This window comes from Coregonus lavaretus, assembly GCF_964263955.1.
Source record: "Coregonus lavaretus genome assembly, chromosome: 15".
In the NCBI taxonomy this organism is placed as follows: domain Eukaryota; kingdom Metazoa; phylum Chordata; class Actinopteri; order Salmoniformes; family Salmonidae; genus Coregonus; species Coregonus lavaretus.
Window position 1 is genome coordinate 41010979 of NC_140002.1, and position 71596 is coordinate 41082574.

Consider the following 71596-nt stretch of genomic DNA (forward strand, 5'->3'; position numbering starts at 1 on the left):
AAAAATAAAGCTGAAGCGTCGAAGAAAAGGGCTCAAATCGGTCTGCCGTCGTCTATCCTTGATGACAGTGACGAGGAGTCCTGCGCGAGCACGACCAGCATCAGCGCTTCAGAGAGTTACAGTCAGAATTCGGACAGTGGGAGCGAAAGTACACCTGCCAGTGGGGAACAGAGCCCTGCCAGCGATGGTAGTAGCTCCAGCGAAGGTAGATCCCGTCCTCGTCGGAAGCGCGTCCTCGCTGACAGCTCCAGCGACTCTGACAGCGACGTAGGAACCAAGCCTAAAAGGAAAGTCGTTCCCAAAAAACGCATAAAACAGCAAAGCCAAGATTCCGATTCAGAGGACGAGAGTGCCGCACAAAAGGACAAAACAGTTGCCGAAGCTAAAGAGACCGCAGCTAAACGAAAGCAACGCCAGTCTAAACTCCTGGCATTATCCAAGAAGATGAAGTCCCGCGTTCCGAAACGCAGGGTCACGTTGGAGGTATCTTACCAACATATCATGTAAACGAACATAACATAAGTGTTGATCCTTTGGGCAGAATCATGTTGCATACACCCACATTAATCTGTCCATATATGGACTATAGGGTACTGAGGAAACGTTCTTTGTTGTTGAACATTGTTTTACAACCCATGTATTGCTGTGGTTCTCTTGTAAATATCCAGGATTCAGGTGACGAAGACAAGGGTAAAGTAGCTGAAGATGTTAGTGGTGATGATGATAATGATGATGAAGAGGATACCCCTGAATTATTGCTGGGCAGCAGTGAAGAAGAGGCAGCAGATCACAGCGACAGTCTGAAGGACTTCATAGTTGAGGATAAGACAGGGGACAAGAGTGAGGAGGTGTCAGATGAAAAAGCTGTTTCTCTTCCACGCCAGTGTGAGTCAGCTGACACACTTTATCATGGGTCAATGTTTACAGGTAAAAGCACACTGTTTTATGATTCCTTTGCTTCTTTCCTCCTTTTCCTAGTCATCACTGGGTCTCAGCTCAATCACTTTCAAGTGGTCCTCAAAGCCCTTATGATCAACGTCCTGGATGAAACCTTTCTCAAGTCTCTTTATGGTAAGTGTTTTTAAACAATAGAGGTCTCAAACACCATCCCCAACCAACATCATGATCCAAGTATAGAGAATCTATTTGGTTGATAACTGTGAGCAGGCGGTGATCGGACAAAGCGATATGCTCAGGAGATGAAGGCGTCGCTGTTCCACTTTGATGAGCGGACGATCCTCCCTCGCCTGGAGAACCTGAAACAGCGGAGCCGCTGGACCGACCGGTACAAGGTAAAGAACCATTTCACAGAACTTAAACAGGAGTTTGTGTGTAGTCATTCAACATTGGCTGCATATTCATTGATCTCATCTATACAGCAATGCTTGTACTTTGGCTAAGACTTCCATTCTTATATTATGTTAAAAAACAATATATGGAAACTGGTATGTGTTTTTGTGTGTCCATGTGCAGGAGCGGGTGGAGTGTTACCCCAAGGTCCGGCTCTTGAAGTTAGGATTGCATCAGAGTGTTTGTGAGGCATGCAAGCTCCAGAGACAATGCAGTTTCAGTGTGCGTCTCTCAGGGCAACTGTACGATCTCAACAGCCTCCAAGAGGACCAATTCATGCCCGATGACACACAGGTACTACATCTGAAAAGAAATCAACACTGTCTTTGTTTTATCCATCTCTGTCCCCAGAAGAAAGCATACATTGGAATCCCATCAAATCCCATTAACTAAAAGTACATCAAAACGGATCAACATCAGCACCGTATCATCAGATCAAATAATTATGTATCGGACCTTGCACCAATTTATCCTTTTGTGAAATGTCAGGTTTGCTGTTTGTCTGAGGGAGTGTTTTCAATGACAGGTCACCTTGCATGTATCTTTCCTAAATGGCAGGCTTTCAGTGTGGGCTCCGTTTGTGCCAGCCGAACAGGGGTGTATCATGCTCTGAAACACTTCAAGTACCACTTGTTTCAACACTGCCGGACAGTGATGGAGGAGGAGAAGAATGGAGAGGAGGAGCCGGTGAAGGAAACAGTGAAAAGGGTGTTCACCAAACTGGAGGAGAGTGGCTGGATCTCAGAGGTATGTACCCCACTTCCCCTCCATAAAAGAACAGTACACCTCATTGAATTATCATCCACATCTGTCTGTTTCAGAAAACCCTCTTACTTGCTCCCCCACACTGTCATTTTGTGGAATAGAAATCGATACTCTCTGATTTTCCTCACCACTTCACTCCCATATCTGTCTCTCTCAGCAATATGAGAAGTTCCAGGACCATCTTAATGATGCAGACTACTTCCAGGAGGAGAAGCTAGACTGAAGGATTACGACAGACAGGATCCATATCTACATCCTATTATAGGCATCCATTTAACAGTTTTATGGTTTATTCTGCACATTGTTAGGAAATAAGTGTTTTATTAATATATATACTGTTCATTTGACTTCAGTTCAATGTTAACATTTAAGATTGTAATGAAAAGCTTTTAAAAAACATTTCCTCCTTTTGTTGTCACCATTTAAGAAGACATCTATTGCATCTGTATTATATCAACCATTTTATATCATGCTCATTAGGGCAGACGTATGTCATATACTGTATGTTCAAAGTTTGAGAGATGAAGCAGAATACTCTGGTATTGCTGTAAATCAAAGAAATGCTACTCCTGAGTTCTTTAAACTATCCTGGTTACCTTCCCTACTTAGTTGAAGCAGTGTTGTCCTTCCAATAGTTAAGATAATGCCAAATGGAGTTTGCTATGACAGATTACCTCAAATGACATGAGTAATGTTCTATATTGCGGATTACACTATCTAGTATAGGAAGGAGATGGTACGACTTGTGAGTTGCTTCATTTCTATCAAAAAGCTTGTGTGATGCTTCATAAAACTAATAATAAAAACTCCATTAAACAATATGTTGTCCATCAGCATATAATTGCAGTGTGAAATATGATCGTCTTTAAAGACATGCAAGAACCCAACCAAAAATATAAAAAAACACAAATGAAACCACATATCAAATCAAATCACATTTTATTGGCCACATGTGCAGAATACAACAGGTGTAGACATTACAGTGAAATGCTTACTTACAGCCCTTAACCAACAATGCATTTATTTTTAAATAAAACAACAAAAAAGTGTTGAAAAAAAGAGCAGAAGTAATATAACAGTAGGGAGGCTATATATACAGGGGGGTACCGGTGCAGAGTCAATGTGCGGGGGCACCGGCTAGTTGAGGTATACATGTGGGTAGAGTTAAAGTGATTATGCATACATAATTAACAGAGTGGCAGCAGCGTAGAAAGATGGGGTGGGGGGGCAGTGCAAATAGTCCGGGTAGCCATGATTAGCTGTTCAGGAGTCTTATGGCTTGGGGGTAGAAGCTGTTGAGAAGTCTTTTGGACCTAGACTTGGCACTCTGGTACCGCTTGCCGTGCAGTAGCAGAGAGAACAGTCTATGACTAGGGTGGCTGGAGTCTGACAATTTTGAGGGCCTTCCTCTGACACCGCCTGGTATAGAGGTCCTGGATGGCAGGAAGCTTGGCCCCAGTGATGTACTGGGCCGTACGCACTACCCTCTGTAGTGCCTTGTGGTCGGAGGCCAAGCAGTTGCCATACCAGGCGGTGATGCAACCAGTCAGGATGCTGCAGCTGTAGAATTTTTTGAGGATCTGAGGACCCATGCCAAATCTTTTCAGTCTCCTGAGGGGGAATAGGCTTTGTTGTGCCCTCTTCATGACTGTCTTGGTGTGTTTGGACCATGATAGTTAGTTGGTGATGTGGACACCAAGTAACTTGAAGCTCTCAACCTGTTCCACTACAGCCCCGTCGATGAGAATGGGGGCATGCTCAGTCCTCTTTTTTTTCCTGTAGTCCACAATCATCTCCTTTGTCTTGGTCACATACATGACAAATGTAACATAGTTAGGAGACATCCTCACATCCATCCCAACTTGTACTGCATCATGAGATGTGGCTCTCCCATCAATTCACATTGGGCTTGATCTGCAAGAAAACACCTATGACCATGATGTTAGTCACACACCCATCCCTTTGTAAAACTGCAGAATGATGGCAGTATTCAAATACCATTAAGAATGCCCTCGAACCTAAAGCTCTCATCACTCTGAATATGTCTAGGGCAAGTTTGGAACTTTGTAGAAAGGGCAAGTGCTGAATCTGAGAGAATAAGATAAAATCTGAATAACTACATGGTAAATGGGAAAGACATATTACCACTTGCCTGTGTAGTCTATTTCAGTGAGTGAATGATGAATTACCTATTATTGCCCTGTACTCCATCTTTAGGTTAAGAGGTGCATGGAGGCCCTAAATGTACCTGAGAGTTGGACAAATTCTTCTTGTCCTGGTTTAGCTGGAACTGTATTTTTTTAAATTAACGTACACTCAGGTTTATGCACACGTCATTTTATCAGGAGGTATAATGTCCACACCGGACGCAATTTTATGGTTCTCATGGTGCCTTCAGAAATTACTCACACCCCTTGACTTTTTCCACATTTTGTTGTGTAACAGCCTTAATTTAAAATCGATTACATTGAGATTTTTTTGTCACTGGCCTACACACAATACCCCATAATGTCAAAGTGGAATTATGTTTTTCAAAATGTTTACAAATTAATTAAAAGCTGAAATGTCTTGAGTCAATAAGTATTCAACCCTTTTGTTATGGCAAGCCTAAATAAGTTCAGGAGTAAAACTTTGATTAACAAGTCACATAATACGTTGCATGGACTCACTCTGTGTGCAATAATAGTGTTTAACATGATTTTTGAATGACTACCTCATCTCTGTACCCCACACACACAATTATTTGTAAGTTCCCTCAGTCGAGCAGTGAATTTCAAACACAGATTGAATACAGTGGCGGTCAGTGCCGTTTAAGATGAGGGGGGACCATTTTGTTTTTCATGAGCATGGCTTTATTTCTGTTACAGGATATTGGATGACTGTCATTCATATTCCATTCACCCAGTTCAATGTAACATTGATAGGTTTAGGCTACTACATGATACTCTAAATTTTCCCTATACCCATCATGAGGTTGCTACAACCTAGCCTATGAATGACAGTTTACAACATAGGTGCACACAGGTCAAGAGACACATTTGAGGTGACAAAGAGTGACACATGGACAGACAGTGACATTCAATACCGCCTTGCACACTCTTGCCTGCATCTAGCTGATATAGGGTTTAATCATTAGTCCAGCAGTTGCAAACGGGAGTATCTATTGGACAAATTCTGGTATGTTAATCCCTGTTTTGTTCTGTTTGCTTCCGTTTAAGAAACATTTTTCAACAGAATCGGCGGAATGAATACACCCCTGATCACACTTAAACACAGTTCACTTTCATAGCAGCCACGTTGTATTCCATCTCTCATCTATGCGCTCACCTTGTCCCTTCGCATGTGGACTTCAATGCACAACACATCAGCTGTATGTGACCAGGCGAAAAAACTTCCCAAGCTAAACCGCTACACACAGCCTACATCGTTGTCACCATATTAGCTAAAGTAACGTCATAGTCAGCATAGCTAATAGAACTAACGTGTTAGTAAACCCGCTACAATCATGCAGTAACGTTACAGTGTACAGTCAGTAAGCAGTTACACCGGTGGCAATAAATTAGTAAAACCAAAAGCTTACCTTGACTTGGAAGAGTTCCAGTGTTGTGTTGGAAAGTCATAGCCAGCTAGCTGACATAACATCCCTCTGTTTGAGCAAGGTGTTTCGGTAGGCTAAACTAGCTAGCTGCATTTGCTAGCTAGGTAAGTGAAACTGAAAGTGAAAAAAATGACAAAATCTCTCTCGCTTCTCCTTCATTTTGGAAGAAATGTATTTGTTAAACTGTTCAACTACTGTCTTTCTCTCTTTTTGAGTCAACTACTCACCACATTTTATGCACTGCAGTGCTAGCTAGCTGTAGCTTATGCTTTCAGTACCACATTTTTTTATCCTTTGATTGGGTGGACAACATGTCAGTTCATGCTGCAAGAGTTCTGATAGGTTGGAGGATGTCCTCCAGAAGTTGTCATAATTACTGTGTAAGTCTATGGAAGGGGGTGAGAACCATGAGCCTCCTAGGTTTTGTTGAAGTCAATCTACTCAGAGGAGGACGGAAGCTAGCTGTCCTCCGGCTACACCATGGTGCTATGCTACATAGTGCTGTTGAGGCTCCTGTAGACCTTCTGTGCAAAATAGTGTGTTTTAATCAATTATTTGGTGACGTGATTATATTTAGTATAGTTTTATGGATAACTTTTTTATGGATAACTTTTTTTATGTTTTACTATTTTTATTTTTATGAAATTCACTGAGGATGGTCCTCCCCTTCCTCCTCTGAGGAGCCTCTACTGATTGAATATCCCTTTGAGCAAATTACACTTTGGATGAGTATCAATACACCCAGTCACTACAAAGATACAAGCGTCCTTCCTAACTCAGTTGCCAGAGAGGAAGGAAACTGTCAATGGTGACTTTAAAACGGTTACAGAGTTTAATGGCTGTGACAGGAGAAAACTGGGAATGGCTCAACAACATTGTAGTTACTCCACAATACTAACCTAATTGACAGATACAACACATTACGTTAAGGACTGGGGAGTTTTTCGGATAAAAATGAAACGGAGCTAAGCTCAGGCAAAACCCTAGAGGAAAACCTGGTTCAGTCTGCTTTCCACCAGACACTGGGAGATGAATTCACCTTTCAGTAGGACAATAATGTAAAACACAAGGCCAAATCTACACTGGATTTGGTTACCAAGAAGACAGTGAATGTTCCTGAGTGGCAGAGTTACAGTTTTGTCTTAAAATCGGCTTAAAAATCAATTGCAAGATCTGAAAATGATTGTCAACAATGAACAACAACCAATTTGACAGAGCTTGAAGAATTTTGAAAAGAATAATGGCAAATGTTGCACAATCCAGGTGTGGCAAGCTCTTAGAGACTTACCCAGAAAGACTCACAGCTGTAATCGCTGCCAAAGGTGATTCTAACATGTATTGACTCAGGGGGTTAAATACATACAGTGGGGAGAACAAGTATTTGATACACTGCCGATTTTGCAGGTTTTCCTACTTACAAAGCATGTAGAGGTCTGTAATTTTTATCATAGGTACACTTCAACCGTGAGAGACGGAATCTAAAACAAAAATCCAGAAAATCACATTGTATGATTTTTAAGTAATTAATTTGCATTTTATTGCATGACATAAGTATTTGATCACCTACCAACCAGTAAGAATTCCGGCTCTCACAAACCTGTTACTTTTTCTTTAAGAAGCCCTCCTGTTCTCCACTCATTACCTGTATTAACTGCACCTGTTTGAACTCGTTACCTGTATAAAAGACACATGTCCACACACTCAATCAAACAGACTCCAACCTCTCCACAATGGCCAAGACCAGAGAGCTGTGTAAGGACATCAGGGATAAAATTGTAGACCTGCACAAGACTGGGATGGGCTACAGGACAATAGGCAAGCAGCTTGGTGAGAAGGCAACAACTGTTGGCGCAATTATTAGAAAATGGAAGAAGTTCAAGATGACGGTCAATCACCCTTGGTCTGGGGCTCCACGCAAGATCTCACCTCGTGGGGCATCAATGATCATGAGGAAGGTGAGGGATCAGCCCAGAACTACACGGCAGGACCTGGTCAATGACCTGAAGAGAGCTGGGACCACAGTCTCAAAGAAAATCATTAGTAACACACTACGCCATCATGGATTAAAATCCTGCAGCGCACGCAAGGTCCCCCTGTTCAAGCCAGCGCATGTCCAGGCCCGTCTGAAGTTTGCCAATGACCATCTGGATGATCCAGAGGAGGAATGGGAGAAGGTCATGTGGTCTGATGAGACAAAAAAATAGCTTTTTGGTCTATACTCCACTCACCGTGTTTGGAGGAAGAAGAAGGATGAGTACAACCCCAAGAACACCATCCCAACCATGAGGCATGGAGGTGGAAACATCATTCTTTGGGGATGCTTTTCTGCAAAGGGGACAGGACGACTGCACCGTATTGAGGGGAGGATGGATGGGGCCATGTATCGCGAGATCTTGGCCAACAACCTCCTTCCCTCAGTAAGAGCATTGAAGATGGGTCGTGGCTGGGTCTTCCAGCATGACAACGACCCGAAACACACAGCCAGGGCAACTAAGGAGTGGCTCCGTAAGAAGCATCTCAAGGTCCTGGAGTGGCCTAGCCAGTCACCAGACCTGAACCCAATAGAAAATCTTTGGAGGGAGCTGAAAGTCTGTATAGCCCAGCGACAGCCCCGAAACCTGAAGGATCTGGAGAAGGTCTGTATGGAGGAGTGGGCCAAAATCCCTGCTGCAGTGTGTGCAAACCTGGTCAAGACCTACAGGAAACGTATGATCTCTGTAATTGCAAACAAAGGTTTCTGTACCAAATATTAAGTTATGCTTTTCTGATGTATCAAATACTTATGTCATGAAATAAAATGCAAATTAATTACTTCAAAATCATACAATGTGATTTTCTGGATTTTTGTTTTAGATTCCGTCTCTCACAGTTGAAGTGTACCTATGATAAAAATTACAGACCTCTACATGCTTTGTAAGTAGGAAAACCTGCAAAATCGGCAGTGTAACAACTACTACTTGTTCTCCCCACTGTATCTAATGTAGATATATTAGCGTAAATAAAAAATTTTGTAATTTTTTTTACAATGTTCTAAATTGTTTTCCACTTTTACATTACAGAGTATGTTGTGTAGGTCGTTGACAAAAAATGACAATGAAATCCATTTTTTGTTTGTGAGTAGGTAGGGCCAGTGTGGGTGAGGCACCAGCCCACTATAAACCAACAAGTCTCACGTTTTTCTCTAAGAGTTCCAGTGGATAACTGGGGAACTGCTCATTCATCACACTGAAAAACCTGTAGTGACAGCAACACAAGACATACAGTGTGAATCACTGGGTATCAGTAAATGGGCTTTGGCCAATACCTTTTTAATTGGCATCAGTAAAAAGGTGTCCCCTGAATGTGTGTTGTGGCTGACACTCACCTGCTTCGGAGCGTGTCCTGGACACCATAAGGTCCCACTTGGGGACATAGACCTGTGACTGGAACACTGTCCTACATTTGAGCACATAGTCCACGACAATTCTGCAATTCAGAGAAGTATTTTCATAGTCATACAGACACCAGGCTGTAGAAAATGTACTTTAATGTAGTTGCCTCTGAGTGCTGATTAGGTTACCTAGCTACTAATTTAGCTACGGTAGAGAAAGATGACCCTAGATCTGTGTTGCGTTTAGAGGCAACCTGCACCTCTCTACTGTACTCACTTCACTCCTTTCCTATGTAGAGGAGCTAAATTAATTGCTCAATTTCTCCATCTTTGGGGAGCCGATAAGGCAAGTAACATTACAATCAAATACACTGAAAACTAGCTATTAATCTTCCAATCAGTTTGCTAACTACTTAAGTACATTTTGCAAGCTAACTAGCTAGCACATTCCTAGACTGGTCTAGACCAATTATGTCAGAACGACAGATTTTTACCTTGTCAGCTCGGGGATTCGATCCAGCAATCTTTCGGTTACTGGCCCAACGCTCCTTCCCACCAGCATTGGTCTAGACAAGGGGTCTCCAAGAGGTAGATTGCGAGTTGCCAGTAGCTCACAGCCCACCTATGAGTAGCTCCCCATGCAATTCTGAAAGTATACTGAACAGAAATAATGAGCTGAAATAAAAGATCCCGAAATTTTCCATACGCACAAAAAGCTTATTTAGCTCAAATTTGGTGCACAAATTTGTTTACATCCCTGTCAGTGAGCATTTTATCCTTTGTCAAGATAATCCATCCACCTGACAGGTTCGGCATATCAAGAAGCTGATTAAACAGCATGATCATTACACAGGTGCACATTGTGCTGTGGACAATAAAAGGCCACTCTAAAATGTGCAGTTTTGTCACACAACACAATGCAACAGATGTCCCAAGTTTTGAGGGAGCATGCAATTGGCATGCTGACTGCAGAAATGTCCACCAGAGCTGTTGCCAGAGACGTCGTTTTAGAGAATTTGGCAGTATGTCCAACCGGCCTCACAACCGCAGACCACGTGTAACCACGCCAGCCCAGGACCTCCACATCCGGCTTCTTCACCTGCAGGATCATCAGAGGGGGGAGGGGGATGCTGAGGAGTATTTCTGTCTGTAATAAAGCCCTTTTGTGTGGAAATTTTCATTTTGATTGGCTGGGCCTGGCTCCCCAGTGGGTCGGCCTGGCTCCCAAGTGGGTGGGCCCCTTCCCAGTCATGGGAAATCCATAGATTCGGGCCTAATTCATTCATTTAAATTGACTGATTTCCTTATATGAACTGTAACTCAGCAAAATCTTTGAAATTGTTGCATGTTGCGTTTATATTTTGGTTCAGTATACAGTGGGGGAAAAAAGTATTTAGTCAGCCACCAATTGTGCAAGTTCTCCCACTTAAAAAGATGAGAGAGGCCTGTAATTTTCATCATAGGTACACGTCAACTATGACAGACAAAATGAGGAAAAAAAATCCAGAAAATCACATTGTAGGATTTTTAATGAATTTATTTGGAAAATAAGTATTTGGTCAATAACAAAAGTTTCTCAATACTTTGTTATATACCCTTTGTTGGCAATGACACAGGTCAAACGTTTTCTGTAAGTCTTCACAAGGTTTTCACACACTGTTGCTGGTATTTTGGCCCATTCCTCCATGCAGATCTCCTCTAGAGCAGTGATGTTTTGGAGCTGTCGCTGGGCAACACGGACTTTCAACTCCCTCCAAAGATGTTCTATGGGGTTGAGATCAGGAGACTGGCTAGGCCACTCCAGGACCTTGAAATGCTTCTTACGAAGCCACTCCTTCGCTGCCCGGGCGATGTGTTTGGGATCATTGTCATGCTGAAAGACCCAGCCACGTTTCATCTTCAATGCCCTTGCTGATGGAAGGACATTTTCACTCAAAATCTCACGATACATGGCCCCATTCATTCTTTCCTTTACACGGATCAGTCGTCCTGGTCCCTTTGCAGAAAAACAGCCCCTAAGCATGATGTTTCCACCCCCATGCTTCACAGTAGGTATGGTGTTCTTTGGATGCAACTCAGCATTCTTTGTCCTCCAAACACGACGAGTTGAGTTTTTACCAAAAAGTTCTATTTTGGTTTCATCTGACATTCTCCCAATCCTCTTCTGGATCATCCAAATGCACTCTAGCAAACTTCAGACGGGCCTGGACATGTACTGGCTTAAGCAGGGGGACACGTCTGGCACTGCAGGATTTGAGTCCCTGGCGGCGTAGTGTGTTACTGATGGTAGGCTTTGTTACTTTGGTCCCAGCTCTCTGCAGGTCATTCACTAGGTCCCCCCGTGTGGTTCTGGGATTTTTGCTCACCGTTCTTGTGATCATTTTGACCCCACGGGGTGAGATCTTGCGTGGAGCCCCAGATCGAGGGAGATTATCAGTGGTCTTGTATGTCTTCCATTTCTTAATAATTGCTCCCACAATTGATTTCTTCAAACCAAGCTGCTTACCTATTGCAGATTCAGTCTTCCCAGCCTGGTGCAGGTCTACAATTTTGTTTCTGGTGTCCTTTGACAGCTCTTTGGTCTTGGCCATAGTGGAGTTTGGAGTGTGACTGTTTGAGGTTGTGGATAGGTGTCTTTTATACTGATAACAAGTTCAAACAGGTGCCATTAATACAGGTAACGAGTGGAGGACAGAGGAGCCTCTTAAAGAAGAAGTTACAGGTCTGTGAGAGCCATAAATCTTGCTTGTTTGTAGGTGACCAAATACTTATTTTCCACCATAATTTGCAAATTAATTCATTAAAAATCCTACAATGTGATTCTCTGGAGAGAAAAAAATCTCATTTTGTCTGTCATAGTTGACGTGTACCTATGATGAAAATTACAGGCCTCTCTCATCTTTTTAAGTGGGAGAACTTGCACAATTGGTGGCTGACTAATTACTTTTTTTCCCCACTGTACATGCATTTTTTCATTCATTCCATCGCAAACTGTCATAAACATAACGCTCTCGGCTACTATCCAATCAAAGCCACATTGACATTATCCCACCCCTGGTTTGTCACTATTAACGTAACACAATATCTGCCAATTAATTTCCAGCAATATTGCCTGTCTGTCTGTTTGGTGCACGCGTTTGTTTATCACCATGCAGCCATTTACTGATGCTAATGATAACGGTATTGTGGGTAGACAGAAAGACTTGCCCCAATAACCTTCCCAATGAAATGTTAACCATAAAGTAGGCTTACTTGACAGAACTATATCATGATTATTTGTCAATTGGTTGGCCATTGTTTTACCAACTCTGCCATGACATGTGCTGCAGGAGTAGGCCTAACAGAAACATCACTAGACCTACACATTCCTCTCTTGCTAGATGCACAATTAAAGGGGAATTACACTCAGATCAAAATGTGTAGGTGACTCAGAACATCCATTTTCGTTGTTTTTCTATGAATAATTGTACTATTGAGAGTAAAAAACTAAAGAGTAAACAGAATTCAGGAAAATACAATATACTTTTATCGGGCCTGGCATGCTGAATACTGTTTATTAAGCATTATTTTTACCATGTATATTGACACCTCTTGTACACCAATGACCCAGGGACAAGTTGCAGGTTAGAGGTGGAGCCTATTTAAAAGTATATAAAAATATGAAAATGAGTAACTCCTGCGACATGTTTAATTTTTTCAAAGTAGCTCTCATGCTAGAAGTTGGAGACCCCAGGTCTAGACCTAGGCTAGAGAACTTGATGTTACTGGTTTTTTGTTTGTTTTTCTTGCTTGATGTTGCAGCTGACTAGCTAGTTAGTATGTATGTATGGACCTATCCCATCCAAATAGACGGTAACATATAGCGAGCTGGCTGTAAGGTCCCCTTGTGTTCTTGAGCTAGTATGGAACAAACAAAGCTAGCTTGTGTTAGCTGCTAACTGCAACATTGTCGTTGACCTCTCAAAATGGGGTCAATATGGAATGTTTTTTGTATAGTAATATGCTATATGGCACTGGGTTCGAATAATTGTAAATTACAAAGTTAGCAAACTACTCAAAATAATCACCATGATTTCCACTAGTTACCACATCCGCAAAATTGGCCATATCGTAAAAAGACTGCTGTCTAGTCATTCAATATCGCTGGCTGGCTAATGTTACAGTGCTTCCGGTAACGGTGCAGAGGCTCTGGGTCGCTACCTTCTTCTTCTTCTGTAGGTTTTATAGCGGACTACAACCCAAAAAGGTGTATTGCCGCCACCAACTGGACGGGTTGTAAAACCAAAACAAGGTAAAAAGAAAATCCATGCGATAGGGAAACTAACTTAATCCACCCAAATAAAAATAGTACATTGACAAAAACTAAACAAAACTCCCACTTCTTCCTTCTTTCAAATCTCCATATCTCCCTTCTCAGGCTCTAGGGCCTGAGAGGGTGGTACGGCTTGTGACAATATTCCATGTAACTCCTCCGCCGAGAACTGTTTCAGTCCCAGGAACCGCTCCGCCGCATCCACAATGATATCTATCTTCCTGGACCTTCTCTCCACCTTGGCAGTGCCATTATTCACCAAAGCTATAAAGGCCACAAAGTCCACCTTCTTAACCTTTAATGAAGTGGTCAGATGACGCAGATGCTAAGCTACAGGACTGTTTTTTTAGCACAGACTGGAATATGTTCTGGGATTCTTCCGATGGCATTGCGGAGTACACATCAGTCACTGGCTTCATCAATAAGTGCATTGATGACGTCGTCCCCACGGTGACCATACGTACATACCCCAACCAGAAGCCATGGATTACAGGCAACATCCACACTGAGCTAAAGAGTAGAGCAGCCGCTTTTAAGGAGCGGGACTCTAACCAGGACGCTTATAAGAAATACCTGTCAATTTGTGGGAAAATCATTTAGCCTCGCTACTGTTATTTTTACTGTTATTTTACTGCTTTTATTTTTTACTTATCTATTGTTTACTTAACACCTATTTTTCTTAAAACTGCATTGTTGGTTAAGGGCTTGTAAGTAAGCATTTCACTGTAAGGTCTACACCTGTTGTATTCGGCGCATGTGACAAATACAATTTGATTTGAAATGTCAGGGTCCTGCTGGTGAAGGCCTATCCACCACCATGGACTCTTCAGGAGCACCATTCAAACCCTCAACCCGTTTAACAGCTGCTGCATATGAAATGCTCTGGACAGCCCTGACTTGGCCACCTCATTCTCTTTCACCCTTGCTGGGCAATCGAAAGATGTAGCTTCATGGTTCCCACCACAATTGCAACATGTCACATATTCCTCACTTTTAAAACACATGATAAGGATCTTTTCCACAACTTGGACATCTGAGCTTCTCCCTTCTGCAAACACTTGAAACATGACCAAAAGCTTTACAATGATAACACTGCATTGGTCTTGGGATAAATGCTCTGACTCTGTAGTTTATATACCCCAACTGCACTTGAGTAGGGAGAGACTCCATATCAAAAAACAAAACAGATACCCTTAACTTTTTCACCATTCACCACACGATTCATCCGACGTGCATCAATCACTACAGGAATATTTTTAATCTCTTCAAAATCGACTTTCCACGAGACGCCAGATATAACCCCCTTGAGGGGTGCCTGTTCCTGAGACACACACTACACTTCAAATGTATCAAGTCGGATGAGACGCAACGCACGTTCCTTCTGATCCGCAGAAGCATACAAAAAATCTAAACAAGCCCGCCTCTAGTGATCCTCACACTTTACCCAGCCCACCTCCACCAGTTTGGTTATCTCAAATGGTTTCTTCAAGATTGGTAATCTGCTCAGCTGTTCCTCATTAACAAACCGTACTCCTACTAGATACGAAGGGATATTCTCATCACTGTACACTACCTTGCTCCGTTTTCCATTCTTTTGGACAACATTCTCCAATTATCCTTGATTCTACCGCCATTGGATTCAGAATCCACTTCATCGTCCGCTTCCGCCATCTTTTTCCAGTCTCGAGAAATAACCTACTCCTCCCTGGGTCGCTAGCTACTACTAGCTTGCTGCTAGATAGCTACTTGGTTTATGGTTCAAACAGGTGCCATTAATACAGGTAACGAGTGGAGGACAGAGGAGCCTCTTAAAGAAGAAGTTACAGGTCTGTGAGAGCCATAAATCTTGCTTGTTTGTAGGTGACCAAATACTTATTTTCCACCATAATTTGCAAATTAATTCATTAAAAATCCTACAATGTGATTCTCTGGAGAGAAAAAAATCTCATTTTGTCTGTCATAGTTGACGTGTACCTATGATGAAAATTACAGGCCTCTCTCATCTTTTTAAGTGGGAGAACTTGCACAATTGGTGGCTGACTAATTACTTTTTTTCCCCACTGTACATGCATTTTTTCATTCATTCCATCGCAAACTGTCATAAACATAACGCTCTCGGCTACTATCCAATCAAAGCCACATTGACATTATCCCACCCCTGGTTTGTCACTATTAACGTAACACAATATCTGCCAATTAATTTCCAGCAATATTGCCTGTCTGTCTGTTTGGTGCACGCGTTTGTTTATCACCATGCAGCCATTTACTGATGCTAATGATAACGGTATTGTGGGTAGACAGAAAGACTTGCCCCAATAACCTTCCCAATGAAATGTTAACCATAAAGTAGGCTTACTTGACAGAACTATATCATGATTATTTGTCAATTGGTTGGCCATTGTTTTACCAACTCTGCCATGACATGTGCTGCAGGAGTAGGCCTAACAGAAACATCACTAGACCTACACATTCCTCTCTTGCTAGATGCACAATTAAAGGGGAATTACACTCAGATCAAAATGTGTAGGTGACTCAGAACATCCATTTTCGTTGTTTTTCTATGAATAATTGTACTATTGAGAGTAAAAAACTAAAGAGTAAACAGAATTCAGGAAAATACAATATACTTTTATCGGGCCTGGCATGCTGAATACTGTTTATTAAGCATTATTTTTACCATGTATATTGACACCTCTTGTACACCAATGACCCAGGGACAAGTTGCAGGTTAGAGGTGGAGCCTATTTAAAAGTATATAAAAATATGAAAATGAGTAACTCCTGCGACATGTTTAATTTTTTCAAAGTAGCTCTCATGCTAGAAGTTGGAGACCCCAGGTCTAGACCTAGGCTAGAGAACTTGATGTTACTGGTTTTTTGTTTGTTTTTCTTGCTTGATGTTGCAGCTGACTAGCTAGTTAGTATGTATGTATGGACCTATCCCATCCAAATAGACGGTAACATATAGCGAGCTGGCTGTAAGGTCCCCTTGTGTTCTTGAGCTAGTATGGAACAAACAAAGCTAGCTTGTGTTAGCTGCTAACTGCAACATTGTCGTTGACCTCTCAAAATGGGGTCAATATGGAATGTTTTTTGTATAGTAATATGCTATATGGCACTGGGTTCGAATAATTGTAAATTACAAAGTTAGCAAACTACTCAAAATAATCACCATGATTTCCACTAGTTACCACATCCGCAAAATTGGCCATATCGTAAAAAGACTGCTGTCTAGTCATTCAATATCGCTGGCTGGCTAATGTTACAGTGCTTCCGGTAACGGTGCAGAGGCTCTGGGTCGCTACCTTCTTCTTCTTCTGTAGGTTTTATAGCGGACTACAACCCAAAAAGGTGTATTGCCGCCACCAACTGGACGGGTTGTAAAACCAAAACAAGGTAAAAAGAAAATCCATGCGATAGAGAAACTAACTTAATCCACCCAAATAAAAATAGTACATTGACAAAAACTAAACAAAACTCCCACTTCTTCCTTCTTTCAAATCTCCATATCTCCCTTCTCAGGCTCTAGGGCCTGAGAGGGTGGTACGGCTTGTGACAATATTCCATGTAACTCCTCCGCCGAGAACTGTTTCAGTCCCAGGAACCGCTCCGCCGCATCCACAATGATATCTATCTTCCTGGACCTTCTCTCCACCTTGGCAGTGCCATTATTCACCAAAGCTATAAAGGCCACAAAGTCCACCTTCTTAACCTTTAATGAAGTGGTCAGATGACGCAGATGCTAAGCTACAGGACTGTTTTTTTAGCACAGACTGGAATATGTTCTGGGATTCTTCCGATGGCATTGCGGAGTACACATCAGTCACTGGCTTCATCAATAAGTGCATTGATGACGTCGTCCCCACGGTGACCATACGTACATACCCCAACCAGAAGCCATGGATTACAGGCAACATCCACACTGAGCTAAAGAGTAGAGCAGCCGCTTTTAAGGAGCGGGACTCTAACCAGGACGCTTATAAGAAATACCTGTCAATTTGTGGGAAAATCATTTAGCCTCGCTACTGTTATTTTTACTGTTATTTTACTGCTTTTATTTTTTACTTATCTATTGTTTACTTAACACCTATTTTTCTTAAAACTGCATTGTTGGTTAAGGGCTTGTAAGTAAGCATTTCACTGTAAGGTCTACACCTGTTGTATTCGGCGCATGTGACAAATACAATTTGATTTGAAATGTCAGGGTCCTGCTGGTGAAGGCCTATCCACCACCATGGACTCTTCAGGAGCACCATTCAAACCCTCAACCCGTTTAACAGCTGCTGCATATGAAATGCTCTGGACAGCCCTGACTTGGCCACCTCATTCTCTTTCACCCTTGCTGGGCAATCGAAAGATGTAGCTTCATGGTTCCCACCACAATTGCAACATGTCACATATTCCTCACTTTTAAAACACATGATAAGGATCTTTTCCACAACTTGGACATCTGAGCTTCTCCCTTCTGCAAACACTTGAAACATGACCAAAAGCTTTACAATGATAACACTGCATTGGTCTTGGGATAAATGCTCTGACTCTGTAGTTTATATACCCCAACTGCACTTGAGTAGGGAGAGACTCCATATCAAAAAACAAAACAGATACCCTTAACTTTTTCACCATTCACCACACGATTCATCCGACGTGCATCAATCACTACAGGAATATTTTTAATCTCTTCAAAATCGACTTTCCACGAGACGCCAGATATAACCCCCTTGAGGGGTGCCTGTTCCTGAGACACACACTACACTTCAAATGTATCAAGTCGGATGAGACGCAACGCACGTTCCTTCTGATCCGCAGAAGCATACAAAAAATCTAAACAAGCCCGCCTCTAGTGATCCTCACACTTTACCCAGCCCACCTCCACCAGTTTGGTTATCTCAAATGGTTTCTTCAAGATTGGTAATCTGCTCAGCTGTTCCTCATTAACAAACCGTACTCCTACTAGATACGAAGGGATATTCTCATCACTGTACACTACCTTGCTCCGTTTTCCATTCTTTTGGACAACATTCTCCAATTATCCTTGATTCTACCGCCATTGGATTCAGAATCCACTTCATCGTCCGCTTCCGCCATCTTTTTCCAGTCTCGAGAAATAACCTACTCCTCCCTGGGTCGCTAGCTACTACTAGCTTGCTGCTAGATAGCTACTTGGTTTATGGTTTGTCTCTTAACTGTAGCTATTGACTATGGCCAAAACCAGAGTACATTGTCTAGGAAATCTAATCACAAGCAGTCGAAAGTGAAGTCAATATGATAATAATGTACATTACTTTTTTTATAATCAAAAAAAGTATCGTCGCTGAATTGTGACGGATGTAGCTATATATGCTAAAACATTCCTACTAACGAACATATGGGGGTATAGCTCAGTGGTAGAGCATTTGACTGCAGATCAAGAGGTCCCCGGTTCAAATCCGGGTGCCCCCTCTCTTTTTTGTTAAATGGCACGTGTGAATTTGAGCCCTAGTTATAGACATTACTGATGGAGCATCAATGTTCGAATAAAATGCCTGTTTTTCACAACAGTACCGTCCAAGAAAATAGGTCGTTTAATTGCACAATCACAGTGTCTTTAGAAGAGTCCAAAAAGCAACCAATCTATTTTGCAACAATTGTTATAATATTGTATTCATCCAATATATTTTTTACAGTTATGGTAATGAATAACAAATAGTAATATGTCTTACCTGTGTTGCCCTGGACTGACAGCAGGTCATTGGAAACGCCCCTCAGGGTCTCCAGGGTGGAGTGAGTGATGTTGTAGGTGGGGAAGATGTGTCTCGGGTGTCTGTGGAACCGCAACAGGAGATGATTGGAACAGGCCCAGGAATTTCATCTGCTTTCCTTGTTTCCATTGGCCAGTCTCCCACAATGATGTAAAATTCCACATCAGGCAGCCTCACCTGTCAGTTTAAATTGACAGATTGAGCTCAGTTTATGCAGCACAATGCACTGAACAATTTTAAAGATATTGAAAATATGTTATTATGTGTGTTTTTGGTGAGTGACAAATAAGTGCCATCGGACAATTAAGAAAGGACCATGATCATACTTATAGATCAAAGGACAGAGACCAGCACACAAACCCACCTTTAACTAATAGTGTACATATGCAATGACACAAAAAAACAAAGCAACTTCTTACCTTCCTGGATAGTGAGAGGAACATCTCATCTGAGAACATCTTAAAGTCAATGTATTTTCCCAGGGAGCGGCGGTACACCTGGTTGTCAATTACAGCATAGTGAATGAGACCTCCTCTGTTCGAGAACTGACGGGGAACCTCCTGTAGGCGGCGCTGCAGGTCAATGGAGGGGAAGACAATGAAGTCCCTCAGGATCTGGGGCTCCTCAGCAGGACACTGTATGATGCTCTGCCAGGTGCGAACATCACGCTCTGACAGTGGCGACCCGTCATTCAGGGCAGGTGGGGCTCGAGAATCACCTGTTTATCATTAAAAATAATTATAAAAATATAACTTTTTTGAGGCAGAATGAACTGAGGGAAATGAGGCTGAATTAACTGTTTCGCTGCCAGACAAGGCTCCGCTGACAGCCAGGTGCAGCAGTGGTATGGTGTAGGAACTGCTGTTGGGACTCTGCTGTTGGGACAGCTTTATGTAGGCCCTAACAGTTTGTGGGCACCGTTTGTCACTGTTATAGTGCAATTAATGTATTGTTTAGTGTTGTGTTGTGTAGTGGCTTTGCTGGCATGCATATTTAAAAAATGTGGGGAGTTTGCCCCACCGAAATGTACATGCTAAAATCGCCACTGCGCTCTGGGCAGTCACAGTACTCATGATAGGCTGGGCCTGAGGACATAAAACCAACAGGGTGCAGCATCACGTGGAATCAGTGAGAATAGATAACAGATCAACATACTGCTATCTATATTATTCAAACAGGCAGACTTAGATGATGAATTAACTGGTATTTTCTCTCAAGTGATCACACTAATCTGCCATACGGTACCTCATCAGAAAGGAACCATCGCCTCTGTCTAGGGGAAGGGGGGTGTGGATGCGGATATGCTCCTTCTGTGAGAGTGAGGTAATCTTCACTCTGAACGAGTCTTTACCTACATGTAAAGAGGAGATCAAAAGTAGTTAAATCACCTCTATTATAGGAACAATAACATAACCATAGGGACAATTAGAGTAATGTTCAACCTGCAAATATTAAGCTATATAGGGGGAATAAAGGGGTCCTCAATCATGGACATTGTTTAAGAGTTCGATTTTGTGCATCAATAAAACATAGGCTACAGCAACAAAAACAAGTAGTTTATTTGATGACAAACTCCCCATTGTATGAGATCTCAATTGATCTTGGGGTGAAATGCCTTCAAAAGGATGGGTTACTAAACAGTTTCCCCAAAGATAACTTTAATAAGGGACGGACCAGCAGATGAGGAAATGAAATTCTTGAAATAATTGACATAGACAAAGAGCCTCTTCCTCTCTGCTTTAGACAATTATTCATCTATTCACAAACACTTACCTGGAGAGGGTTACGTTTTCCCCAGCTGAGTTGACAGCCTGGATGATGAAGTATCGAACGTGCAAAACAACTTTAGGGTCGAGTCCTGGACCCCAAACACGACATTTTTCATGACGGACTTCACTAGCTTGACAAAACGGAAAGTAGCTAGCTACCTAACTAATATTTATTTTTAGTGTCCCAATTTTACATGCAGCATCTCATCTTCAGAAGGGGGTGAAGTTTTGATTTGGCCGAGTGTGATTGCATGATGTATGGACTCGTGTGTATTGAGGAAGTTTGATGAAATACACACAGGAAAAATTATTTGTTTACACAGACCAATTATCGATGGTATAATACAGAAGAATGCCGTATATTACTCCCTTTTAATTACACCAGACGTTATTAATTTTTTTCAGGGTCCGTGCTATACTGGTTCCTAGGGACGTCCCCACCCCCATTGAAGTTGAAAGTTAACATTTTTATGTTAGGGTTAGGCAAAGATAAACCAAGATAGACCACTGTAGCTCAGTTGGTAGAGCATGGCGCTTGCAACGCCAGGGTTGTGGGTTCGTTTCCCACGGGGGCCATGTATGCACTCACTAACTGTAAGTCGCTCTGGATAAGAGCGTCTGCTAAATTACTAAAAATGTTTTTAAAAAATACATGTCGTTTCCAATGGGAACAAGCAAGGAGGTGGGCAGAGCCTAGCACGAGCTAGCGAGATCCTATTGGCGCGTTCTAGCATCATCGGCATATTTCCGTTAGGGAACGCCTACTCTGTGAAGTGCGCATGTGCAATAACTCAATTCGCCTTTCCACTCCTAAACAACGCGTTTTTTTTTTACAAATTTGGCAAAGGGTAAAGTCTACAAAACTTAGTCCACTCTGTTCATAAAATATTTTAGTTTTGGGAACAGAAAACTGTATTGAGATGAAATGTTTCATCGATGAGAAAATTTGCAGAATGTCGGCCTAAATCCTTCTCCTTCCATCTTCTCCCACTGCCAATCACTGAGCTGCCTCTCACTACCATATTTGGTAGTGAACCATGAAAATATCCTCGGTGTAGTCCACTGGAATCCAAACATTAGTGCCGCTTACGCACACTATTCATAAAGCAACATGAAATAGGCTAAAACGTTAAATGATTGTTTAAATGACTACTGATTACGTTAAAATGTATGCACACTTGACTGTAAGTCGCTTTGGATGAAAGCATCTGCTAAATGGCATATTATTATTATTATTAATGATTAAATTATTTAACCAATTCAGTGATTAATTGTGTATATGTGTGCAATGGTGGAGGAGATGTGATGAAGTTGGCTTTTGATCTCTCAGACTGAAATAAAAATACATCATGAAAAATTCCTGCGTTCAGCATGTTTATGTGTGTCTCATCAACATGGATTCAATAAATGTACACAATGTTACTCAAAATGGTCGCCCTTTGCTAGAGTATTGACTCTTTCTCCCAATCATCGCTGCTCAAGTAGTACTCTCCATCTGTAGTGGTATCTGAGTCATACTCCTCTAAGTCTGACAAACTGGAGCTCATGATGGGCAGTAGTTCCATGGGGCCTAGAATGACTTGCGACTTCTGATCAATGATAAGTGAGTTTAAAATCTCTGTGGGCAAAGTCGATGACTCATTGAACTGTAGAGGCATAGGCAATGTCAGGTTCTTAGGGCTTAGGATGCTGTCTGTTTTCATTAGACTAAAATAAGTTTTATGAGTGCTAGAGAAAGCTCTGGGAAGGGTTCTGGGTGGGCTATCAAGGTCCCCTGGCCCTCTGATATCCTCCAGACTCCTTAGGGCCCTTGTGGGGGCCATATCAGTTCCTGTGGAGATGCGCCTGTTTCTTGATGTTCTGTTTGAGTAAATGTTGTTGACAGAGATGGAGCGGCCATGTTTCAGGCCAAAATCAGTAGTGGTTGGAGAGTTGTTGGAGTATGACAGCTGTGTGGGTTTAAAACAGGCAGCTCTACGCCTATCTGATCTACTGTCCTTACCTAATGAGCTAGAGAAGACATCTTCATTCTTTGTGTTGAGGCTAAAATGACTGGTTCCAGAACTTGCAGAATCCTTATGGGATTGACTATTAAAATAGGGTGAATGTGGATGATTTGTTCTACTTAATTCTTCTTTTGACAGCGATGGGTTTCCATTTTTCTCAGTTGATATTGTGTTCCTCTCTTTGTCATGAATATCTAACTGTGCATCCTTGGATGCTAATTTAACTGTGGAAATTGTCAGCCCATGGCAGCCTCTGTTTTGTTGTCTTAGATGACCTGCCACATTATGTTGAAGGTCAGTGGGTTTCAGCACTTCTTTGATCTCTGGAGACCTCTTCCCTGTCCGTCTATTCTCATTGATGACACTAGCTCCCTCAAGTGTTGATGGCACCGTTTTCCCCTTTCTACCAAACAACATACTCTTTTCCTCAATACGTTTGCTACTGAATATCATTCTGAGGCGATTCAGTATCTGATCTACTTTCCGGTTGCTTCTGTAACCAGTGGGCTCTTTTTCAGTTCTCTCAGAGGTAAGACTTGCGTCCTGAGCAGGCAGACCTGCATTTCTAATCCGAAATGCAAACAAATCCTTATTTGAAGTCTGCCATTTAAGCTCACTGATATGATGTATTTTACTATCAATAATCTCTGAACCAATCACTTTTATTTTTTCCCCTATCATCAAACGTTTTGTGTCTGCTGGGGCACTGTGTGTACCGCCATAGGATCTCGTGAGATTAGTCATATGATCTGGTGAAACTGGGGGGCTGTGAAGAGGTGACTGAAGCCTGTGGGAGGCCCTGGAGCTGAGGCTGGAGAGAGAATGAGTCTTAACTGCCAGACTGGGACCTGTGTCATATACACCTGAATAATATGCATGGTGCTTGAACATTCTTTGGTTATTAGATTGAACGGAGGCATTAGTCTGCAGATTCCTCTGTTGGCTGATCGCTTTTGATAAACCAACCTGGGCTGCTAAGTTAGGCTGCTTCGGCAACATGTTGATTCTCTCAGAAGATGACATCCATCTTGTGTTACTGGGTGGCGAGTAGGTGGAGTGATTGTCACCAGCGGTATCCATAGATACAGCCTTGGTTAAATGTCTATCAAGTGACTTGGCCCTGATAAAGTATTTTGGACTTTCAGTTGCTGTACCTAAAGTGTTCTTAGACATGGAGAGAGAGTTAAATATCAAAGATGAGCTTAATCTGGTCCTATATCCAAGAGGGTAATGAGACAGTGTAGTATGAGGCAGGGTTCTGCTGAGGCTCTGGGGTGGGAAACACTGTAGGTCAGTGGGAGGGAACAAGGTGAGATGACTACTTGAAATGTGCTGTCTCAAGGTGACTGGACTCTCTTGGTGGTCAGAGGAGGAGGGGAGGCTAGAGGGGAGGTTGGAGGGGAGGTCGGAGGGGAGGTCGGAGGAGAGATTGGAGGAGAGGCCGGAAGCTTCAGCCTGGGTCTCTACATGATGGGAGGTGGGCAGTGTGGTGGAGCTGCTTGGTCTTAGCAAGGAGAATGTTCCTGGTGACTCCACACTCCATGGCCTGATCAAGGACAAATGGCGATATGGTGTTACGGCCCGACCAGAGGCCTTCTGAAGCTGTCTCCTCTTCAAGTCAGAAGACTGAAGTTTTGGTGGTCGATGTGGGCTGTGAAAGGGAATGTTCGTAACCTCAGGGGAAAGACTCTCCACAGTGTCAGTCCTGGGCAGGGACTGCTCTTGAGGTGCAAGGAAGGGGGAGGAGATGTCAGAGTGGTGGGGGCGGATCGGGCAGCTAAATATGCTCAGATTTGGGCTAAAGGGAATAGACGTTTTCAATTCAGCTGATGGTTGGATGTGTTCTCCTCTCCTAGGGATAGATGTAGGATCCTCATGCTTCACTGGTGGGTGGCTGGCTGACCGTGGTGCTAACGCTGGTCCAGTCACTCCAGAACTTATTTGGTCCTCTCTCTGATAGCTGCTGCAGTGAGCCTGACCTATGTCCATAGAAGAGAATGAGATTGGTACATTCACCTTTGACACAGTTGTTCACAATTTTATTAACCATTTATTTGCTAGGAAACCAGCCTCTTTGAGAGAGATATAATCTAATTTCTTGATTAAGTATGTATATACACTGAGTACACCAAACAGTACCCCCACAGTACCCACCACAGCTGAACGTATATACGGCTCGATTTGTGTGTACATGAGTTACAGAATGCTCAAGTGAACTGTTTAAGTGTCTGTTTCACTCCCCCACCCAACTGGGAGCCACTGTAGCTGCAATCATAAAACACAGTTTACTATCTGTCCTTTAGTAAAGAACCAGGGGAGGACTGGAGCTATTACACACCTGTGGAGCTCTCCTGCTTTCCACCTGTTTCCAGTAGATATGTTCTTCTCTTCCCTGTTTCACCCTCAGGGGAGGCAGCAGGTCCAGTCACCTGTAAATGAGAGAGAGAGAGAGAGAGAGAGAGAGACAGAGAGACAGAGAGAAATAGTTTAAGTATGCAAATGACCTGCTATGCCTGGTGCAAACATACAACAGAGGGATATTAATCAATATTTGCAGTCAGCCTTTGATCCGTGAGTTCATCAAAAGCTATGGACCAATCTCATAATAACTCAACAATTTGTGCAACTCCCAATTAATCAATATTTTGGTTCATCAAATAAATGTGGTTGTGAGTGCAAACATGTTATCAAGCTAAATTACATGACAGAGAAATATAGGAGAATAGGTTAGAATATGTTCTCAAGAACTGTCACAAGCTGCTGAGTTTACCCAAGCATGTGTCATAGGCATGGAAACCTGTTGAGGATACACCCAGGTGTTGAAAAGGCTCCCTGAAGGGGGTGTGTGAAATACGAGAACTTTGATGCAGTGCGGAAAGCAATACTTTACAAGGAGATTATAGGCCCAAAGGTGAGGGGAACACCCAGGCACTGGTTACTACACACCTACTGAGGACCATTATGCTCTAGTCTGTACCTTATTAGACTCCACTGAATGATCCTCAATGGGCTCCTCCTTTGCAGGTTCCTCTGTGAGCTCCTTCTCTCTGTGTGCCGCCTCTGTGTGTGCCTCCTCTGTGTCCATCTCCTTGGTGAACTCCTCCTCTGTGTACATCTCCTTGGTGAGCTCCTCCTCTGTGTGCACCTCCTTGGTGAGCTTCTCCTCTGTGTGCACCTCCTTGTTAGGCTCCTCTGCAAGCTCACCTATTTGCTCCTCCACATGCTTTGCCTCAGTACTCTTGTCTTTGAAGCTTTGTCCTCCAGATGAGGGGATGTTGCTAACCCTAGGGGATGGGGATAAAGCATGCATTAGAATACAATTGTACCTTAATTTCATACTCTGAAAACTGTTGTACAGTAATCTGCATGTTTCCACCATGTTTGTAAGTGTACTAGCTACTTATTTGGTACAAAGGCTCACCCATTGTTATGGCTGTTGTTTTTCCCTCCAGGGTCTCTGCTGCCCCTCATAGGGACCCTGAGGCTGAACATGGAGCTGAGACGGGCTCGCAGAGTTGTATGTCTTCCGCTACCGTCATCCTTCCCTTTCATTGGCTTACTTCTCACAGTTTGCTGCTCTGTAGAATGACAATGTGTTGAAATATCACTCAGGACAAGCAGCACTGAGTTACCAACTATGATAGCCAATGATAAAGAGTAGGACTGTATGGGCTTGACTGACTAATCTGACCCTGCAAACCTCATGAGTAGCAGCAATATCTACAGTTAGGTAACCAGTAGTGACCTAGTCATGCTCTCATTGCAGGAGTAGCAGATCAGATTCCATCTCTTACATTGCTCTGGCATCTAATTAGTCATCGCTTGTCCTAAGGGCAATTTCAGGCCATTTCTGGGTCAATGGCTCACCTTACATTTAGCATTTTAGTCATTTAGCAGACGCTCTTATCCAGAGCCACTTACAATTAGTGCATTCATCTAAAGATAGCTAGGTGAGACAACCACATATCACAGTCGTAGTAAGTACATTTTAACTCAATAAAGTAGTTCATAGCAAAGTCAGTGCTAGTAGGAAAGGACAAGTGCAGATTGTTTTCTTTATTTTTTGTGGGATTTATTTAAGATACATTTATTTGAAGAGGTAGGGTTTCAGGGTTACAGTTCATGTTAACAGTTACATGTAATACATAATAGTGATTATTCTCCCTAACATACGTCTAGCCAGTCATCAACAGAACAAGTTAACAATTAACCATAAGTACATATACAGATAATTACAGTATATGGAAAGAGTCATGTTATGACACATCTGTTAAGTTATGAGGACACTTTTAACCCTGTAGAACCAGAGCAGTTCCTGGCATCAGGACCAGGAGCTTCATAGTTGGTAATGTTACATATGAAACACAGTGAGTACGTTTACAGACACACAAATCATTCGATATGAAATTGATTATGGCAGTAGGCCGGTTATAACATTAGTCATGTAAACAACGTTTATTTTGATTCCCGATTTTCTGCATTTATCAAAGTCCTATCAGGTAGCCTGATTTCAGATGTGTCCATATAAACAGGATTATTAGGGAAATCGTTCTTCTTGCAAAGCATGTAAACGTTGAAATCGAACTATGATATTAATCTGACTATTCACAATAATCGTGATACTGTACAGGTTTCTGTGCCTCTGGGAATGGACGTTTCCTCCATCTCAGGTAGGAATATAAGCCTTCTCATTTACTGTGGGGTGTGACGAAAAGTTCTGTGTCCATTCCCACAGACAGAGCTGAAACTCTATAGCACTGTGTTCTGCCACCCATGTGCATACACAGGGGCACAACTTTTGTTTTAGAAGTGGGGGGGACATATTTACTTTAATATATATTTTAAAAAATTATCCAGTCGGATAAACACTCAAACAGACTACCCGACCGCTTATAGGCGTCCGCATGGTCCTAAAGCACACCGTTGCCTCGTTTTGTATCACATTCCAATGATAAAACTGGGGGGGACAAAAATGCAATTTCAGAATGTGGGGGGGATATATCCCCCCCGTACCCAGTGGATGTTGCTCCCCTGTGTATACATGCATCAGTGTGTGTAGACCACAGGAGGCTGGTGGCACCTTAATTGGGGAGAACAGGCTCATGGTAATGACTAGAGCGGAATCAGTGGAATGGTATCAAATACATCAAACACATGGTTTCCAGGTGTTTGATGCCAATCCATTTGCACCGTTCCGGACATTATTATGAACTGTTCTCCCCTCAGCAGCCTCCACTGGTGTAGACAGTGTATCTGGTGGTCTGTCCTCACCTGTGTTAGTGCTGTGTGGTGACTGGGATGGATGGACACTGCACTTGTTAGTCTGTTGGTTTCTCAGGTTCTCTGGCCATCCTAATACAGACTTTCTGTCCCCCCGCTGCTCAAGCAGACGTCTGGTGAGCACACATATATAAATGATTAGTCAGATATAAAGTATGTAGCTACACACACACACACACACACACACACACACACACACACACACACACACACAGAGAAAGACAGACAGAAACCCACGATTCAAGCAGCTTGCCTTTTCATCTCAAATCCAACTTTAAAAAATCAAATGCAGTTATTTTACAGTAAAGTATACAGTCTTACTTACCCGATCCTCTCCTTTTCAATCTCCTTTAGACGCTTGTCTCTCTCTAGAACTTCAACAACCGCATGTGCCTCTTCATTGCTTAGGAAACCTAGATCCAAGTTCAAATTACACACTGTCATAGTTCCTAACTTGGTGGCAATCACTAACTGATTCCACTTCAGTTTGGCAAGTGAGGTGATAAAGGAGATAGAATGTAAGTTGAAAGGAAACTGATAATCAGACATTTAGCTAACCAAACCACTGATGTTCTACAGTCTGCGTCTTCCCATTGCAGAGCACTCAGTGTTTTAGTCTGTCCCTCCCTTCAGGCTAGAAGAACAAACAGAACTCCATGCAGGTATATCCACGTCGCTGGTCAGCTGAGAACAGAACAGGTTACACCCTCTCACTGCACAGCACTCTGTTTGACTCCAGGGCAGTCGCTGATGTTATCTACAATCAGCCAGATCCTTGGGCGTGTCGTCTAGTCGTGGTGAGAAGCATAGGATACATAATCCCTATATTTTCCACCTGGTGTGCAACACACTCCTCACTCAGAACAGTGACAACATACACTGAGTATACAAAACATTAAGAATACCTGCTCTTTCCATGACATAGACTAACCAGGTGAATCCAGGTGAAAGCTATGATCCCTTATTGATGCATTTTGTTAAATCCACTTCAGTAAGTGTAGATGAAGGGGAGGAGACAGGTTAAAGAAGGATTTTTAAGCCTTGAGACATGGATTGTGTATGTGTGCCATTCAGAAGGTGAATGGGCAAGACAAAATATATAAGTGCCTTTGAACGGGGTATGGTAGGTGCCAGGCGCACCGGTTTGTGTCAAGAACTGCAACGCTGGTGGGTTTTTCATGCTCAACAGTTTCCTGTGTGTATCAAGAATGGTCCACCACCCAAAGGACATCCAGCCAACTTGACACAACTGTGGGAAGCATTGCAGTCAACATGGGCCAGCATCCCTGTGGAACGCTTTTGACACCTTGTATAGTCCAGGCCCCAACGAATTGATACTGTTCTGAGGGCAAAAGGGGGGGTGCAACTCAATATTAGGAAGGTGTTCACAATGTATGGTATACTCAGTGTACACAGTCCATAAGCATTCTAATTACTCAGCCCAAACTTTTACCATTCAATGACTTGAAAAGGGATAGGAAATATGTAAACATTTATTGACAGTAAGAAGGTTTGTCTATAGTGTTAAGATCAAATGTATACAATATCACTGTAATTCACAAGGCATTGTGGTGTGAAACAACCCAATCATCTCCAAAACATAATATGCAAGACACTGCCATCTTGTGTCATAATTTCACAACATTTAATTTATGCTTTAGGCACAGCCATAGGAAGTCTAAAAGAGCATAGAAATGCATTTTGTTGTTGTTGTTTTTTTAACATATTTTGAATATCCCTGTAAAGCTGCGTTACACCATTGCACTTATTCAAAAGCATTGATTGATTTAGTAATCAAGACAGCATATGATCCTAATTCAGCACTGAATGTTCTGTTTTCCTGGAGCCTGTAATCCCAGTGTCCCCAGTGTCAGGAGAGCCGTCTGGTCTGGACGATCCAGTCAGTGAACTGGGAGACCAGGGCGTACACACCAGGGCGCTGGGGGCGGCCACACCCCACACCAAAAGAAATCACGCCCACCTGCACCCAGTGGCCATCCTCCTCACACATGAGAGGACCTCCAGAGTCCCCCTAAAACAACAGGACGACACAGTCAGTGGACAGAATTCTCACACACTGTACATGGATACTACGAACTGTGATTCAATGGCATTGTGTACAGGTGGCATTCATTGTACATCACACAAATACCCAAACTTTAATCCAGTGTTGCCTTGGGGGCAGTATTCTATCCACTGCTGCCCTGGGACAGTATACTATCTGAACGTTTTCCTGGTGTAGTTCTTTCACAGAAATGCAGCGTGGTTTACAGTCATAAACATGCTATAACTGCCCACAGAGGGTTATGACCATTAAAATGTACCTGGCAGGAGTCCACTCCCCCCTCAGAGTAGCCGGCACACACCATCCTGGCTGTAATGTTGTACTCAGGCAACAGTTTCTGACAATCAGACCGGCTCACCAGGGGCAGCACTGCCTGTTGTAGCACATTAGCTACTGTGCCTGGAGGGCATTTCAACATTTACAGGCACATAATAATAATATTAATAATAATAATAATAATGATACAGTTAAATTGTACAGCGGTTTTCATCAGCCACATCCTCAGATGAACCTGTTAATGCCACCGTGAACTAACTCACTGAGTGACACCAGAGTCCTACCTTGCTCTGCTTCTGCTCCCCAGCCTGCAATGAAACAGTTCCTCCCAGCCTCAAACTGCTGGTCACTTCGTGGCAGACAGATGGGTTGAATGTAATCTGTAAAAGAAGAATCTGTATGAAGATTATATCCTGTGTGTGTGGATCTGTATGAAGATTATATCCTGTGTGTGTCACGCCCTGGCTCTGGGACTCTTATATGTTGAGCCAGGGTGTATAGATTCTATGTGTTTGTGTTTCTATGTTAGGATCTAGTTCATGTGTATCTATGTTGGCCGGGGTGGTTCTCAATCAGAGGCAACGAGAATCAGCTGTTGCTTGTTGTCTCTGATTGGGAACCATACTTAGGCAGCCTGTTTGGCACAGTGTATTGTGGGATCTTGTTCCGTGTAGGTTTGTGTATGTGACCGAGGACTTCACGTATCGTTTTGTTGTTTTTGTTCGTGTAGTGTATATTTAATAAAGATGTTCGCATTCCACGCTGCGCATTGGTCCACTCCTTTTGACGATCGTGACAGAAGATCCCACCAATACTGGACCAAGCAGCGTGTTTCGGAGCTAACGCCGGGTAAGGAGATGGAGAAGTTGGCGATGGCCCAGGTGGGCAAATGGTGGTCCTGGGAGGACATGTTCGAGGGCAGAGGACCATGGGCAAAGGTTCCTGCTCCCCGCATCAAGCCTGTGGTGCGCGTCGCCAGCCCGGCCCGGCCCGTTCCTGCTCCCCGCACCAAGCCTGTGGTGCGCGTCGTCAGCCCGGTCCGGCCCGTTCCTGCTCCCCGCACCAAGCCTGTGGTGCGCGTCGTCAGCCCGGTCCGGCCCGTTCCTGCTCCCCGCACCAAGCCTATGGTGCGCGTCGCCAGCCCGGCCCGGCCTGTTCCTGCTCCCCGCACCAAGCCAATGGTGCGCGTCGCCAGCCCGACCCGGCCTGTTCCTGCCCCTCGCACCAAGCCAATGGTGCGCGTCGCCAGCCCGGCCCGGCCTGTTCCTGCTCCCCGCACCAAGCCAATGGTGCGCGTCGCCAGCCCGACCCGGCCTGTTCCTGCCCCTCGCACCAAGCCAATGGTGCGCGTCGCCAGCCCGGCCCGGCCTGTTCCTGCCCCTCGCACCAAGCCAGGGGTGCGCGTCGTCAGCCCGGTCCGGCCCATTCCTGCTCCCCGCACCAAGCCTGTGGTGCGCATCGTCAGCCCGGTCCGGCCCGTTCCTGCTCCCCGCACCAAGCCAGGGGTGCGCGTCGTCAGCCCGGTCCGGCCCATTCCTGCTCCCCGCACCAAGCCTGTGGGGCGCATCGTCAGCCCGGTCCGGCCCGTTCCTGCTCCCCGCACCAAGCCAGGGGTGCGTGTCGTCAGTCCGGCACAGCCCGTGCCCGGTTCACCGGTGCCTGGTCAGGTACCGGTCAGCTGCTCCACACCGGAGCCTAAGCAATCCGCTCCACCGATGTCCAGTCCAGCTCCAGCCAGCGGGGCCAGACCAGACCAGGGGCACTACGGGGGGGTTATTAGAGGGTGGTGGTCACGCCCGGAGCCGGATCCGCCTCCGAGGAGGAATGCCCACCCAGCCCTCCCCTGTTCGGTTTATGTTTGGCGCGGTCGCAGTCCGCGCCTTTGGGGGGGGGTACTGTCACGCCCTGGCTCTGGGACTCTTATATGTTGAGCCAGGGTGTGTAGATTCTATGTGTTTGTGTTTCTATGTTAGGATCTAGTTCATGTGTATCTATGTTGGCCGGGGTGGTTCTCAATCAGAGGCAACGAGAATCAGCTGTTGCTTTTTGTCTCTGATTGGGAACCATACTTAGGCAGCCTGTTTGGCACAGTGTATTGTGGGATCTTGTTCCGTGTAGGTTTGTGTATGTGACCGAGGACTTCACGTTTCGTTTTGTTGTTTTTGTTCGTGTAGTGTATATTTAATAAAGATGTTCGCATTCCACGCTGCGCATTGGTCCACTCCTTTCAACGATCGTGACAGTGTGTGTGGATCTGTATGAAGATTATATCATGTGTGTGTGGATCTGTATGAAGATTATATCATGTGTGTGTGGATCTGTATGAAGATTATATCCTGTGTGTGTGGACTCGTCTCCCGAGTGGCGCAGTGGCACTGCATCGCAGTGCTAGCTGTGCCACTAGAGATCCTGGTTCGAATCCAGGCTCTGTCGTAGCCGGCCGTGACCGGGAGACCCATGGGGCGGCGCACAATTGGCCCAGCGTCGTCCAGGGTAGGGGAGGGAATGGCCGGCAGGGATGTTGGTAGAGCATGGTGTTTGCAACGCCAGGGTTGTGGGTTCGATTCCCGCGGGGGGGCAAGTATGAAAAATAAATACAAATATGTATGTACTAACTGTAAGTCGCTCTGGATAAGAGCGTCTGCTAAATGACTAAAATGTAAATGTAAATGTAAGATTATATCCTGTGTGTGTGGATCTGTATGAAGATTATATAATGTGTGTGTGGATCTGTATGAAGATTATAAATGTGTGTGTGGATCTGTATGAAGATTATATTGTGTGTGTGGATCTGTATGAAGATTATATCCTGTGTGTGGATCTGTATGAAGATTATATCCTGTGTGTGTGGATCTGTATGAAGATTATATCCTGTGTGTGTGGATCTGTATGAAGATTATATCGTGTGTGTGGATCTGTATGAATATTATATCCTGTGTGTGTGGATCTGTATGAATATTATATTGTGTGTGTGGATCTGTATGAATATTATGTTGTGTGTGTGGATCTGTGTGTATATGTGAGGTACATCTACTTAGTAATCCACTTTCTATGAACACAACATGGCCGCTTGTGCTCAGTGCCAATCTGACATAAGGTCAAACTCTCAGGCTATGTAGAGCAGAAGGGTGTTTGATTGCACACCTGTGAAGTTGACGTTTGTTTGAAGGTGCATCATTGCGATGTCAGCATCCTTGGTCCTTCTGTTGTAGTGTTTGTTCATGATGATGTGGTCAACCTTTCGGGTCTGGGATGGGAGGATATCTACACTGTCCTGGGAGTGAAGGCCCAAAACTGCCTCCCAGTTGGAAAGGTGAATATTTTTCCTGCAGGATAAAAAGACGACCGTCAATGTAGAAATGGTCTGAAAAACTTAAACTGCATGGACCAGAAAAAAAATGGTAGAGCTACTTTGTACTCAAATAGGTCAGACTCAGTTGAGGGTAAATGCACAGAAACATGGTCCTCTGTAGCTCTATTGGTAGAGCATGGCGCTTGTAACGCCAGGGTAGTGTGTTCGATCCCCGGGACCACCCATACGTAAAAATGTATGCACACATGACTGTAAGTCGCTTTGGATAAAAGCGTCTGCTAAATGGCATATTATTATTATTATTATTATTATGTGACATGGTGTGAACAGAAAAAGGTGAGACTCAGGTGTATACACAGTGTATATTTACAGTGTACACAAAGTAAAGGTGAATACAGGAGCATAATCAAACAGTATAAAGGGAGAGGGGGATTCCTCACCCATAAACGCAGTGTGCAGCGGTGACCAACCACTCGTTGTCAATCAGAGCAGCTCCACACACATGACGGCCCCTCCAGTACAGCGACACCATCCATGGCCACGCCCCCTTACGAGAGTCTGTCCCTCCCACCACTCTGACAGTTCCACTCTCCTCTGACTCCTCCTCTCCTTCCTCCTCCATCTGTCGTTCAGTGGACCCACTATGATCCATCTTCTGGGAGACCATACGAACGCCACACGCTAAAATGCACAGTATAGTGTTTTTGAGTGTGTTTTGTTAACTTGTCAAAACGTGTCAATGTGTATATGTGAAGGAGTACTTACAGTATGTATCATGATACTATGTTGACGCTTTATACTTTTCATACTCACGTTGGTTATCACATTGCAAAGATATAACCTTTTCATCCGTACATTTTTCACTATGGGAAATAGAAACAAACAAGTTGGATGTTGGTGTGACTGAATTATTAGTGGCAGGTAGCCTAGCGGTTATGAGCGTTGGGCCAGTAACCGAAAGGTTCGATTTCCTCGATTAGCGGCAGGTAGCCTAGCGGTTAAGAGCGTTGGGCCAGTAACCGAAGGGTTCGATTTCCTCGATTAGCGGCAGGTAGCCTAGCGGTTAAGAGCGTTGGGCCAGTAACCGAAAGGTTCGATTTCCTCGATTAGCGGCAGGTAGCCTAGCGGTTAAGAGCGTTGGGCCAGTAACCGAAAGGTTCGATTTCCTCGATTAGCGGCAGGTAGCCTAGCGGTTAAGAGCGTTGGGCCAGTAACCGAAAGGTTCGATTTCCTCGATTAGCGGCAGATAGCCTTGCGGTTAAGAGCGTTGGGCCAGTAACCGAAAGGTTCGATTTCCTCGATTAGCGGCAGGTAGCCTAGCGGTTAAGGGAGTTTGGCCAGTAACCGAAAGGTTCAATTTCCTCAATTCCCCGAGCCGACTAGGTGAAAAATCTGTCGATGTGCCCTTGAGCAAGGCACTTAACCCTAATTGCTCCTGTAAGTAGCTCTGGATAAGGGCGTCTGCTAAATGACAAAACAATGTAAATGTAAATGAAATCTGTTTGTTGAATGTAGTGTACCTGGGGGTCAGGTCCAGGGTGCCGTTGGCTGCCACACTCACGGTGGTGAAGGGAGAGTCTTTCTCTGTGGAAGGTATGAGGAGGGCACTTCCTGATCTAGAGTACATGTAAACACAGTGACTGACTCCCTGTCCATCACTGTCAAACATACAAAGAATGACTGTTTCTCATTCACACACACACACACACAGCAGAGGTCTCACCTGTAGCCCAGGTAACGACACATGAAGTGGGAGAGCTGAGCGTTCCAGTGCCGACCACAGGTTGTGTACCAGGTGGTCTGGACCTGGAGCTGCAGACGTCTGACACTCGTACTGTTCACTGATACCAGATGCACTAGAACGCATAGAATCATGGAGAACCACTTTACCAGTATTTTGGTTCACATGCCTTTTACTGGCATGAATTGCTGTATGGGTGTTGACAGGGTCACAGCTTCATTTGGTTTACTCACCACAGTCAGCTTCGTCTGAGGAGTCAGCGCAGTCTGGTTGGCCGTTACACACACTGACATTGGAGATACATTCTCCAGACTGACACCGGTACTGCCCAGTGGCACAGGGCTCTGGCATTTGAAAGGACAAAGGCAGTTTGGTTACTTGGCTTTTGAAGAACAAAGAGTACATCAGCTATGGTTCATTCAGAACTACTAATTTTGGACTATAGAATGATGAATTGGTTCCTTAATATAAAATCTTACTTGGCATGCCCAGTGCTAAGCCAGATGTGAAGTTGGCACGGAACCCTCTGTCATACCCTGTACTGTCCGTAAAGAACATCACTGTGATCTGATTGGCTGTGGAGATCACATCTGGAAAGGTAGCATCAGTGCCAGTGAAGACACCTGACAAAGAAACACACAACAATTCACCCCAGTAAACCTCCTCTGCATTTTCAATAACAACTAACAGTGTCATAGTAACATGACAGAGGTTGTGTAGGAAGGATATCACAGTAGGCGGAGGGTCAGAGACTCACCAAGCAGTTCAGACTGCGGCCCTGCCCCATCCCGCACCTCCACGATGTCATAGGTCGACTCAACGTCAAAATCCAGGAAGTGAAGCTGGATGTTCCATCCCTCCCTGGCATGAAGAGTCCACAAACCTTGCCCAGGATAGACAGATGTATGAACACCACATTTCAACCAATTAGGAAAACAAATGAACAAAACACAAAGTTCATACAAGAAGCCTTGTTTCCATAGGAGTGTGGGTAGTTGGGGGAGCTGAATGTAGAGTTGGGTTCCCAAAGGTCAAAAGGTCCTCCACAGTCAGCTGAGAAAGAGGAATGAATACATGCTTTAGATGCTTCCATGGAAAACAAGGACACATGACATGAATGGATAAAGAACAGTGATTGTCAGGCGAGAGAGGGTGAGTTGGTGACTCAGTGGTAGTGAGTGATTGTGAGGGGGCTGGTTAACGATGACAGGGTGGTTCTGTTCTGAATGGATGGCCTGTGTCAAAGTGTTCCATGTGAAGAATATGTGGTTCAGAGTAACATACGAGGTATAGGAGGTGGTGTTGGAGGGGTGGGAACCACTGTTGGCTCTGGTGGGTCCGCCCCACAGGGACCCATTGTCAGACTAATGTCATCCAGGGCAATGTCATTCTTCATACCCCCCTTCTTCTGAGCCTCAAAAACCACCTTGAGAAGAACATCACAGTGAAGAGACAGAGACTTATAGACAGACAACATTTACAGCCAAGTATAACATCATGGCAATTATACAGTGTGGGATTCTGACCGTTGTATCAGCTGTGCTGTTCAGGGTGACCTGGCCGAAGTTCCAGTTATCTCCATAGTTACCCTCCTTCTGGAAGACCATAATGACTGAAGCCTCTCTGACCACAGACGTTGACCGTCTCTCTACCAACACCCTCAGCCGACGCACATCCTCTCCATACATATGGTACCTGGAGCAACAAGTAGCATAAATACACACCTGTTGAGAGGCTATGTATTTAGAGATGGGTAGCCATAGAAAGTACATGAATAGAGGGAGAGAGAGGGTCACTTACCAGAACTTAAGACACATTGGTTCATTTGAATGAGTTAATCGGAGGCTGCGGATCTTGAAGTTCTTCTCCCACTGGCCAGGGCTTCCCGGTGTGACAATGTAGTAGCCTGTATCATCAGAACACAATAACAGTCACAGAACAGAAACAGACTACAGCAATCCGACATCGAAATAAAGTCATAAAGTCTCCGCGAAATAAAGTAATGTCTTGTCACATAATGACACACCTGATTGGTTCCCAAATGTATGGTCAAAGTTTGGGCCTGTGAAGGGGGGGAATGTAGGGATATTGGTGCGTATCCAGTCCCCTTCGTCCTCGGGCTCCTGCCTCCAGAAACACAGGCCCTCCTCAAAGGAGCAGCTCAGCCTCTCCTCATCTGAGAGGGCAGAGAGGAACACTGCCACTGTCGTTTCATTTCACAGAGAGACCCAAAACCAAATCATATTGCAATCTTCCTTCCAGTTCATTTTGATAACCCTTGAAATCTTTAAGTCAGGGTTTCCCAAACTCGGTCCTCGAGACCCCAAGGGGTGCACATTTTGGTTTTTGTCCTAGCACTACACAGCTGATTCAAAGAATCAACTAATCATCAAGCTTTGATCATTTGAATCAGCTGTGGGGTCCCGAGGATTGAGTTTGGGAAACACTGTTTACTAGAGAGGTTGCTGATGTCTTCTGCTGAGTAGGTGGCATTGAATCCTTGGAGATTGTTGTAATCGTCAGAGGAGAACTCAACAGTGGCCTTGTCAGACAGCAGCCACACAGTGCCTGGGGAGGGGCCTGACAGCTGGTCTGAAACACAGCCATAGTGGGTGGTAGATGTGTTATTACTTTAGTTTATATAGATATATTGCTGAATAGCAATTAGCATATATTTGCTCAGGAGTGTTATCCACTTACATGTCAGATATTTCCCCTGTCCTGTGCCCTCATACAGACTGAGAGTATCAATATCTTCTTCTGTGTTGAATGAGTGGAAATTCATCTTTATTGCCAGTCCTTTCTGAATTCTAAAAAGGGAAGAAAAAAATTAAAAATGTTTTAATTAAGGTAGCACAAAAAGTAGAGAGGTAGCACTGGTATGTCAGGTAAAAGTATATGAACATGAGTAGTGTGTAGTTAGTGTGAGAAGCAGGAGTACCGTATAACCCAGCGGCAAATCGTGCCATTGTTGTAAGGGAGAGGGAAGTTTTCAGAATGGAAGGAACCCGTAGGACCAAGAAGAAGGAATTGGCCATCGCACTTTGTTGCTATGAAAATATGAACGATATCCACACAGTTCAGGTCTATTATACTACCAATGCACTCATGACCACATTACCAGACCACACATTATGCGTTGACATGGCATTTTCTTGTTACTCTGTACCATCTATACATTCAAGAACAATGTTTATCCACTTAATTATTAATCGTCCACCAGCCGGATCTCTACATGGAACCCAAAAGAGTTCTACCTGGAACCAAAAAAGGTTATTCTACAGGGACAGTTGAATTACCCTTTTGGAAGCCTTTTTTCTAAGAGTGTAGGGACGAGGTTACATAATCAGCAAACACTGAGTATCAAACACTCACCACAGAGAGTATGGTTTTCATCTGAGCCATCAGGACAATTGTCTACTCCATCACAAAACTGCATGGTGGCTACACATGTAGTGCCATCCCCACAGAACATATGATAAGGTGGACACTTCCCTGTGGACATGAATCATCATTCACCATCATCAATGAAATGTAAAATAAATGGTACTGGTACAGTACTACAGCACGATTAATCTACTGTAAGTGTTTCCTATCGATTCAGTTCTCACCTGAAGAAGATGTAGTGGAAAGATGAGGTGTAGTGGTCGGTTTGGTTGAAGAGGTTGGCTGGGATGTAGTGGAAAGATGAGGTGTAGTGGTCGGTTTGGTTGAAGAGGTTGGCTGGGATGTAGTGGAAAGATGAGGTGTAGTGGTCGGTTTGGTTGAAGAGGTTGGCTGGGATGTAGTGGAAAGATGAGGTGTAGTGGTCGGTTTGGTTGAAGAGGTTGGCTGGGATGTAGTGGAAAGATGAGGTGTAGTGGTCGGTTTGGTTGAAGAGGTTGGCTGGGATGTAGTTAGATCCTCTTTCACTAAACAGAAACATCATATAGGTTCAAATTCTCAATGGTGCATTTCAGACTTATCTTCTGGATTAATAACATGGTAATAGATCTAGATCCCAACTTCTTCCCAATAGTATGATCATGTACCGGTATGTAAGGTGTGGGTAGGTTGTTTTACACCTATACCTGTGACCTGGATGCTATTTTTGTCAACCACCAGGCCCCCAGTGCTCTGAAGCCCAGCCACCAACTGCTGCTCTGCCTCCTTCACCTCCACACTCTGACGGAACTGCAGGTCAAAGTTCACCACCACACTGCCATTGCTGTCACATGGGGGGATTTATGGTCAGAAATTGTATAATGACATTGTCACTTTCAGTATATGTCACTATGCTATGAGGTTGTCATTTGTAAATATCATTATACAGATACTGTCTCACCTGAAATCGAAAACTTCACAGGCCTTGAAGTCATTATTGAGGGAGCCACGGCCGTAAGCGTCAGATATCTGTGAGAAAATATAGTATTTATAATTTATGACTAAAGTGTGTAGGAGAGTGGACAGGAGAACGATTCATTTGTGTATGGAATCCCGACATACCAGATGCTCTGTGTCGAAGGCCAGGGACTTGAACTGCAGACTGTTCCTGTTTCTCAGCTCCTTAGTAAACACAGCACCCCTCGTAATGACCAGCCTCCCACTGAACACAGACTCAGTCTCACCTAGTCCACCCTGGTCCACTGGGACAAACACACATACTGTCAGTGACTGACACCTGTCACTCTATACATGACCAACAGATCAGAAACAAAACTATGGAGTGGAAAATTGATATGTTTTACCCAAAAGTCATATGCAGTATACAATATTACATTTCATTTCTAAACAAATATATTGACCGTTTTAATGACAGAAATGGGTTAGGAGGAAAGAAAACAAAACTATTTTCTCACGGTCAGTCTGCAAGGCGAGCCAGCTGATGATAATGAGGCTGACACACACCGCCAGCAGGGTCAGACACAGGACACTCAGCAGCACCTCCGAGGACGAGCAACGCCGCTTCCCACACCACATGGCTCCCTGACGTCCTCACACACTCACACCGTCTTCTTGTCCTTCAGCTGACACCTCACACAGAATTCTCTGTGATTCAAACACTTTCTCTGTCATGAACTATCATAGGATTCTGCACTGTGGAGTGAGTCTCCAACTACGTCCTATGTTTTCTGTTGTATCTACAGCCTGTTTCTTTGACTATCCGTCTACGAGAATTTCTCTGCTCTCCATGGGCAGGGCTAGTTATTAATGAGACCTTGGCCCTTTATCTCTGTGAGGGGCAGCAGTAAACCTTTTATTGTGCAGTAACTGGAACAACAAAGTGATAGCCAATCTATGCTGCATCATTGGTGATATCCCTAATGAGTGTCCTTAATAACAAGAGCACTGATGGTGGAGAACGACAAAATAAGTACTGTAAATTGGCCTAAAGGATGAAGGTTGGGACAGTCCCTTAACCACAAACCCATATCAATCTGACCATTCTGTCAGCATGTGATACAATGAAATAAAATAATAAAACTTCCAAACGTACGGGACTCCACACAAATTAATATTGTTATGAGAATTATTTAACAAACTATTTCAGTGTCTCTGTGCGTCTCCCAAAAGGTTGTAAGTCTTTTGGGATTTAAGTAACGGACAGAGTCCCGGTCTGCATAGTCAGAGATTTATTCATTGAGAATTCTGCCATCACAATTTCAGAGTCCATCTTTTATACTCATACGTCATACAAAAATCCCTCCCCTCTTTAGGCGGGCTGTAGTTTTCCACTTTAAAACTGCTCTCCTGACCATCAGTTCACACACACACACACACACACACACACACACACACACACACACACACACACACACACACACACACATACACACACACACACACACACACACACACACACACACACACATACATATACACACACACACACACACACACACACACACACACACACACACACACACACATACATACACACATACACACACACACACACACACACACACACACACACACACATACACACACACCCACATGCATTCCTTAGTTATCGCCGTCCTCACAATATCCTGCATACTCTTTAAAAAGCCTAACAGTTTCTCTCCTCCCTAAATTGGGAGGCCTCTTTATCTTGGTTTCTCAGTTGTCTGTAGACAGCTCTCCTTGTCCTTTGTTGTCTGGTCTAATTCTTACTCACATTGCTAAATAGTAGCTCAATGTCATAGTCTTTACTCGTCCTACTACACTCACACATTCTAACACATTTCACACAGTTTCAGGGTGTAATAATTAGTCACTTCTAAGAAAGTACTAATCATACTTAAAACAATAACATTTCACAACTATATTTAAGGGTGGAACATTTAGTCATTACTTTTAACCTGTATATATTTTAATTCCTATATCAAATATGCACTGAGTATACCAAACATTAGGAACACCTTCCTAATATTGAGTTGCACCCACCTCCTTTTGCCTTCAGAACAGACACAATTTGTCGGGGAATGGACTCATGGTGTCGAAAGCGTTCCACAGGGATGCTGGCCAATGTTGACTCAAATCCTTCCCACTGTTGTGTCAAGTTGGATGGATGTCCTTTGGGTGGTGGACCATTCTTGATACACACGGGAAACTGTTGAGCGTGAAACACCCAGCAGCGTTGCAGTTCTTGACACAAACCGGTGCGCCTGGCACCTACTACCATACCCCATTCAAATGCACTTAAATATTTTGTCTTGCCCATTCACCCTCTGAATGGCACACATACATAATCCTTGTGTCAATTGTCTCACGGCTTAAAAGTCCTTCTTTAACAAGTGACATCAATAAGGGATCATAGCTTTCACCTGGATTCACCTGGTCAGTCTATGTCATGGAAAGAGCAGGTGTCTTTAATGTTTTGTATACTCAACGTATAACTATCAAACACATACACACTACAAAAAAGGTATATTCTACATAATATCCTACACAGAAACATAAATCCACTCCTGTCTTTAAGTAGACTTTGAACACTGATATGTGAGTGAGCTATTAATGTTACCTTATTACATTTACGTCATTTAGCAGACGCTCTTATCCTTATCACAGAAGGTACCCTCTGATAGTGACCTCACTCTGTGTTGCCCTCTCTGCCATGGAATTCCTTCTAGAACATCATACAACATGCATCCTCATAGTAAATGACTAACGCTCAGATATTTCCTAAGTCAGAGTTCGCTACTTATGTCATCTATGCACTAAATTCAGCTTTCACTAAAGCTGTCAATCAGAGTTGATACAGCATTGTTTATTACCAAAGCAATAAAATGAAGGAGAACCATACTAGAATTCCTCAGTCATAAACATTACATCAGATCTAAGGTAATTCTATCTAAATAGATCAAAGGTGATTCTATCTAAATAGAATATTTAGATAGAATCTAAATATAATCATGTGGAAGAAGTAGTTTCTGCTACTAGAAGTGACCATCATCCTTGAATCTACCTAGACATCCAACTTAAGACAAAGCAACAGTAAACATCATCCCCCACGAATGATGCAGCCCCCCCTTGGGCCAATTGAGATTGCGTGTGACTAACACATTTTCATTACTATAGCTTCCGGCTTGGGCCAATCAGTGTAATTTTGTAAACGCTGGATCTCTATGGCAAGACACATCATTCACCCAGGTTTAGTCAAAATCGGGCAAGTGCTGTCTGAGATATCGCGTATGACTAACGTACTAACGGACAAAGACAGATCCACAGTCCACTCCCCGATTTCATGGTGGGGACAATGAGAATGATGTCAAATGTTATGCCTAATTCTGTCACACAGCTAGAAGTGCTGCTCACATTCCAATATTATGTGGTTCAAATCACTTGGAACTCATAAATCAAACAGCCACACATTTAAGTTCCTTTAGGAAATGTGCAATTTATTTGGTGTAAACACACCGGACGATCAAACAGAAAAACAGTCAGCGCATATGAAACAAAACTGCGTAAACAGATATATACATATATTTGTACAGGAATACTCAAAGGCATACTGTGGGCTATATTCAAGAGCAGATGGTCTTTCATGGTTGTACAGTGTCTGTGCATTTGTAAAGCTGAGAAAAGGACCATCCTCACAGCTTGTGGGCATCTTAGTATATTAGGGTATTGAGCATATGCTACACGTTTCAGCTTGTATGTGGATGATCAATGCTAATTGTTTATTTGAGTGTATGTGCTCACTTTTTGCATCTGTTCCTGCGCCTCTGCAGTCTGCTCTCCCTGCTTCTTCTGTGTTTGTGCGGCTTTGCAGGCTCCACTTCTCCTTGCTGAGCTGTCTGCCTCTTAGGCCCTTCTCTTTGGTGAGCTGTCTGCTTGTTGGGCTGGGTAGAGCTGGGAGGCAGGGGGAGCAGGGGGGCCTGACCCTGGCTGGGACAGGGGGGTCGTGTAGGGGCCCATTGGGGGTATCCTGGCCAGGGCAGCAGGGGGGCAATAGGGGGACACAAGGATGAGGGGGGGACATAGTAGTGGGGCTGGGGAGGGGTGATACTCAGAGGGTACTGCTCACAAGGGTAGCCATGCACCTACAACACACAAAAAAAACTGTTAGTCAAGCACTTAATTAGTTTTACAAGGAAAGGAAAGGGGGATACCTAGTCAGTTGCACAACTGAATGCATTCAAAGTACTGAATGTTGAAAATATCTCCCTCTAATTCCCAGTGAGTCCTCACCATGTTGTTCCAGTGGAACTGGTCCTGGCAGGAGAGGCTGACATCAGCACGCCCTGTGAAGTGGAACACAGATGACTCTGGGAGACCTACGTTCACACTAAGAAGAATAAACAGATGGTCAAGGATTAGATTAAATCTGTTCATAACATTAGCCAAAAATAAGATGCTCTGAAATGACATGGTCTGGCCTGATTCACCTGGGTGTGTCATGTGAAGGGTCATCACGGTCATCCTCTGTGCCTTGAGGTCCAGATCCCCCATCCTGGTGGGAGCTACCTACAAGGGGGAAAGGGGGAGGGCCTAAAAACCTTCACCCTACCTATCTACAATGCACTGATATCCCTAAGCAGCTGAAACAACAGTTACTTTAAGAACACATCCTGCTTCATGTAGAGAGCAAATTGTAAATTAAAAGGTTTTGGAAATGTCCTGATGCTAAATTGCTGCTCTGCAAACTTCATCAGTCCAAATGGGTGAGTTGAAAGCTGATCAAAACGGTCTGTGAATGGATTCTTAATGATGACAAAAAACACTGACCTACCGGTGCCATACTGCAGCCTGATTTGACGGCCAAAGAGCCAAGTGCCATTCAGCAAGGCAATGGCATAGGGTACAGCTTCAGCATGCTTGTAATACACAAACCCATATGACCTTTGGCGACCCTCACGGTCTCGGGCGATGGTGACCTTCTTCAGTGGCCCAGCCTGGTGGTATGTAACAAGGCACAGACAGGATGTAAACTAGAAACACCAGATGCAGATGATGAATTCTTTTTACATTTAAGGAATAATATCTCTGTGCAACTTCCTTTTTGTTGCATTTCACCTGTGGCCACCAACATCACTGGATGTCGCCTTATCATGACTCTCTTCCATCTTATTATCTCTGCATGTCCTTCACATTTAGTGTAAAATGTGATTTGGCTTGCTAGAATTCAAACCAATGACACTACCTCATGAAAAATAAGACAAACAAATTAGGCCAACATGTATTTTAAATTGACTTAAAACACAAATTAATTTCCACCCACAGCGAGAGCAAACTGTAAGACCTGCTAAATTGAGCTGCAGCCACTGTCACCAGGGGTGTTTTCATTATGCCAATTCTGTTGCAATCGTTTCTTAAACAGAAGCAAACAGAACGAAACGGGGAAGGACCTACCTGAATTTGTCGAATAGAAACTCTCGTTTTAGTTGCAACTGTTAGGACTAATGATTACACCCAGACAGGCAGACAGTTCAGCTGGAGTAAACACCAGTGGTTTCATTTCACCCACACATTCATTGCCATTCATTTCGTCAAATGGTAGAGCCTGTGGACAATGGGAGCCTACCTGCAAAAATAGCTCGAAAATAATTTCCTCATTAGCTGAACTGCCTAAATTAGCCACAAAGACAGTTTTGTCTGCCTCTTTCTGGTTCTGCATAATGGTACTCGGAACCTGTTGAGTTATATTTCACCAGCTCTGAAGACCCCTAACCTGCTGCTAGATCAAAATTACATTGATCTGCGTTTGCCGTAAAAAGGATGCCAATAACAGTACATTGCGACATCTGAGGTACATAATTTGTAACACTAGGGGGCGCTGTTGCTTATCCGAAGGTCCAGGTGACATGCTGCCCATTTTAGTAGCGAAAGTCTTCAGAGCCAAAAAGGTTTGTCCTAAGATAAACATTACATTATACTTTATTGATCAAAAGTGAAAGTTGATTGCAAACAAAAATTATAACAGAAAACCACAGAATTACTCTATGTGTTCGTTATGCGCAATGTTAAACTTTTGACAAGAGTTTTATGATGTTGAAAATAGAACTGAACAACAGCAGTAGAAAGGTAAGTAGAAATGTCAATAACACTTCTGATTGTTGTACTACCTGCTTGGAGAGTTTATAACTGGCTATTAGCCCAGCCAGAGTAGTAATTTCTTGGGGGCAGGGGGGTGTGGTCAGGCCTGTGAGAGTAGAGAGAGGCAGGGAACAGTGGGAGTTTGCTCTGCTGTCTTACCTTTTCCACTTCCTGGAATGAACACAGGCACACAGCTATGCAACCAAAAAGAGTTTGAACCTCGACACACTGAGTCCAGGGAACTAGTGCTCTCAAGGTAACAACAAGGTAAGACTTTCAAAATGTCTGTTCCTCTCTGCTTATCTCTCACCCACTCTCTACATTTCTCCCTGAATAAGGCTTTATAGCTTCTTCTGAAGTATTCTTGTGTAATAGAGAAGATTGTTGGCAGGCTGTACATTTACATGTAAGTCATTTAGCAGACGCTCTCATCCAGAGCGACTTACACAGTATGGACAATGGCATTTTCTCAGTGTTTTGTATTACTGTGTAAACACTTGCAGTCTAATAATATAAATATGTGTCTGTGAGCAACATGTGACAGGGATTCGTCTTCTGATTGTGTGAATTATTACTTTTTTGTTTGATGATAATATAGCACAGTGCCAGTGGAGGCTGCTGAGGGGAGGATGGCTCATAATAATGGCTGAAATGGAGTCAATGGAGTGGTATCAAACGTGGTTTCCATGTGGTTGATACCATTCCATTGACTCCATTCCAGCCATTACTATAAGCCGTCCTCCCCTCAGCAGCCTCCAGTGCTCAGTACCATGCGCATTTCCAGAGTTTTGAACACACCCAAAAGGATTCACACTGATAGCCAAGCAGTGTCATTGTCACAGGGTCAACGGTGTCTTTACTGTAGTAGGTAATTGTCTGAAACCTGTTTTTCCTCTCTCTCTCTCGCTCTCTCTCTCTATCTCACACACAAAAACAAAAATTGGATGACGTTCTCATGCACACAGAAAGTGAAACTGTATAGGGAGGGTGAGTCAACTTGGAAGAAACTGAGTTCCAAACAATGCAATGATAATGTGCATGCATCCATGCTGCTAATTGGGAAGGTGTCTGTACTGATGTGTATGCTAATTAGTGGTGGGCACCAATATCAATAATTGGATATAATATCAATATCGTTTGAGCATGGCATATATTGATATTGGTTTATCCTTGCTGTGCAAGACTGCCTCTCTCAAGCTGTTCTCACTCTAGATGTGACGTCACTTCATGCACAGCACACACGCAAGCACCTTCCGACATCCATAGTTATAGATCAGTGGTACAATTTGTAGCCTTCCTAGCGATCAAGCCATATCCCTGTACATACTGTGCCTTTATCAGTGGGGCAGCTTAGCAAATCAATCATGCACTTTGTGAAAAAAGCACCAAATTTGGCACAGATGTAGATTTATATACCCTGAAAAGATTTAGATATGGAGCCACCCCAGATTTGGCCCCTGGGGGATGTGGCATCCATTTTACCATCCGCAGTACCATTATTTTACAATTCAGAAGGACTGTTTTGAGATGAAGGCACCAAATTTGGAACAGAGGTAGATTTATGGAAACTTAGAAGATGTAGATTTCGAGCAACCCCGGATTTGGCCCCTGGGGGCCAGTGATGGCAATTTAAAAAAAATGGCTGCTGATGGTAACACTATTTTGCAGTTCAGAAGGACTATTTTGAGATAAACAAACCTAAGTTGCCACAGAGGTAGATGTATGTAGCCTGAAAATATTTAGATATGGCGCTACCCCAGATTTGCCTCCTGGGGGCCATAGCAGCCATCTTACAAAATTACTACTGTCAGTAATGCAATTTTAAATTTCTTAAGGCTTTTATTTTAGATAAACACAGCAAATTGTGCACAGTGGTAGATTTAGGTAACCTCAAAAGAGTTAGATATGGAGCCACCACAGATTTGGCCCCTGGGGCCGTGGCAGCCATCTTACTAAATGGCTGCAGGCTGTACCAGTATTTACAAACCTTTAATCTACAGAAAGTCATGGCCTACTGTACTTTTAAAAGTCATGTACTATACTTCTTGCCCTGAATCTCCTGAAAACCAAATGTTTACCAGTAACACACAGTATAATACAATGAGTACAGAGAGAAACACAGCAGTCATGTAGGCCAAAAAAGTGAACATTTCTGGGACTGAGTGTAGCAGAGGTGAGTTAGAACACTCCAGTGATGAGGTAGCCCTGCCTGAGACTTAAAACTATCTTCGGCGCAAGATAGAAGATTGTTTTGGCCAAATGGATAAGACGATCGGTTCCCGAGTGGGAGACCGGGATTCACATCGTACCAGATACCTGAGCATGTTAACAAATGGCTACTAAAGCTACTTTGCAATGCCCATATCAGGAGCAAATTCAGACTAACTACAGCTGTACCTGGGAATATATCATAGCCATTGAATAGTTCACAATTGCTGTGGGACAATACTCTCAAGCTGTGCTTCTGTCAGATAAGAGCTGTGCCTGGGGGGCCTCCCGAGTGGTGTAGCGGTCTAAGGCACTGTCTCCCGAGCCGGTTGGGGAGTTGCAGCGATGAGACAAGATTGAAAAAAGGGGGTAAACTACAAAAAAAATTGAAAAAAAGAACTGTCCCTGGCACAAGGAATATTTTACTTTCAACCCGTTTCATAAATAAAAGTAGGGTGACACACTAGCTTTTCTATTTCCAGCTGAATATAATGTTCTGCAATTGGAACAAATTAAAGGCACAGTTTAGTATGTCATGGACTTTTGGTGGTGACTGTTGATCTGAGGCAGCATCAGGTAAAGGTGTACATCCTGCACCCTATGGGACCCCCGAAAAACATCATTCTAAATACAGCAACAAACAGAATATACACCCTTTCAAAAGAGATGAGTACAGCATCAAAAGCCCTGGAACTAACCAGCTAATTTACTAGTGGCTACTAAGCAAAGGTAACTCATGGCCTTGGACCGGATCTGACATCCTGTATTCAAGTGTATGCTCTACATCAACCAATGCTGTACATCAACCAATGGCAGTCATGTTATAAAAACATTAGGAGATGTACACAAGGGTCTCTAAACTATAATATACATTATAACATCTAGCCTAATTGGGGTCAAAGGCATTTTGTAAGAAGGCTGCCATGGCCCCCAGGGGCCAAAGCTGTGGTGGCACCATTTCTAAAAAATGTCAGGGTACATGCATACACTTAGTGTAAAAAACATTAAGGACACCTGCTCTGCTCTTTCCATGACATAGACTGACCAGGTGAATCCAGGTGTAAGCTATGATCCCTTATTGATGTCACTTGTTAAATCCACTTCAATCAGTGTAGATGAAAGGGAGGAAACAGGTTAAAGAAGGATTTTTATGCCTTGAGACAACTGAGATTGTGTATGTGTGCCATAACAGAGGGTGAATGGGTAAGACAAAATATTTAATTGCCTTTGATTGGGGTATGGTAGGAGGTGCCAGGCACACCGGTTTGTGTCAAGAACTGCAACATTGCTGGGTTTTTCACTCTCAACAGTTTCCCATGTGTATCAAGAATGGTCCACCACCCAAAGGACATCCAGCCAACTTGACACAACTGTGGGAAGCATTGGAGTCAACATCGGCCAGCATCCCTGTGGAATGCTTTCGATACCTTGTGGAGTCCATGCCCCGACGAATTGAGGTTGTTCTGAGGGCAAAAGGGGGAGTGCAACTCAATATTAGGAAGGTGTTCTTAGTGTTTTGTACACTCAGTGTATAGTTCTGTGCAAAATTTGGTTTGTTTATCTGAAAATAAGCCTTCTGAACTGTAAAATGTTCATACCCTCAATGGCCATTTTGTAAGATGGCTGCCACGGCCCCCTGGGCCAAATCTGTGGTTGGTCTATATCTACATTTTTTCACGGTACATTAATCTACCTCTGTGCCACATTAGGTGTGTTTATCTCAAACAAGGCCTTCAGAACTGTAACATTGTATTACCAACAGTGGCCATTGTGTAAGTTGCCACAGCCCCTAGGGGCCAAATCTGTAGTGGAGCCAAATTCCGAGCCTTTGTCTTAAAATAATCCTTCTGAATTATAAAATAATGGTACTGCTGGCAGCCATTTTCATAGATAGCTGCCAGGGCCCCCTGGGGCCATATCTGTGGTAGCTCCATATCTAAATATTTTCAGGGTACATACATCTACCTCTGTGCAAAATTAAGTGCTCTACGGGAATTAAGAGAGATCTAACTCTGATTTGGTACCTTCTTCTCAAAACAGTACTTCTGAACTGTAAAATAATGTTATTGCCTGCGGCCATTTTGAAAAATGGCTGCCACGCCCCCAGGGGCCAAATCTGGGGTGGCTCCATATCTAAATCTTTTCAGGGTGCATACATCTACCTCTGTGCCAAATGTGGTGCTTTTATCACAACATGCACAATTGTTTAAGATTTTTCAGCTTAGCCCCCCACCCCATGATAGGCTACTGTTATCCTTCAAGTAAACTACAAATCAACCGTTCACCGTGTCTTGCCATCATTGCGTTCTGACCAACTCCGGAGGCAAACACACCCAAACCACACCCACATAGAAGTTGGTTGACACTCAAAGCTGTCAATCAAGCCATTAACCCTGAAGTGCCTACTAGCCCCATGTTACATCCTACACTATGCTGTGCTGTGCTGTGCCCTATGCTGTGCTATGCTGTGCTATGCTGTGCTGTGCTATTCTGTGATGTGCTGTGCCCTATGCTGTGCTATGCTATGCTATGCTGTGCTGTGCTGTGCCCTATGCTGTGCTATGCTGTGCTATGCTATGCTGTACCCTATGCTGTGCTATGCTGTGCTATGCTGTGCTGTGCCCTATGCTGTGCTATGCTATGCTGTGCTATGCTATGCTGTGCTGTGCTATGCTATGCTGTACCCTATGCTGTGCTATGCTGTGTGTGTGCTGTGCTGTGCTGTGCTGTGCTGTGTGTGTGCTATGCTTTGCTATGCTATGCTATGCTGTGTTGTGTGTGTGTGTGTGTGTGCTATGCTGTGCTATGCTATGCTATGCTGTGTGAATCCTCGTCTTAATTAAACCCAACTCAACTGTAATCCACCTGTCTGTCATATGTGCCCTGATCAGCACCTGGGAGCGAACACATTAAGCAATACCAAACCTATGAATATACAGTCCACCAAGTCATTTTACATTTACATTTCAGTCATTTAGCAGAAACTCTTCTCCAGAGCAACTTACAGTTGGTGCATTAATCTTAAGATAGCTAGGTCATAACAACCACATATCTCAGTCATAGTAAGTACATTTTTCAGTCCTCTATTACAGTTAACCTACACTTTAATGTAAAAGACAATACATGACTGTTCCTGCAGGCACAAATCCTCTCATAGGCTCTCTCATTTAGTATACTTAGCTTCCCATTGTATTCAAACTGATTAGGAAGGTTAGGCCGCCAGAATATTTGACATCTGGCCCAATGGGCAATTAGAAAAGCAGTTGTCTGAATTTCACAAGCCGTGGAAGTCCATACAGTTGCAATGTTATTCATTCAATGGGTGGCAGGTAGCTTAGTGGTTAAGAGCGTTGTGCCAGTAACCGAAAGGTCGCTGGTTCTAATCCCCGAGCCGACTAGGTGAAAAGTCTGTCGATGTGCCCTTGAGCAAGGCACTTAACCCTAATTGCTCCTGTAAGTCGCTCTGGATAAGAGCGTCTGCTAAATGACCAATGTATGTATGTATGTAAACCAATATGATTCAAAAATTCAACTGATATATAGATTTTCCATATCATTGCCCATCACTAATGCCTATCACTATTTATAAAAAGGGTTAAATGCAGGATGAGTCTGAAAGAATGCCTTCCTTCTCTTCAGTAATTGTATTGTAACAGCGAGGAAAGCCACACACTGATGGAGGATCACACACTACAGAAGACTACCTAGTAAATGACCTAGTGCTAATCTGTAGTCAATTTACATGCTAATATCCATGAGCTGTTCTGATGACAGGGTGACTTTCCAGTGACAACTAGAGGATACTTCCAATGAAAAACAGCTCACTTGCTTTAGAGAACTACCCCATCTCGAAATCTGACCTCCTTTGCATACACACTTAGAAAAAAAAGTGCTATCTAGAACCTAAACAGGTTATTCAGCTTTCCCCACAGGAGAACCCTTTGAATAACCCTTTTTGGTTCAGGTAGAACCCTTTTGGGTTCCATGTAGGCCCCTTTCCACAGAGGGTTCTACGTGGAACCAAAAAGGGTTCTCCTATGGGGACAGCTATTTTCTAAGAGTGTACTCTACGAGTTCAGACATGCCCTTATGCACCTAGTACTGAGCTGTTCTGATGACAAGGTGACATTCCAGTGACAACTAGAGGATACTTCCAATGAAAAACAGCTCACTTGCTTTAGAGTACTTCCCCATCTCGAAATCTGACCTCCATTGTATACACTCTTAGAAAACAGTGCTATCTAGAACCAAAAAGGGTTCTCCCTGGAACCAAAAGGGATTCTCCTATGGGGACAGCTATTTTCTAAGAGTGTACTCTACGAGTTCAGACCTTCCCTTGTGCACCTAGTACTGCATTGATGCAGTGAAAGAAATGCACCATATGGTGTCCAGTAGTACACAAACACACCATAGTCACCCAATGGGGACAGAGAGAGGGACAGAGATATTCAGCTCAGTCAACTGGTCTCAGAGCATAACCCTCATCAGTTTACAGTTTAGTTATTTAGCAGATGCTCTTATCCAGAGCGACTTACAGTAGTGAGTGCATACATTTTCATATTTGTTCGTACTGGTCCCCCGTGGGAATCGAACCCACAACCCTGGCGTTGCAAGTGCCATGCTCTACCAATTGAGCCACACGGGACTGTCACTGTACAATCAAATAGTGTTGCTTTAAAATAGTTGGAGAAAGAGATTTACCCTGTTTATGTAACATTTTGTAACCACTAACCATTGTAACAATAGTCTTATAACTGGCTCGTTGCAGGTCTGAAGGATGTCCTTTTGGTGGTTCCTGGCACTGCTGCTGGGATCTGTTGCGATATACAGGGGTATGGTGACCTTACACACGTGCACGCACACACGCACGCACTCACACACAAACATACACACACACTTTAACTGCGTCAAACATAGGGTGGGGACATCAAATAATACTCCCCCAGCTATTGGCAGATCCTTCGGGAAACTTTAAGACATCACAAAAATAGGTTGTTTAGCCAGAGTGGTTTATGTGGTGGTCAGACACATAGTATAAGCAGTCACTGACAGGAAAGACTGCTTCTGGAACTTTCCACTCAACAATGACAGTGATTTTTCCTTTGACTATTTTTCTTTCTTTCTTTCCCTTTGACTTACTCCGTCTCCAGCCCATGAATGTGATGTGTTCACTGATCTGGACCTCCATCACGCTATCATCGGTACCAGCCTGTATGTGAAGCTGTTGCTGTACACCAGAGCTAATCTGATCTGTGGTCAGGAGCTGTCCCACCACAACCTGTCAGCCCAGCCCCTGTTCAACGTCACCAAACCCACCACCTTTGTCATTCATGGCTACCGTCCTTCGGGCTCTCCGCCCAACTGGCTCCATGACATCACACAGAAGCTGCTGGCCCGCGGAGACATGAACGTCCTGTTGGTGGACTGGAACCGTGGAGCTGCCAATGTCAACTACCTGAAAGTTGTGGCCTACACACGCGATACAGCAGACAACCTCACTGCCTTCATCACAAATATGCAGGTAAGAGTGGGTGCTTAGTCTGAATACTGTATCTCACATACTTATTTAGGGCCAAATGTATAAATATGTAATAACAGTGTAATATCTCTTTTGCCTATTTTAGGAGAATGGTGCCTTTCTTAGTTCCATCCATATGATTGGAATCAGTCTTGGAGCTCACATCTCAGGCTTTGTTGGAGCCAAATTCAAAGGCAAAATTGGGAGGATCACAGGTTAGAATCAATGGAATAGATTTTCTGTTTGTTCCTCCCCGCTTTTATTTTAGATACTGCAAGCTAACACATTTATCCTACAAAACACATTTATCCTACAAATGTACTGATCTGATGTTGACCTGATCAGCTCTAGATCCAGCGGGGCCTCTGTTCACTGGGAAACCCCCAGAGGACCGTCTGGACCCCACAGATGCACAGTTTGTGGACGTTGTGCACACAGACATGGACGGTATGTATGCGTCCCTGCTTGCATGTTTGGCTTTCACTGAATACCAAGGGAATCATGTATTATTGTGTTTCCTGTTGTGTATGTGTATCTTAATGTGTTCATTTTGTATTACCAGCATTGGGGTTCAGGAAGCCATTGGGCCACATTGATTTCTATCCTAATGGTGGAGCCGACCAGCCTGGCTGTCCAAAGACCATCTTCTCAGGTAAGTCTCTTGATAAGACAGACATAACAATCAAACTGGTTAGCCAGAGAGATCATTCAACAATTCCATTTGCACAAGATGCCGTCCTTCAAATGAGACATAGGACATGTGTATCACATAGTTCATTCCTGTGATGGTAAACATATTAATTATGTCCTCTCCCCTTCCTACTCTACCAGGGTCCGGCTATTTTAAGTGTGACCACCAGAGATCAGTGTTCCTCTATCTGGGCTCCATCACCCAGACCTGTAACATCAGTGCCTTCCCATGCTCTTCCTACACCGAATTCCTGGATGGACACTGCATGGACTGTGATCAATTCAAACCTGCCGGATGCCCAGTCTTTGGTTGGTACTCTCTAACTCCCATTAGATTAATGAGTTCTCCATTAGATGCAAGCTTTTTTAATCACATATGTAATCACAAAAAGTTTCCAGACTCGCTAAAATCAGTGCCTTGATTAAGCTAATGTACATTCATGAATCACACATAGTTCTTTCACGTGATGGCCAATCCATCTTTGGAAGGCAGTGTCCCTTTACACAGACATAACATGGCTGTTTTATCTGTTGTTCCAGGATATGATAGCATTGAGTGGAAGGACACTCTGGTGCCTTTGAAGCAAACCAAGGCTTTCTTCACCACCAATAAACAGACTCCATTCTGCAGTAAGTGGATAATCATCGGCTTACATACACATTTGACTTCTATAAAGAGACTTTCTGGGAATACTGCTTTGCCCAGTCTGCTTTCTTCTTCTAACCACTTATTTTCGATGATCAGGCAAAATGTACAGGACTAACTAGAAATCACATTTTTCTCTCTCTCTCTCTCTCTCTCTTTTCTCTCTCTAAGGGACAAACTATAGGGTGGACATTGTAACATGGAACCATGATACTCGCTGGGGCTACATCTCCATCAAACTACACAATGGTAGTGAGGTGGCAGAGGCAACAATAAACCAGTAAGTTACTATTTTCTCACCGTATCATTCTCAAAACGACACATACTTGTGAATGTTTACACACTCTGGGGGAAGTAATTAACATCTCATTCTCTCTCCTTCTTCAGTAAAGCATCCAAGTTTGAGAAGTACTCAGAGACCAGATTATTGGCCCAGTTTGATAAAGACATACAGAAAGTCCACAAGATCTCAATAAAATTCTCTACAGGGAATGCATTACAATTTAAGCACAAACTACGAGTGCTCCGCATCCGTCTCATACACCTGGAGCGTAAAGACAGGTCAGTGTTCATTTGCACCCTCTTATCTAGGGCTTCTCTCACATGTCACCCATTTACTGTAAGTACTATGCCTTCAGAAAGTATTTATACCCCTTGACTTATTCCACATTTTGTTGTGTTACAGCCTGAATTCAAAATGAATGAAATTGGTTTTTTTTCTCTCAGTGAAAACATGTTTTTAGAAATGTTTGCAAATTTATTGAAAATAAAGTAATCTCATTTATGTACATATAGTGAGGGAAAAAAGTATTTGATCCCCTCTCAATCAGAAAGATTTCTGGCTCCCAGGTGTCTTTTATACAGGTAACGAGCTGAGATTAGGAGCACACTCTTAAAGGGAGTGCTCCTAATCTGTTTGTTACCTGTATAAAAGACACCTGTCCACAGAAGCAATCAATCAATCAGATTCCAAACTCTCCACCATGGCCAAGACCAAAGAGCTCTCCAAGGATGTCAGGGACAAGATTATAGACCTACACAAGGCTGGAATGGGCTACAAGACCATCGCCAAGCAGCTTGGTGAGAAGGCGACAACAGTTGGTGCGATTATTCGCAAATGGAAGAAACACAAAAGACCTCACCTGGTGGAGTTGCAATGATCATGAGAATGGTGAGGAATCAGCCCAGAACTACACGGGAGGATCTTGTCAATGATCTCAAGGCAGCTGGGACCATAGTCACCAAGAAAACAATTGGTAACACACTACGCCGTGAAGGACTGAAATCCTGCAGCGCCCGCAATGTCCCCCTGCTCAAGAAAGCACATATACAGGCCCTTCTGAAGGTTGCCAATGAACATCTGAATGATTCAGAGGAGAACTGGGTGTTGTGGTCAGATGAGACCCAAATCGAGCTCTTTGGCATCAACTCAACTCGCTGTGTTTGGAGGAGGAGGAATGCTGCCTATGACCCCAAGAACACCATCCCCACCGTCAAACATGGAGGTGGAAACATTATGCTTTGGGGGTGTTTTTCTACTAAGGGGACAGGACAACTTCACAGCATCAAAGGGACGATGGACAGGACCTTGTACCATCAAATCTTGGGTGAGAACCTCCTTCCCTCAGCCAGGGCATTGAAAATTGGTCGTGGATGGGTATTCCAGCATGACAATGACCCAAAACACACAGCCAAGGCAACAAAGTAGTGTCTCAAGAAGAGGCACATTAAGGTCCTGGAGTGGGCTAGCCAGTCTCCAGACCTTAACCCCATAGAAAATCTGTGGAGGGAGCTGAAGTTTCGAGTTGCCAAACGTCAGCCTTGAAACCTTAATGACTTGGAGAAGATCTGCAAAGAGGAGTGGGACAAAATCCCTCCTGAGATGTGTGCAAACCTGGTGGCCAACTACAAGAAATGTCTGACCTCTGTGATTGCCAACAAGGGTTTTGCCACCAAGTACTAAGTCATGTTTTGCAGAGGGGTCAAATACTTATTTCCCTCATTTAAAATGCAAATCAATTTATAACATTTTTGACATGCGTTTTTCTGGATTTTTGTTGTTGTTATTCTGTCTCTGTGTTCAAATAAACCTACCATTAAAATTATAGACTGATCATGTCTTTGTCAGTGGGCAAACGTACAAAATCAGCAGGGGATCAAATACTTGTTTCCCTCACTGTAACTATTAACACCTCTGAGTCAATACTTTGTAGAAGCATCCATTCCCTGAGCGGTTTCTTTCCTCTCCGGCAACTGAGTTAGGAAGGATACCTGTATCTTTTTAGTGACTGGGTTTATTGATACACCATCCAAAATGTAATTAATAACTTCACCATGCTCAAAGGGATATTCAATATCTGCATTTGTATTTAATTTTTACCCATCTACCAATAGGTTCCCATTCTTTGCGAGGCATTGGAAAACCTCCCTAGTGTTTGTGGTTGAATCTGTTTTGAAATTCACTGCTCGACTGAGGGACCTTACAGATGTGTGGTGTATAGAGATGAGTTAGCTGTTCAAAAATCATGTTAAACACTTATTGCACACGTAGTGAGTCCAAACTATTATTCCTAAACTTATTTAGGCTTGCCATAACAAAGGGGTTGAATACTTATTGGCTCAAGACATTTCAGCGTTTAATTTTTTATTAATTTGTAAAATGTTCGAAAAACATAATTCCGCTTTGACATTATGGGGTATTGTGTGTAGGCTAGTTACAAAAAATCTCAATGTAATCTATTTAATTCAGTTTGTAACACAACAAAATGTAGAAAAAGTCAAGGGGTATATACTTTCTGAAGGCATCTTTACTTGTACTTTGCCCTTTCATGTGACTTTTAGTGTGTCAAGTCACTGTTTCCTTGTGTAATTTTGCATGAAAGTTTCACCTCTTATCAAACATCTCTTACCCTTTTACTAAATTATCAATGTCACCCTCTAACACACACAGGCCTCTCTGCCGCTATGATGTCATCCTGGAGGAGAACAGAGAGGTGACCTTCAGACCCATCCCCTGTGAGGAGTCCAACTTCTGAGACAATAGCAGATCTAAGATGTACAGAATCAGCAGCGGCCATATGATGGCTCTCTGGGTAAATAGTGTGAGGCGGTTGACCCAGGTAGCCTACATACAGCTAGCTACTCACTGTCAACTCCTTGTATTCAGTGGCTTAAGTCTAGTAAGAGTCCAGAGCATTGTAAATAAGTGCAATGATTTTAAAGAAAAATATATTGTATTTATTACGAGAATCTAGAAAAATACTACGATTGTGTCTATGTCACTGTCACTGATTGTGTGGGATGAGGAACCATACCACAAACGCAATATTTTAGGACTGTCAATAATAAAATAAAAAAATTGGGAATGAGAGCCACGTAAATACAAATGAAAATGTACTTTAAACCACTGTTGACGTAAAGAACATGATTGTTTTTTTATTTATTTTTATTTAAAAAAGTAAAATAAACTAATATAAAATGTATCTGTACAAGATGCTCATGAGTTAAACTTTTCTCAACTAAACAACTAAGATTGTTCATTATTATTCATATTTTAAAAACATTCACTATAGTTTTTCTGTTGAGTTTCATAAATGAGTGATACTACACAGCAAACGCCTCAGTCTTTGATACTTCATTTTGAAGATTCTATGAGACGGATGACCGTTTTTTCTGGTTTTGTTGGGGATGTCATGCTGTTTGAGTCTGACAGGTCATTTAGACTTGTGCTTCTTCATCTGTGCCACCTCCATCTGAGACACAAGACAACACACAGACATGAGACCCAGAGGTAACATCAAGTGGACACAACAGTAAGCAAGCACTGCACCATGATAAGAAATCATTACAACCATTTACATCAATCTGGACTGTAATAAACAGAGCCTGTCTTAAGTCAGGAAAAGTTCCTGTCATAAAATTGATCTCTAATACGATGCCTACACATTGTATTAGGTGCTATCTAGAACCTAAAATGGTTATTTGGCTGTCCCCATAGGAGAACCCTTTGAAAAACTATTTTTGGGTCCAGGTAGAACCCTTTAAATTCTAGGTAGAAGCCTTTTGGGTTCCATGTAAAACTCTTTCCAGAGGTTTCTACATGGAACCCAAAAGAGTTCTACCTGGAACCAAAAATAGTTTTATGGGCACAGCCGAAGAACCCTTTTTTTCTAAGAGTGTAGGTAAACATCTAATCTCTGTTAGGTATATCGCCGGTAGAGTGATGTATTCAGTACTTGGATCATATGCAGTGTCTGCTGACAGACGCACAGTACCTGTACTGACAAACGGATCCTTTTCTCCTCATCCAGCTCATTCATCAGCAGTTGAATCTCTTTGCTAACACATAGAGAAGAGAAATCCTAAATCAGAGGCACACTTGGAAAACACAATACAAGACATACTGTAGTTACACGCAAAGATAAACAAAGACTTACTTGTGCTGGCTCTTCATCATTTCTACCTCGTTCCTCAGGTCCCGGAGCTCTGTCCGCAGCTGTTCTAGGGTCAGTGGGCCCTGGGCACTTGGCTCCCTCCTGGGATTGGGGTTAGAGGTGAGGTGAGGGGGCAGGGTCACACGCAGGATAGCAGAGAGAGACCCAGGGAGGAGGGTGGAGAAGGGGTGGGAAACACTGGCACTGGCACCAGTGGATGATGAAGAGGAGGAGAGCTTTGTGGGCCTTGGAGGGCGGTGAGGCTTCTTTTCAACCACCTGTCCACCAACACATCACAACAGCACAAACTGGTCAAACAATTGATAGTCTTTAAACCAACACAACATGAATAAGCAATGACATTGGGCAGCAAGCATTGTAAGGTGAAAATGGACTTACAGGTAAAACAGGGGTGTTTGTAGGTGCTGTCTGGGTGCTGATGAGTGATATGACAGAGGAAAGGTCCAGCTTCGTCTCACCCTCCTGTGTAGGGGCTACCTGTACATCTTCCTGTAAGCCAGGGCTAGACTGAGCAGCCTGAGAGGACAACAGCAAACAGAGAAATAAACATGAGTATTGAAAGGAGACAAGGATTTCACTATTTTAAAATGACAGATATCGTGTTATGTGTACAGGTGGTTATTGTAATTGTGTCCCTAAAGAATATGGAATACTTCAGTACCTTTATAAATACTTACTAACACATGTTAAATGTGCATGCTTGCTTGCTTGTGCATGTGTGTTTGGGTTGTTCGCCAGCTTGCCAGCTCAAATGTTAAATTTAACTCAAGGACAAATGGGACACAAACAGAGCTGTGAGTAGTTGACAAGTTCCTCAGAGACTAAACAACCCTATCACATGCTGCACTACTCTACAATAATAAACAGATAACCATATCAGATATCGGTGTGTAGAAGTATACTTACCAATGAGAGAATCTGTGACTGAAATCTTTGGTCATCCACATGTGCTGCCAATTGGTTCAGAGTCTCTGTGACCGAAACGATAGCATCAAAATCATCAATGTCTTGGGAAAAAAATGAAAAACAAACCAACAGACTGCATTAGACACATTGTTTATTTGATTTGAAGTAAAATAACAGAGGGCATCATAAAAACACAGTGTCAGGCATTCTTCAATTGTTGAGCCATTGATAAATCTAAAGCATATTAAACGAGTTAAAGGGAACGTAAGATAGGATTTGAGAATGGTGGCATGGCTTACCCGCGGTGAGGGCAGAGCTATAGTTGCCCATGGTGACACAGAAGAACGCCAAGGTGATATGTTGAGTAACAAAATGAAAGAGAGAAAAGAGCTCCAGAAGCTAAGAATTTCTATCTAAAATGATGACAGAGTGCAGTGAGTTAAGTCTTTGGAATTTCTCCAAGCACATTAGTCAATCAGAACATATACCTGCACGTGTTCAAGCCTATTTTGGAAAGTATCACAGTCTTACACTTATCAGATAACAAGAGGATAAGTACATGGATTAATCATTTTTGCTCAAGAAAATAAACTAGGCTGCCAACAGTAAGGGACAACTGTTGTTACAAATATAACATCATTGTATACACTCTGTGCACACTGAAAAATCACAATGAAGAATCAATGAAAACATCAGCAGTTACCGTTTGTTACAGACATTAAAAGATACACCAATCCATTGACAAGATAGCTATCTTAGTTGGTGTTCAAGTTAGGATTTCTATTGTACATGCTCACCTTGTTTGGCCAGTGTTCCTATCGCAATACAGCTCCATTGGTGGTAACTCTACACCATTCACCACTGGTTCCATTGTAACCCAAATACATGGAGTGTGTTAGTGTGATGAGAGTAGGTATTGTCAGGGCTAAGTTTAGCACAGGATAGTGGAGCACTCAGACATGCTCACCACCAATATCATTGGGACTGTCCACAGGGGCCGTCCCTGAGGATGACACAACTAGATTGCAGGGCTAAAGATTTGGGAGCACTTAAAGGGACAGACTACAGTGCATTTTACACTCACTCGATTATCCACTATCTTCCGAGGGGAGAGCAAGGTGCAGAGGTCAATACAGGATTCCATTAAAACCCAAGTCAATTCCACAATTTGAGTTCGAATTTGAATGGAAAAAGTCAAGAGGAAGCTTGATTGGATTTTGAATGGGAATATGAAGCGCTACCAGTTTATCATTACATTCTTTTGAAATTATGTTATTCACCGAGATTATTAAAAGATATAAGTGGAATTTCTGTCTGCCAAAATGTGTGAAACATTGATTCAAATAATCAAAGCTTGATGATGAGTTGGTTATTTGAATCAGCTGTGTAATGCTAGGGAAACCCTCCCCCCCATTTAACCATTTCTTTGTGGATTTTGATTAGCCAAAAACCTGGTTGCCTCTGGCCGCAAGTGGATCTTCTAGCAAGACAATAACCACAAGCACTTATCAAAATCCACCAAGACATTTTTAATTGACCACAAAATCAATGGCCATTTCGTCTCCAGACTTGAACCCCATTGAAAACCTGTATTTTGAAATGAAGAGGGCAGTCCATAAGAGCACACAAAGGATATCAAGGTTCTGCAAAAATTCTGTATGGAGGAATGGTCTAAGATCCCTCCCAATCTCATAAAACATTTTAGAAAAAGGCTCAGTGCCATTATCTTCGCAGGGGAGGGTGATGAAGCAATGAAAACAGGGGTGGCAATAATTTTGACCCTTATCTTTAGATTATTTTGTATTACTTATTGAACAAAGTCTATTTCTCTGAGAAATTGTATTAGTATAAAATAAGTTCCCCATTTTTTTGGAGCATACAATATAGCTCTGTATTTGTATTATTTGTTTTAGTCTTTTTTGCTCATCTTTATCAAGGGTGCCAATAATTATGGCCGGACTGTATAAGCTCAGTGTGTACTTTTGTCTCCTTTATTTATGGTTCTTTCTCACTATCTTATTCTGACTTTTCTATATTTCTACACCCCTGTTATTCCCCCGAGCTTCCTTCAGCTGTCAAACCTTTGTGACAGATCTGGAATGGAACCGGACCCCTGCAATCCCCTCCTTTTAAGGTGACAGCCTGTAACCAATCACAGGAAAGGACATGGCTAGCCTACACTAAAGTGGCAACAGCTGGTCTGACTGGTGATCTCCAAGGAATGCATTTCTGGCACACCCAACAGAACAGTTCTCTCCACCTCTCAAACTAGTGCGAACTTTCCTTCCGACTTTTTTTCCCCCTATGTGCATTTGTTGTTTTTCACATCTCTCAATGTTTTACATAGTTATTTTTTGCTTCAGACGGTTCCCCTATATATTTTCTATTCTACGGTGTTACAGGAGTAGGGGGGAGCTAATTTAGCAGAGATTAATAAGTGATCTACTCAGCCATAATACACAAGCCAAAGTATTATGTCATACAAATCTAATCATACAAGAACCTCCATATAATTAGATTAGATTTTTGTATCTAATCTCTTGCACATCTATCATTCCAGTGTTAATACTAATTGTAATTATTTTGCACTATAGCCTATTTATTGCCTTACCTCCATAACTTGCTACATTTGCACACACTGTATATATATTTTCGACTTTATGTTTTGTTTTACCCCATACAGTGAGGAGAAAAAGTATTTGATCCCCTGCTGATTTTGTACGTTTGCCCACTGACAAAGACATGATCAGTCTATAATTTTAATGGTAGGTTTATTTGAACAGTGAGACAGAATAACAACAAAAGAATCAAGAAAAACGCATGTCAAAAATGTTATAAATTGATTTGTATTTTAATGAGGGAAATAAGTATTTGACCCCTCTGCAAAACATGACTTTGTACTTGGTGGCAAAACCCTTGTTGGCAATCACAGAGGTCAGATGTTTCTTGTAGTTGGCCACCAGGTTTGCACACATCTCAGGAGGGATTTTGTCCCACTCCTCTTTGCAGATCTTCTCCAAGTCATTAAGGTTTCGAGGCTGACGTTTGGCAACTCGAACCTTCAGCTCCCTCCACAGATTTTCTATGGGATTAAGGTCTGGAGACTGGATAGGCCACTCCAGGACCTTAATGTGCTTCTTCTTGAGCCACTCCTTTGTTGCCTTGGCCGTGTGTTTTGGGTCATTGTCATGCTGGAATACCCATCCACGACCCATTTTCAATGCCCTGGCTGAGGGAAGGAGGTTCTCACCCAAGATTTGACGGTACATGGCCCCGTCCATCGTCCCTTTGATGCGGTGAAGTTGTCCTGTCCCCTTAGCAGAAAAACACCCCCAAAGCATAATGTTTCCACCTCCATGTTTGACGGTGGGGATGGTGTTCTTGGGTCATAAGCAGCATTCCTCCTCCTCCAAACACGGCGAGTTGAGTTGATGCCAAAGAGCTTGATTTTGGTCTCATCTGACCACAACACTTTCACCCAGTTCTCCTCTGAATCATTCAGATGTTCATTGGCAAACTTCAGACAGGCATGTATATGTGCTTTCTTGAGCAGGGGGACCTTGCGGGCACTGCAGGATTTCAGTCCTTTGCGGCGTAGTGTGTTACCAATTGTTTTCTTGGTGACTATGGTCCCAGCTGCCTTGAGATCATTGACAAGATCCTCCCGTGTAGTTCTGGGCTGATTCCTCACCGTTCTCATGATCATTGCAACTCCACGAGGTGAGATCTTGCATGGAGCCCCAGGCCGAGGGAGATTGACAGTTATTTTGTGTTTCTTTCATTTGCGAATAATCGCACCAACTGTTGTCACCTTCTCACCAAGCTGCTTGGCGATGGTCTTGTAACCCATTACAGCCTTGTGTAGGTCTACAATCTTGTCCCTGACATCCTTGGAGAGCTCTTTTGTCTTGGCCATGGTGGAGAGTTTGGAATCTGATTGATTGATTGCTTCTGTGGACAGGTGTCTTTTATACAGGTAACAAACTGAGATTAGGAGCACTCCCTTTAAGTGTGCTCCTAATCTCAGCTCGTTACCTGTATAAAAGACACCTAGGAGCCAGAAATCTTTCTGATTGAGAGGGGGTCAAATACTTATTTCCCTCATTAAAATGCAAATCAATTTATAAAAAAATTTACATGCGTTTTTCTGGATTTTTTTGTTATTCTGTCTCTCACTGTTCAAATAAACCTACCATAAAAATTATAGACTGATCAGTTCTTTGTCAGTGTGCAAACGTACAAAATCAGCAGGGGATCAAATACTTTTTTCCCTCAATGTAAGTAACTCTGTGTTGTTTTTAATCGCACTGCTTTGCTTTATCTTGGCCAGGTCGCAGTTGTAAATGAGAACTTGTTCTCAACTGGCCTACCTGGTTAAATAAAGGTTAAATTTAAAAAATAATAATAATTTAAAAAATGTACAAACCAACTACAGCATTGTATCAATAAATGAGAACAAGTCTAGAATTTCCCAGCTATATTCTGATCACTGCTTATTCCTTTTTGATTTAAACTCCTATTGCAGTAAAGGGACACTAATGATCAAGCCTCTGTATTTCCCATGAAGCTCAATACTATGAAATGGGTGACTTCAGTTCAAAAGGAATATCAGTCAATGTGAAATGCTAACTAGATCTCCCCAGTCCCTCAGAAGGTACATCCCATAGAGAGCCTCTTCTGTGCTGCCTCCTTTAGCACAACACAGAAAACTCCACACAAGGCATGTCCAGCCATTTATTTGAAATAGCTTAAAACAAATGTTCAAATGAGCAGGACATGCAGGGGGCATCAGTAGTTTTTACAGGTTGAGAATCATAAAAACTTGATCATACACACATTTGACACAGAGCATCATGTTCAACAGCCCCTGTGGAATACTCTTTTAGTCTACTTTACAGTAAAAACAATACAAAACTCTAAGCATTTGGGATAAAGGGGTGCTGGAAACTGTATGTGATGAGAGCTGTAACACAGATGTGAAATCACAATACAATGTCCATAATAACTACGGTCAGGAAGAATAGAAACTGATTGCCTATTGTATATATTTAAAACATTATGTAATAAAAATAAACATTTAGTGTATCTGGCTTTTTCTGATGGACTCCTGTTGGCACAGGGAGAGTTCTATCAGGGGACCATCTCCAAGAGAAAGAAGCAACCCAAAGCACAAGGCCAGGGGGGAGGGCGTGTAATGTGATTTGTGCAGTCAGTCACCAGCGGCGGTAATTAGACCCTCTGTTGGGAGGTACGCGTTGACGCATCGTCGGCATGTTGCGGTATTTTGACAGGATGCTCTGGCTTTTCCTGAACACTTGCCTCTGAGAGAAGGGACTTGGCACAAAGCCTCCCTACAAAGGAGGAAAAAATTATTTCAGCAAGACTAGTCAGAAATGCAGTCTTTCAGTGACATACAGCTTCATCCACCTGACATCACTACCTACATTTCCAAAAGGCCAAGGAGGCCCACAACACAGTCAGTGGGCTAAAATAAGTCATACTGACCATAAGTTATAAGAGGAGCTGTTCAAAAAGGCTTCATACCATGAGTGGCTTCCTAAAGGGACCGGGCAGTTCAGGGCCTGGCTTTCTCTGGGGAGGAGGACCTGGTTTATGATTTGGGCTGCTGGGACGGAAGCTGGGTCTCTGTGGGACATAAGAGTATAGCATGTTCATATATGGTGGAATGGAGTTGCTCACTGAGGTTTCCAAAATTATGGGAGGCAACATTCAACATATGGCATCCTTTGACAGCTTACTCTCATTACAGTAAACATGTTACCACACCCAACACTAAAGCTATGAACATTCAGCTTTCTATGAACCCAGTCAAAATCAGGAAGTGCTCCTCACCTGTGGTGGTCCTGGTTTCCTGAAGGGTCTTTCAGGTGTGTGGTTCTCCTGTGGCATGTCCGTTTGCCTAAAATATGAAACAAGACAAAGTGAATTATCTGGCTAAATAATCCTGACTGAAACTACAGTTATTGCTGTGTGAAGCCACATCCATTGTGTGATGCATCATACCATGTAACCCACAACCACAGGGCTCCTCAAAGATTTTACACCAATAAAATGGTTCCAGTTATATTCCATGTAATACATTCATAACAATATATTAACTTTACATCAACTCTTTTACAGTAATCCTCAACCAGTTTCTTATATTTAAATTGGCGGATTACCTTTCTGCATATCTCCAGTCTCTTGGAGAAGGGGAGGGACTGGAGTCATGAATTTTAGAGAAGCGTTCATTCAGCGTAAGTTGTTCATCTGAATTGTAATAGGGCTCTGAAAAGTGAGGTGAGAGTGAGTAAGAGAAGTCTCATTCTCACATTGATTAATGAATTATCTTAATTCGCCAAGAGACGTCACATTCCTGTAGAGGGGTATCAAACAAACTGTTAGCCAACAGACAAAATGAGACTAAACAAAAATGTCACAGTTCACTTACCCGTTTTGTTATTTGGTGTTCTACTTCTATCCCTTGGGGGACTGTCCCTTGAGCTGGAGTTTGTCCCAGGCGCTTGCCACTGGGACACAACGACTAGGTCACGAGCCAACCGTCGGTCTATAGAGGAAGAGCTGGAGAGAGACCAGCCGAGGTAGAGGATGACAAGAGATTAGCATCCTATTCAGTAAAGCCTGTGAGGCCAGGTTATTTATTTATTTATTTTATCTTTATTTAACTAGGCAAGTCAGTTAAGAACAAATTCTTATTTACAATGACGGCCTACACCGGCCAAACCCGGACGACGCTGGGCCAATTGTGCGCCGCCCTATGGGACTCCCAATCACGGCCGGTTGTGATACAGCCTGGAATCGAACCATGGGGTCTGTAGTGACGCCTCAAACACTGAGATGCAGTGCCTTAGACCGCTGCGCCACTCGGGAGGTTTGGTAGGCAGTCAAGCAGAACATTACTACTGGCAGCATCATCGTTAGATGTTGCCCTGTAAGGGAAAATTCCATCAGTCTAAATAATGCCCTGAAAAGTTGAAATGGTGTCATTCTGCAGAACAGATGTTGGGGGACATGGAATGACAAAGTTACATGGCGGATGAAGGGAGTTATAAAAAGCAGGCGGCTACAGATTCATATATAAATCACTCATGAAAGTGGAATGTGGAATAAAGGTCATAATAAAAGCTGATCATCACTCAGGTACTTACAAAGAGCATGTAATGTCCATGGTTTCTTAACGCTGTTTTTCACTGAACCCTTCACTGTGTGAAAACGGACATGTATGAAATGGACAAGTGATGCTGATAGCTTTGATGAACTAGTCTCTTGCGGTCCACATTTTTACTTGAAGTTAAGACTCGAAGGCTGTCAATCCTCTGCAGTTCATTACTATTTAAATAATTATGAGGATGGGAGATTAAAGTATCTAATTTGTTCAGTGAAATGGGCCATCCATTTAAGATTGGTGATCATCAGTTCATCCTTACTGCTCTTCGTTAAGTTCAGTCTCTTTCCAAATCGCAACTCCTCTGCAATCATTGGACATTCAATTTCAAAGGGTATGTTATTGTGATCTTGCTCTCCTATATGGTACAAGTAGTGTGATGAATTCAACACGAGCTCGTCCGTCTTCAACTTGTAGATCTTCAGTCAAAACTCAGCAGTACACTTGAATAAACAAGCAATCTACAGAGCACATGTTGTGAAGAATCTTGCACTTTGTAGGAATGGATTCCATTGTTTACGTGTCGACATCCAATTGTTGTAGTTGTAAGGCCACCATCCTCTGCAAAATTGCTGTATAGAGATGAGATCCACTGTTGTGTACAAAACTGTTTTTCACTGCATATGTTCTGCATAGATGCAGATGTTATGTATTCTTACATGCAGAAAAAGTCCACTGTTCACTGGCTTAGCCAGATAAGGTTAATTGTGATGTTAATGTACATAGGTGTGGTCCATTATCGCTTCATTTCTTTGTTTCTTGTAGGTCTATTGTACATTTAATGAGTAATGATTGTAAATCACTTTTTAAATATTGAGTCAGCTGCATTCTGTGTCTAAGAAATACAAGTAGTATTGTATGCATCTATGTATTACCAGAACATAAAAAGGGGCCAACAGTTCAGGAACAGCAGCACACAATAACCTGGCTGGGTTCATCTTGGGACTATCGAGTAAATATTGATATGGAGATTCTTCAGTGGCAGTGTCCTCTCCTCTTGATGCTGTATAGCCTCGGAGCTTCTGCCTCCTGTTGTCAGTGGTAGTGTACTATCTTCAAAAGTCCTCTGGACATCATCTTCATGGAAGCTGCTGCATATTCCAATGCCATTTGAATGTTATTGCTCACTGACTTCATCCTCAGGAAGGCCAAATATCCCTTTGTCAACTGGCAGATCGTGTTACCTGAATCAGTATGACAACTGTCCATTTCAGAGCCTTCTCCTATATAGGTCACTGCTCATCCAGGATAAGAAAAGCTCCTCCTTTCCTACGAGTCATGGATGTTGGTGTGCAACGACTGTGGCATTTCAGCTGATTTAAGAGTCTTGTCCGCGGTCCTCTTCGATCCTCTTCATGGATGAACTCCTGTTCTGTCAGGGGGGTTTGTTGCGTGAGCATGTCTCTTCATCTTTTCCACTTGGTCAGAGACGGAGAGCACCACTCTAGCTTCAGACCCCAATAGCATCAGAGGAACAGGCCTCCCATCACACATATGGATATGGCTTTTCTAGTATCTTTCAATCACATCTGACATTATTGAAGAGGCTGATATTAATTCAACTTCAAATGACTGGCACCCAGAAAAAATACACTTGTGAATTATTCTGTTCACTGCAAGCACACTTGAAAGTGCAACCCCAGAGGACTTTGGATATTTGATTTCAAAACTTTACGGATTCAGGACATCTCCATCACGGGAAAATGGCTGTAAGTTGGCATTCCCTTCATATTCAGATATCTTCTAAACACCATCACGCCCCAGCTCCCAGAGTGAGAAGGAAGATACTGTACCTGTGTGTGCTCAAGGCGCGGTGAGAGTCCAAATGTTCCTTGTGTGACTCAGAGTCCCTGGAAGACTTGGTTGAATTGGCTGGTGACTGATGAGGTATAGGCCTCTTCCTCAATGGGCCAGCCTTTGCTTGGAAACGCTCCTTCCGAAGAGCAAACTTGGATCGTGCATTTCCTCTGGACGTATGCGGACCTTCCTCTTCCTGGTTCTTGATATCTGCTCCTCTGGGTCGAGGTGGAGGTGCTTTGAGCCTCATCACCGACTCTGCTCTAATTTTACGCCCCTTCAGCAAGCGACTCTTGTCCCTGAGAGACAAGGGACGGCCGCCAAATGCCCTAGAGAAGTATTGTGGGATCTCTCTCCGAGGGAACTTTGGATGACCATGCTCCAGACCAGGGCCTGTAGGAGGCATCCTGCGCTCCTGGAAATTCCGCTTGTGTGGTGGTCCACTTGGCCTTTCCTGCGGGCTGTTCTGGTAGAAAGAGGAAGACGACGGACCTCGTTTCCATGCAGGGGATCTGTGGGGAGGGTGGTGAGGGCTGCCTTCCTGTGCCCACTCAACGCTGTGGCGTCCGCTGCCCTCCCTCTCCCTTCCCACCACTCCATGCTGCTGCCTGGGATCTCGCTCAGCAGACCACCTGCACATCCATCACAAACAATAGAACAAATGATTACATTGGAAGATCCATTATCGTGTGAAGCAGGAAACGGAGGTTTAGCGTTTCTTTATGCTGCCCCTTCACTATAATGCCATGATACAGGTAGGAGAGTAAAACCTTCAGTGAGCATATACACTCTTTCCAGTGGCAGGTGACCAGTGCATTAACATCAGATCCCTGCATTTTACAGTTTATCAGCATTGTAACACTGAACGATAATTTTGACCTCTGTGGTGCAGAGGACTACGTGAGTTTACACTCTCTCCATTTATTTTACCCAGCCCATACTGCATCTTCACTCCTGTACCTCTCTGGATATGGATGTCTGCCATGAAACTCCCGTGGCTTTCTCTGCGTGGTGCCAGAAGGCCCACGTTCACTATTGTGTTGGTGGGGAAAGGGCCCTGGCCCATTCCAGCGCTTCCCCCCACGACCTGGGCGCTCAAACAGCCTCTCCCTGGGGCTATGATGCGGCCGGGCACCCCAGCTCCTGTCCTCTTCGTGGGAAGGATCTGGGCGCTTGTGGGGGCCCCTGAAGGAACTGTGGGGGGATGGTGAGGGTGGCAGCCTCCTGTCAGGGGGTTGGCTATGGTAATGGTGTGGTGACGGTGATCTGTGACCTGGGTGTTGTCCATGGATAGGTGCTCCCCTCTGGCCCTGTTGCCCCTGTGCAGGACTGTGTGGGGAGGACCTATGCTTGGCTTGGGGGGGGCGGTTTGGCCTGGATGGGGATGGCCTCCTGTGGCCATGATGGGGCTCCGATTGAGAGGGGTATGTGTTGAAGGAATCCTGGTTTTGGGACCTCCACTGATTGAATTGTTGCTCCCGCCGTTCTCCCACCAGTGTGGGCCTTTTGGCAAAGTGAGCGCGTCCTCTGCCTCTGGAATCTCTCCAGCTTGGAGGGGCTTTTCCTGGGTGGCCCCGGAATCCTCTCTGACTCCTGGGGTGGGGGCTGTAATGCTCTTCATGTGGCATGTTGTTGTAGCCATCCGAGTAGGGCCTGTTGAATAACAAAACAGTATTTTAGAATCCATCCACACAATTCATGTTATTTTATCATTAGCCATGTCTACACTTAAAATAGATTTACTTAAAACCAAATAATTGACAATGCCAGTTAGTTTACTATTAGTCTAAACTGCCTTGTTTGTTGCAATTTAACTCAAATTCTGCAAATACCTGGGCTTGAACCGAGGAGGTCCGGAGTGAGGTCTGACCATCTTTGGCATACACTGAATAATCTGTAGAAAAGAAACGTACTTGCATTGACAGAAGTGATAGTGAGTTGCAAACAATAATGCCTAGCTAGCTAGCGGACTTGGCGAAACTACAGGTAGCTAACGTTAACCAATTTACACTCAGATTTAGTTAGTACCAACAAAGTTTTTGAACCCAGAGACGCAACATCGCAAGACTTCCAGGAACGCTCGCGAAGCAGACCAGGGTTTGAAAA

The 71596-nt window shown here is 43.4% G+C and overlaps 5 protein-coding genes across 8 annotated transcripts in view; 2 read left to right on the plus strand and 3 right to left on the minus strand.

Annotated features, from left to right (window-relative positions):
- LOC311142408 (coiled-coil domain-containing protein 82-like) overlaps positions 1 to 2934 on the plus strand; it is a 3261-nt gene extending 327 nt beyond the window's left edge. Inside the window, exons 1-7 of one of the 3 annotated variants that reach the window (XM_084178056.1) lie at positions 1 to 483; positions 669 to 885; positions 979 to 1071; positions 1168 to 1292; positions 1474 to 1644; positions 1909 to 2097; positions 2273 to 2934. The exon at positions 1 to 483 is cut by the window's left edge and continues 327 nt beyond it. In XM_084178056.1, the coding sequence (XP_084034182.1) occupies positions 1 to 483; positions 669 to 885; positions 979 to 1071; positions 1168 to 1292; positions 1474 to 1644; positions 1909 to 2097; positions 2273 to 2338 (1344 nt within the window). In that variant the 3' untranslated portion in view covers positions 2339 to 2934. Of the gene's footprint in view, positions 484 to 668; positions 1072 to 1164; positions 1293 to 1473; positions 1645 to 1908; positions 2098 to 2272 lie in introns of all 3 variants that reach the window. The other 2 variants (XM_084178055.1, XM_084178054.1) reach the window with 2 other exon arrangements.
- Positions 2935 to 30060: 27126 nt separating this feature from the next.
- Positions 30061 to 40544, minus strand: LOC311142175 (enteropeptidase-like; the record flags this gene model as incomplete). Its single annotated transcript, XM_084177768.1, has 25 exons — positions 30061 to 30222; positions 30515 to 30654; positions 30816 to 30911; positions 33676 to 33857; positions 34285 to 34525; positions 34658 to 34707; positions 35365 to 35460; positions 35568 to 35700; positions 35819 to 35929; positions 36065 to 36208; positions 36343 to 36468; positions 36549 to 36638; positions 36870 to 37011; positions 37112 to 37280; positions 37386 to 37491; positions 37612 to 37761; positions 38040 to 38177; positions 38286 to 38395; positions 38527 to 38635; positions 38961 to 39080; positions 39413 to 39496; positions 39656 to 39792; positions 39910 to 39977; positions 40071 to 40210; positions 40424 to 40544. The coding sequence occupies 25 exons, from the start codon at positions 40542 to 40544 to the stop codon at positions 30061 to 30063; spliced, it is 3165 nt and encodes a 1054-aa protein (XP_084033894.1).
- A 3203-nt stretch (positions 40545 to 43747) lies between these two features.
- On the minus strand, positions 43748 to 45666 carry LOC311142176 (uncharacterized protein; the record flags this gene model as incomplete). The annotated part of the gene is made up of 5 exons (XM_084177769.1): positions 43748 to 44092; positions 44241 to 44337; positions 44438 to 44516; positions 44782 to 44944; positions 45574 to 45666. 5 exons carry the CDS (start codon positions 45664 to 45666, stop codon positions 43748 to 43750), a joined length of 777 nt encoding a protein of 258 aa, XP_084033895.1.
- Positions 45667 to 46267: 601 nt separating this feature from the next.
- On the plus strand, positions 46268 to 58752 carry LOC311142270 (lipase member H-like). 2 transcript variants are annotated; one of them, XM_084177891.1, is made up of 12 exons: positions 46268 to 46352; positions 47051 to 47072; positions 53062 to 53125; positions 53444 to 53814; positions 53918 to 54026; positions 54157 to 54258; positions 54374 to 54463; positions 54643 to 54810; positions 55042 to 55131; positions 55319 to 55427; positions 55535 to 55708; positions 58098 to 58752. In XM_084177891.1, exons 3-12 carry the CDS (start codon positions 53071 to 53073, stop codon positions 58180 to 58182), a joined length of 1353 nt encoding a protein of 450 aa, XP_084034017.1. In that variant the 5' UTR covers positions 46268 to 46352; positions 47051 to 47072; positions 53062 to 53070; the 3' UTR covers positions 58183 to 58752. The 2 variants fall into 2 exon arrangements, with proteins under 2 accessions (XP_084034017.1, XP_084034018.1); XM_084177892.1 differs by lacking the exon at positions 47051 to 47072.
- Positions 58753 to 65358: 6606 nt separating this feature from the next.
- LOC311143060 (uncharacterized protein) lies at positions 65359 to 71466 on the minus strand. The gene is made up of 8 exons (XM_084178871.1): positions 71323 to 71466; positions 70451 to 71143; positions 69487 to 70122; positions 66959 to 67089; positions 66690 to 66795; positions 66361 to 66427; positions 66052 to 66153; positions 65359 to 65858 (listed from the first exon to the last, which is right to left on the minus strand). Exons 1-8 carry the CDS (start codon positions 71370 to 71372, stop codon positions 65721 to 65723), a joined length of 1923 nt encoding a protein of 640 aa, XP_084034997.1. The 5' UTR covers positions 71373 to 71466; the 3' UTR covers positions 65359 to 65720.
- Between the last annotated feature and the right edge of the window lie 130 nt (positions 71467 to 71596).

Excerpts from the sequence above, each read along its gene's own strand:
- LOC311142270 (XM_084177891.1), top strand. The coding sequence starts at position 53,071 with ATGTCCTTTTGGTGGTTCCTGGCACTGCTGCTGGGATCTGTTGCGATA. Across the intron at positions 54,027-54,156 it reads CAAAATTGGGAGGATCACAG|CTCTAGATCCAGCGGGGCCT; the intron begins GTTAGAATCAAT and ends TGACCTGATCAG. Across the intron at positions 54,464-54,642 it reads TCCAAAGACCATCTTCTCAG|GGTCCGGCTATTTTAAGTGT; the intron begins GTAAGTCTCTTG and ends CTACTCTACCAG.
- LOC311143060 (XM_084178871.1), bottom strand. The coding sequence starts at position 71,372 with ATGCCAAAGATGGTCAGACCTCACTCCGGACCTCCTCGGTTCAAGCCC. Across the intron at positions 71,144-71,322 it reads CCTCCTCGGTTCAAGCCCAG|GCCCTACTCGGATGGCTACA; the intron begins GTATTTGCAGAA and ends GTTATTCAACAG. Across the intron at positions 66,428-66,689 it reads GACTGGAGATATGCAGAAAG|GCAAACGGACATGCCACAGG; the intron begins GTAATCCGCCAA and ends TTCATATTTTAG.